Below are 72,089 nucleotides of genomic sequence, written 5' to 3'. Positions count from 1 at the left end.
CATATAGGTCCTTTATCTGTGGAGATACAAAAATAACCTCTACCGATAAATAACACCGGATTAGGTCCTTCCCATACACCTGAAGCCATATTTTTATACAGAACATTCAAACCAGGAACTGTAGTTGTTTGGTTCCCTCGCGCTGTTTGGTGATGTATAACAACAGGTGGTCCCTCTCTATCCTCCATAAGGGAGAGATTAAGGTAAACAACACCTTAGTCAACCGTTTAGTTACATCTATGTCCTGCGATACTTTCTGTCTCTGAAGATAATCCTTCAGGGTACGGTTTGCCCTTTCAACAACTGCTTGCCCCGTTGGGGAGTGAGGAATCCCTTTAACGTGTTTAATTCCCCAAGTTGTCAAAAACCTAGCGACTCGTTGACTACTATAAGCTGGACCATTGTCTGTCTTTATTTCAACAGGTACTCCCATGACAGCAAACCAAGACATTAAGTGTCTCTCCACATGTAATGCCTTTTCACCGGTTTGTGCAGTGGCCCATATAAAATGAGAATAAGTGTCAATTGTGACATGCACATACTTAAGCTTCCCAAAGTCAGGTACATGTGTTACATCCATTTGCCAAACCTGAAGTGCCTTCAGACCTTTTGGGTTAGTGCCCACCCCTAAACCAGGTCCATGATGACTACATTGAGGACAGGAGCGGACAATACCCTTTGCATCTGCTATGGGTATTTGATACTGTTGATGTAAAGACTTTGCATTCTGATGAAACATCTCGTGGCTGTTACGAGCTTCTTCAAAGTTACTTGTTGGAGGAGTTATTGCCGGACAGCTGACTGCTTCATCAGCTCTAGCATTACCTTTGCCCAACCCAGCGGTCCACTGATGACTTCTAATATGCATAATACAAAATTCATGTTTTCTCTGTCGAAGAGTACTACGCAGTTGTAGAAACATTTCACCAAGATGTTGATTCTTTGTCTCTCTCAACAAGGCATCTTCAATACGCTGTACTACACCAACTACATACAACGAGTCTGATACTATGTTTACAGGTGTATTGTTCCAGCTTCCCAATGCCCAAAAAACTGCTTTCAGTTCTGAGGTTTGAAGGTTGTCCCGTGGTTCACCGGTGGTCACGTGTTTCTGCCACTGATTATCGGATTGCCAACCACATGCAGCCTTCTTCATCTTTCGTCCTGCATCTGTAAACACCGTTGGCCCGTCAACTGGTCTTTTTGAGCATAACGGTCTCGCAATCCACTGGTAATGTTCTAACATCTTCCAGAGAGGTCCTTTTGGCCAGTTGTTGTGTAGAAAACACGTATAGTCCATCAAGGCTTCCTGTATGGCTGTTGAATGGATCAGGAGCCATTCATAATCATCACCACGGACTGGAATACTGATACCTGCCGGTTCAGTCCCACCAGTTTCAACAATCCTGTCTCTTCCTTTTCTCAACAAGGCCGCTACTGCTTCAGTGTGGATAACTGGCTAGCTGAAAAGGGTCACATAGACATAGTCCAGCTGGCTGGACAAAAATGCACATCGCTCTCAGCTTATCTGAAGTAAAGCAAAATACACTGTCTTTGGCTGTCCTTGTTACACAATAACAGGAAGATTTTGGTGGGAAAAGAATGTTGCAGGTGGGAACAGAAAACTACAGAAGAGAAACTAGGGGTGGGCTTGGTATTTAGGCAACTAACCAATAATGAGCTTAACTTTTGTAATATGTATGAGCTATTTATAAGAAGGCATAAAAGGTGACTGTAAGAGACAATAAACGAAGTCTGCTGATCACTCATATTGAGTGACTGTGTCTTCCCTCCGTCGCAACACTTCAGGACGACTTAAAATACGATGTCTGGGTTGCAATGGCAAAAACAACCACTCTAAAACGATCGCCGTATTTTCCCCTTTTTCCTTTTGCCATTGCAAAATCAGGGCAAAAGGTGAAGTGGCAACATTACAAACCAAAAAAGATAACGGAAGATTCTCCATTCGGCAGCCACACCAGCCAGTCTGAATCTTGCGGGACACAACTTCTAGGGCAGCCCGCTGTTCTGGTGAACAAGTTCGAGGATGGTTGGCTTCGGTGCCATGCAACCAGGATCGGAACGGTTGCAAATCATCATTAGTGAGTCTCTTTGTGTGTCATCAGGGTGTAAGGGAATCGTAAAAAAGACAGAACAGTCTTTCACAACAATTTGCCAAATCTGAGGGATCATCATAAAAGGTGGAAGAGCAGGTTACAACACTCCCATCGCTAAAATCTGATCATTAACCTTCCATAAATCATGTCCCAATTATGTGCATCAAGATTATTAATCAGTACTGGACCAGCTAACGAGCTGGTCACCTGCCAATCACCCTCCAAAGTAGCATCATGAATAACACCAGACCAATGCTGTAGAATTGGATCTTTTCTCGAGTTCAGCATCGGTGGGGCAGTTGGGCTAACTGGAGGAATTAAAGGTATTGAAGTAGTAGGCAGGTTCATTTCAACTCGCTTTTCCACGTTTCTTAATTTATCTATTACCTCCTGTATGGATTTCCCTGTATTGTTATCACAAAGTTTCTCCCCGCCTTCCTCCTCAAATTCGTGCGATGATGTTTCAGGAAGAGGAGGATACGACATCGGACGGCGCTTTTGCCCGCCCTGACGAGACCTACGAGCTGTGGGCACTCGCCGTTTCGGCCTTGCTCCACCCACAGCTCCGATTGGTGCAGCAGGACTCGCTGCCCCGCCCTCCTGGGGAGGCTCAGCAGCCTCTTCCGGGTTCGGCTCAGTTACAGCAGACTCCCGAGGAGGAACTTCCGGTTTGTCCGCTGTCTTATCTAAAAGCTCCTGCACTATTGAACACGCAGGGGCGGACATACCCTTCCTAGGACGAGTATGCCCAACTCCGAAAAGTGTAGCCAAGAGAGAAGGCTTAGGTGAATCACCCTTCTGCTCCACCGGCTTTTCTACCACATCTCCCCCCAACGCTTCTATGGTTGCCGCCGCTACTTTTTTTTCCGCCTTCATAGTTTCCAGAGTGTTAACTATCGACCGCCACGTAGCTCCTAACGCTTTAGCTTCTTTTCCTTCTTTGCCTCCCTCGATCGTAGTATCCCAGAGGCAATTTCCCACTTCTCTCCATTCCGCTGACGTGCGGAATTAGACTCTATAACTCGAAAGTTATAAAGTAGGTATGTTTATTGCGCGCAGATGCACGGGGGATCGCTCCTCCACAAGCGTGCATACCCGAAGTGACGAACCATCTCACATTTATACAATGAACAAATGAATATTCAATTAACGCCTATACATATTCGTTACCTAAACCCCGCTTCGTATGTTAATTAGCTTATCAGTCCGTTTCCTGGAATGTGGTGGTCTTGCAGGTTTGTAGGTGATTCATGTTCTTGTGACCATCCGATCTTCTTCAGGTGATTGTGACCACCCAATCTTTCCAGCAAGGAGACTTAGCACTCCCTCCCTCTAGATAGCATTTGAATGTCTCTCATCTTTTCTTATTCTCTTTTAAATAGCCCCTTTGTTAGAGGAAGAAGGGCAGGCGTCTCCCCTTTGTTAGAGGAAGAGGGGCAGGCGTCTCCCCGTCTCCCCTTTGTTAGAGGAAGAGGGGCAGGCGTCTCCTCAAAACTGTAGTTGTCACCGCACCCATGACTAGTCACCATACCCACATTCCTTAAGCAGACACATACAATCACAATCCATGTCCATTATCCCCATTTCACATTATTTCTCCATATCACCGCAATACTAAACAATAACGCGGGCTCGGGGATCTTATTCTTTTTTCGTGCCCAGCGAACTAAGGTGTCCACTTCTTTTTCTTTAACGCCCTCCCCTCTCCCAAGGAGGATGCCAGTTAACAGCTTAATTGCCGCGTCTAATTCCATTGTGGTCTTCTCAGAGCTCCCCCCTCTCACAGAAAGGGTATCAGCGGGGAGCCCCGCCGCACTCGTTGCGGTCTTCCGTAGTGCTTCCCCCCCCCCCCCCCAGAGAGGAATTTAGCGGAGAGTCCTGCCGCGATTTACTCTACGCGGTTTTACCGCCGGCGGGGGTGCGATCTGCAGCTCTACACCGAACTCTGGACTCCGCTTTTCGCCTTCCAGGTTCCGCCCGCCTCCGACCTCCAGCTCCCTAATCGGACAACGTCCCTTCGGGTCCGATGCACGGAGACTGCCGCATTTAAGCGAATAAATGGGTCCCTGTTGGGGCGCCAGACGAAGAGGGTCCCCCGTGGAGAGTCAGCCAAGTCACGACAATCACACCAATATGGCTACATGCCGTGCCCACTTTATTAAACAAACAGGTCATATTTATAACTTAAACCGGCCGCTCACCCGACTTTGCACACAGGTGATTAGATAAAAGTCTCTGGCCACGTGGGGGTCCGCGTCGCTGATCGGTGAGCATGCTGCAAGTGTCTTATCAGAGTGTGCCGATGAGAGTGTGCTGATTTCGCAGTTCCCAGGACTTGCTCTGCACCTGGCTTCTTGTTTGTGCACAGCTTGTTTTCCTTCTCCCACTGCTTGTTCCCAGGACAATTTAAAGCTGCTCTGCAGCTTCAACTAACAGGCCTGGGTTGTCCAACCCCGAAAATGGTAACATATGTCCTCGGTTTTTTAGAAATCCCTCTACAGAGAGCCTTGATGCTGTGCGAGCACTGTTCAACAGTAGTCAAAACACTGGTGTGTTATTACCACCTTTATAGTTTCCAATAGAAAGCACAGCACTATGAGGGCTGCTATGGGGCTCAGCCAGACCCAATACAAAGGATATTGCTAGGAAGTATTTTTGCTTGTGTACTGCAACTGGTTCATTTACCGTGTGCATATGATGCAAAATTTGAGTTTGCATTAACACTTGTGAGACTTTGTATTAGGATTGAGTGCTGGGACATTGAGTTTTATTGTTTTTCTTTTTTTTTTCTGTTGAAATGTGGTATTATAAACACTGATAACTTTCATTTATGATTTAATAGATTATTTCATTAATCTTCTGTTGATACCATATCACTGCTCAACGTTTGAATCCTGTTGTTAAAAGATAACACTTTTTTGCTTTAATCACTTAAAACCTTGGTGAAAACATCTGGTCTTTGTTTTCACTGCTTAAAAAAATGTAATTTCACTTTAAAATAAGGTTGATAAACTGATGTCTCTGTGTAGCTATGTGAAATAATTCCCAGGTGCGAAGATAGCATTGGACTTATAGTGTTTTTTAAAAACTCCTATTTAGGGTTTTTACAAAGAAAGCAGTAGGTATTAAATTACCTTTTCAAGAAATAAGTGCAGCTTTTGTTAAAATGTTCTGTACTTAGTGTAGGAAAGCTTTAATCTTCTGCTGCATCTGTCTGCCCTCTGGTGGTCACACAAAGGCCAGCTGAGAGTGTTTTTTAAACAAACTGGAAGGTTGCCTCTAAGTAATCTTACCTACATCTGCTAAAAAAAAAAAAAAGAGTCTAGGTTTGTTCAGTTTTATTGGTTTACAGAGAAGGTACAAAAGATTTAGAGTTTTCCTCGTGTTTCAACTACAGCCTTGAAGTCCTGTGGTAGCAGCTGAGATGCGCATCTTGGAAATTAAACTAGTAGGATTGATGACACTGCACATTATATGGTGCTTTCTTCTTCTCACCATATTTTGGAGATTTCCTTTCATACAGATGAGATGAAGGTCAAAGATTTGTTTTTCTGAATGATAGTTTGCTGGTTTTGTCTGTGATAATTTTTAGATGCATTGAACTTTGCACAAATAGAGTAGCTGTACTACTTAATCACAAATTAAAGTTTTGCATTCCAGTGTATGTTTTCATTCTGGAAATTATTGGCTATTCTTCTCTAATCTTAATAGGAACAGAGATTAAGAAGGTTTTTTCCTATTTAAAAAAAAATAATCTTTTGAATATTTCACTAAAGCTTTTCTGCCTTTCTCTCTCTCTGCCACATGATTTTTACTTTATCACTCTATTTATTTTCCTTCCAGTTATGGGTACAGAAATGGGTAAAGTTCAAAATGCCCTAAAGGATCTAATCTGAATTTATTATGGTTTCATTTTGAAGCAAATATGTTGCATGTCTTACAGAGATGCAATCTTGTTTTATAACCTGTTGGGGTCTGCAGACAAGTTAGTTGACTTCAAAGACTTAGCCGTGTACCTTTAAGACAGTCACAAATTGTCAGGTATGTAAACAGGATGTGAAGAATCGGAACTTAGAACCGCAGCATACGGGCACCTACAGCAACAGCAAATAGCAAGCAAGAAGAAGGACACAAAAACCTATCAGGGTCTGACACCTGTACTGTCTAAGATATAAAAATAGTTTGTATAAACAATAAAGGCCATTTTGTCCGAACCCAGCCACGCAGGCATAGTGGTTTCTTTTAAGTCCGCCTTGACTTGCGTCACCACAATAACCCACTGAGGTTTTCTAAGTATAGACTATGAATCTGATCCTGCAAGCTAGTAGTAATGTAAATAGATGTTATGTAACAGTTCACAAAGTCACCAGGCAGCATCAGGTTCTTATTAGGAAAATGCTGAGGGAAAGACTTGCATAATACCACTGTTTGGTTTTGGTTTTTTCCCAAGAAAATGGGAAAACTTAGTATTTTTTTGTCATACTTCGTAAGTGTGACTTCTCATAAAGTATGTTGCAATCTTTTTAAAGTGATATATGCACTGAAGATTCAATATGCAAAATTCAACTGGAAAAGTAATCTGAAAGTTCTGTTGAAATTGCAGCCTAATCGGGCTGCCAAACAGGAGCTTATGCACAGACAATATGCAAGGCTGAAATCACAAGATATAAAGTGGAGTATTTTAATTAGAATGACTAGAAATTACTTGGATGAAAGAAGGTATGAAAACTAAGACAGAAGTCTGTATTGTGAAAAAGAAAGGTGGGTTTTTTTCTTCAGCTTTTGGAGCCAAAGATTGAAAAGAGTGTAAATATTCCGAATTTACCTCATCAATCCAGAAAGAATAGGCAATTGCAGACCTACCCACTTGTAAAATATAACTTTAGCGGTACAGCATTAAAAGGTATGTTAATGTCCGTGTGTGTATATAGATGCTTATTTTTTTACTGAAGTGTGTATTGAATATATATGTTTATCAGTATATAGGAAGGTTTATAACTGAAAAAACTTGAAAGAATGGAACAAAGAAAACTTCCATTTCCTGTTTGTCCAAGTACTGTGATCCGGTGGTCCAATTGTGAACAATTTTTCATAAAAACAAGGAGAGGGGAGTATAGGTATCTCTCATTTTTGTATCCCAAGTGCACTGAGGTTCTTGTGGCAGAGGTTCTTTCAGTTCTGCTATAGAAGATTTGTGTAGAACCCTTTCCTGAAATACTCTTGTATATAGGTTCAGGATTAGGGCTTTTGTTTTTCTAAGTAATAGCAATTAAATGTCTTCACCCAATAGCTGCTTTCTTCACATAAAAGCACTCTGACTGAAAGTGCACCACAGAAGTTGGAAACTTATTATTTTTCCCATGCAGGATCCTTTTCCTATTGTGCTTGATTAGGATAATATTAAGTTCCTATGCAAAGCTAATAATAATGACCAATAAATTATGTTCAGTGAATTGGCAAGGATGTTTGGCATCTTAAGCTGCTATGCTTCATATGCAGCTGTGTGATGGGTTTGACTTGGGCTGGAAGCTAGGTGCCCACCAAGCTGCTCTATCACTCCCCCTCCTCAACTGGACAGGGGAGAGAAAATATGCCAAAAGGCTCATGGGTTGAGATAAGGACAAGGAGTTCACTAAGCATTTACCATTACAGGCAAAACAGACTCAACTTGGGGAAATTAATTGAATTTATTACCAATTAACAACAGACTAGGGCAATGAGAAATAAGAACAAATCTAAAACCACCTTCCCCCTACCCCTCTCTTCTTTCTGGGCTCAACTTCACTCCTGAATTTTCTACCTCCCCCCCCACCAAGCAGCACAGGGGGATGGGGAATGGGGGTTGTGGTCAGTTCATCCCTCATTGTCTCTGCTGCTCCTTCCTCCTCACAGTCTTCCCCTGCTCTAGTGTGGGGTCTCTCCCACAGGAGACAGTTCTCCACAAACTGCTCCAGCATGGGTCCTTCCCACAGGCTGCAGTTCTTCACAAACTGCTCCAATGTGGGACCCCCACAAGGTCACAGGTTCTTCAGGTGCATCTGCCTGCTCTGGCATGGGATCCTCCACAGGCTGCAGGTGGATATCTGCTCCACCATGGACCTCCGTGAGCTGCAGGGGGACAATCTGCCTCACCATGGTCTTCACCATGAGCTGCAGGGGAATCTCTGCTCTGGTGCCTGGAGCACCTCCTCCCCCTCCTTCTTCACTGACCTTGGTGTCTGCAGAGTTGTTTCTCTCACCCAGCTGCTGTTGCACAGCAGTTTTCCTCCCTTCTTAAATATGTTATCACAGAGGCCCTACCACTGTTGCTGATTGGCTTGGCCTTGGCCAGCAGTGGGTCCATCTTGGAGCTGACTGACACTGGCTCTATCGGACATGGGCAAAGCTTCTGGCATCTTCTCATAGAAGCCACCCCTGCAGCCCCACCCCACCGAAACCTTGTCATGTAAACCCAATACAAGCTGCAATAATATAAACTTTAGATGATAAATTACTTTTCTCGTTTGTTTTATGATCAAAAATATTTCTGTTGAAGTTTTACTGCCTAAGATGATTGCTGGTACTGTGGGATAAGGGAAACCTGTGTTTTTGTGAGGACTGTGGGAGATCCCAAGCAGGGATGTTTTGAATAAGTTGGACTTATGGAAAAGAAATACTTCTAAAATGATCACTTTATTCCAGAAGCGAGTGTTTTAGGAGTCTCGATTAGTTTAGATCAGGGGTCCTCAAACTTTTTAAACAGGGGGCTGGCACGCAGATTAAGTGGCAGGAAGTCATCTGTGTCTGCTTGGTTTCCCCCCCCCCCCCCCCCCCAAACCCCGGTGTGTGGGGGGGGTCTTTAAATACCGCGGGCCGGATTGAGGACCCTGGGCGGCTGTATCTGGCCTGTGGGCTGTAGTTTGAGGACCCCTGGTTTAGATGATTAGAGAAGTGTATATCATAGTGAGGACAAAGTACACAAATGAGATGCAAGTATTTAAGGATTTAAGTTTTGCTTTGTTCAGAGCTTTGAGAAGCATCTGCTTCTCAGAGGGAAAGTGGAACAGGGTTATGGGGAACAGATACAAAATCAGTCACTTTGAACGGGAGGTTACTGCACTGACTGTAATGTACTGCCCAACAGTTTTTAGGAACAATCTGATGGACTGTTGGTTCCTAGAAACTTCAGATAAATGGGCCCTGTACAGGTGAGTATTTACCTCACATATACAATAAGCACATGGGAACTATTGCACAATTTATTTGTGTATGTGTGTCAGCTGTGGTGCTTTAGGGACAAGTCAGATGATGTGCAGATGGCTGGATGACAGCTATGTTGCTCTTCACGTGTGGGGTTGTGGCGGTGCACCCTGGGGCCCAGGTGAATCTAAAACTTGTTGCAAGGTTAGACAAGTCCTAGGTCTTGCTGTGAACTCTGCATGTGTGCACTAGCTGCAGGTGCTGCCTTCTAGTTCCATGGCTTTGTAAGAGTGCTAACTAGGTACCTGCTGCATATGTCAATCTTCAGCTGACAATGTGCTTGTTTGGGTGTTTTGCTGACTGACTGGATACCAAGCAAAAATGATTTCCAAATCAAATGTAAGAATAAATGCAGTTTATTATATTATAATACAATAAAGGAAAATAGCATGCAATATGATAAAAGGAAACAGTAATAGTTATTATGCAAAATATGATAGAAGAGCAATAGGAGCAAAGCATCAAATCATTACTGCAAAGCATTACAGAGACTAAGAAAAGGATACATCACCAATTACCACCTTAACATCATCCAGGCCCACACTTTGGCTGGGAAGCCCCGTTGCAGCTGGTGCCAGGAGTCTCTCAGCAACTGGGAAATCCCTATGCAATGTGTCCACCCGTAGGTGAGGCTTCTGGCCCAGTCCCAGGGTTTGCCCACTTTTATACTCAGTGAAAAACAAAAACAGTTTACATACCTAGTGTATGCAAACTTTTAAGTTTAGGCTAAGTGCAGGTGTGCACTGTCTCATGATTCGTAAGGTTCACACATGCCCAGGACATTGGCCAGATGCCCAAGCGTGGTAGAGTTACTGTCATGACACAGCTGCACACAATATTTATTGTCTGGATGTTCCTGCTCATATCTTGCTTGTTCGGGAGGCTCAAGACAAACACCACCTGCTCATTAAAGTTGTCCTTGAGCTCCCTGAGCTCCCTGTCCAAGTTAAGCGATTCCTAATTAAAGACAAAGGCTTTTTCATAAGTAGTAAGCAATTTAATAAATTTCACCACAGCGGGAAAGTGGGTAAATACTGACATGTGCAGTACATGCATAGGGACAAACACCAGTATATGGCAAGGGTGGTGGTGACCCGTTTCTCCTAGATTTCTGTTACTTGAGCTACCTACTTTGGTGTGTTGTGCCTTTGCAGGCAAGAATGAAAATCCGACCCTATCCTTGCAATGAGTTCACAGGTACAGGTGTGATGTGACTGTGTTATCAAATTTTGTAACCAGAACATATAAACTAACTAACAAAAACTATATGGACATATGGTTTTGTTTAACATTTTGCACATATTCTTGAAGAAACAGAATGCACACATTATTTCAACTCAGGGTGTCCCATGCAAAGAACTATCAAGGATGATTAACTCAAGTAATTGCTGCTGAGGACAAGGCGACTTTGAAGAACAATTACATTCTGGAAAGTTGGTAACACAAGTCTCTTGCAATCAAGATATATCTGATACTTGTTGGACAAATAGCCAGATGTGTCTTTAAGCAAACTACCTTCATTATAATACTAAAAATCACTCCCCTTACACCAGGTACCCTGGCCTACAAAGACCCTTCCTCAATGAGCATGCAGTTAGCCAATAAGATTGTGTAACCATTATGTAGATTACCATCCAGTCAGTGTTAGAGGGTTGGAAGTTAAAAAATTAATATTCATGAAATCATGTATAAATCTGTTTGTGGAAACAACCAAGGTGTGCTAGTTCACCTAGCACAACTTTGGGCAACTTTGTATTAAAAGCAATATCTCATGTTTTTATACTTTTTCTTTGACTTAGCACACTGGGTAACGAACTCACTTTTGAAACGCGAACTGTAGATGCAGAACACGGAATAATGGAGGGAGGAAAGGGGCAGGCGAGTGATACCTGCGACAGTCCTCTAAGAGCAGCTCTCTCGCGCGCCTAGGCCTCAGGGAGGGAGAACTACAGGTCCCAAGAGCCTTTGCACAGTCCGCGCATGCGCATATGAGGATTCGCGCCTCAAGCGTGGTGGCAGCTTCCACGGCAGTAAGCGCAGTATTCTACGGATGGGGGAAGGGTATGTAGTTATGGGCCAGACTACAACTCCCAGTAGCCTCTGAAACGTCTTGCGCGTGCGCACGGGTCCAGCCGCAGTCCATCGTAGTCGCCGGTGGGGGGGGAAGGGAGCGAGCGCAGCGGGGAGGAGTGGGAGAGAGTTGAGAGTTCAGCCGCCATTATCACTGTCAGTTTGGACTCATGATTCCTATATGCCCGGTAGTTTCGTTCACTTATGGTAAGTAACGGCGCTCGGTGTTTATGTGTGTTTGTGCGCGTGGGGGCGGCGGTGAGGAGGAGGGGATGCGGCCTGCGCGTGGAGCGGATGAACGGGGGTCCTGAGGCGCCATATCTGACCTGGCGCTCGCGCGCTTTCTGTCTCTTGTCTGTCTGTTGTTGTTTCCACCACCACCACCACCCCCCGTCGGGTCTCCTGTCATGGCCCCGATCACCGCCGCTGCCGCCGCCTCTTGGTTATCGTCGCCACAGTGCCCAGCCGGCTGGGAGAAGATGCCAAAATGGCCACCGGCAACTACTTTGGTTTCACCCATAGTGGGGCTGCTGCCCAGTATAGGTAAACACCGCGACCCCTCCCGCCCCTCCTCTCCCTCTGTCTGGGCCCGGAACCACCCCTCCCCTCTTCGCCTTCGGCCCCGTGTCCCTGACCGGGATCTCCCCGCCCCCTCGGGGTGAATGCTCGGGACTGCTCCCACCCCCCGCCCCGTGTGTGGGGTCTCTCCTGCGCCCCGCTCCTCCGGAGTGGTTGTGTTTGGGACACTTCTGCTGGTCTGCCCTGCCCGCGGGTATGTTTCCTTATCTTCTTGGTAAGGGCCTCCCTGTATCCCTAGTGGTGGGGAGGTGGAGCCGGGCACTACGGAGGAGGAGGAGAATCAGCGGCAGCATCAGGTCCCAAGGCCCTTAAATTAAAATGGCCACTTGCAGTCAACAACACCAGCGAATTACTATCTGCTGCTCCTGGGCCCTTCATCTTCAGCGAAGATGGGGCTTGCTCCCCAAGTCTTTACCCCCCCTGCGTCAGCGTGGGAGAATGGAATTTTTTAACATAGGTTAAAATTACACCAACCCGACCTACGGGAGACTGGATGGATAAGGGAAGAGCTGAAGCACCAGAAAATACAGGCGACTGTCTCATTCCACTGAAGCAATGTTATAAGTAATGTGTCTCAGAAAGTAGAGAAGGCACTTTCAGGGCCACACACCTTTTAAAAAGATTTCCTACTTGGATATCTAAGACCAGGAGCAAGTCTTATAGTGGAGCTCAGGGACTTGTAACTGTACATCTTGTATAGACATACTGCCTTAAACCTTTGTATCTTTGTACTCTTTGTGCATCCAAATTGTGTATCAGTGTGTTTAAAAAGTAATTGTTAGCATCTGTTATCTCACTTTTTCTGAAATCAAATTATTAATTTGGCAAAACCCAGATACAGTCAGGGAACATCTTCACATTTTTGGGTTTTATTGGAGTAGCACCTTGAAGTCCACATTTTAATCTAAATTATTTGTTTCATAAATCTGTAATAAAGACTTTCCTTGACTCCTAAGTCTTGGTTAATGGGAAAAACAGAAGAATAAAGAAAATATCTGAGGGGTTATTAACAAATGAATGCAGATGTGTGCTACTGTTAACTAGCTAATAAAAAAATGCATACCTGACAGTTTCAGGAATATATAGTTTCATGGGGGTCTTGGAATGACTCCCAATCTATTCTTTCTATCTGTTCTTTCCTGGAAATGGACATAAAGTGCATAAATTTTCATTTACTCTAATGTATAACAGTTAAAGGAGAGAATTAAACTTCACCTGTCATCTTGTTCTTTTAAGATTAGGTGCTCACAGTATGTTTATGTTTTACTTGACAGTTATAGTGAAATTTGAAACTGGTTCATCATGGGGTATGAAGGAGTTTCTAAATAGCATAGAGGATTTTTTTTTTTTTTTTAAGTAAATAAACAGTCTTTAAGTGAAAAATAAACTGAGATCTGTACATCTGCAATTTTGAAGTGGAGACTAATTTTTGAAAATTATTCCTTTTATTGCGGAACTGAGGTGATCTGTAGGCTTAAGAAACTGAACAACTCATTTGAAATTTCCTTTTGAATTGCAATATAAAAACGTATAATTGGAATAAATTTCAAGTTCAAAACTGTTTCAGTAGTTAATCCTAAATGTGTTCTTGAGAAAATGGAAAAACAGATTGAAAGGCACTTTTTTTCCTTTGCTGTCATAAGCGCAAGATACTATTCTATTTGCGTATCAGTAAAAGACTGCATCCTGTAAATGGTTTGTATATTTGCTGCATCTGAAAGTGAAGAGACAAAGTAATTGGTGTCGAAGCAGTCCTTTCACAAGAATTAATTTAATAAGTTGAGCAGAAAACACAGGAGTCTCTTAAAATGTCTAAAAGGGAGCTTACCTTCATGGAGCAGATTTGGCAGGTCCTTAGTAGCTTGTTTACGGAGTGCTACAAAATGTATATTCCACTCCAGTATATTTGCAAAAGAGATGGTGGTGGCAGGGTATATATAATAAAAGATTTATTATTGCAACAAGTCCTCTAAGATTGTTACCAGTATTCAAAGTAACAGTTCATAGAACAAAAAAAAATCCTATGTCGTTAGAAACTAGGATAATAGAGAATACGAATGGATGTTTATCTGCATAGTTAATATGTGAGTGAGTCTCATAAATCTACAACAACAACAAAAAAATTATGGCCACAGGACTAATCCATGGATTTTAAAAGAGTTACTCAAAATAGCAAGTTGTTTTAGGAGGGCAAATCAGACACTTGAAACTGAAGACCTTAGGTTTTTGATGTATGCCATTTAGAAGTCCTAGTGCTGTAGTTTTTATAGCAAGTAACAGAAACTTTCATAATAAAAAACATTAGTCAAATTTTTTTTGGTTCTCTCTTGACAAAAAGGCTGTTAAAAATTCTGATGCACTGGGAGGACTTTAGGCTCCAACTGTAAAGGAATCTGTCAGTACTCCCTAATGATAACATATAGAATGCTGTCAATTTCAGCACTTCAGCTAAGTGCAAAAAATCTGTGCACTTCTTTTTAGGATATAAGCCTTTCTTGGAATATCTCAAAGTATGAAACTGTTAAATCTTTAGCTGGAGTCATGCAGAAATAAAACCCCAAAACAACTTTGCATCAGAAAGAAGAGAGTCTAGTTTCTGATAGATAATTTCAAAGGAGAAAAATCTGCTATACTAACTAAATATTTGAAAGGTGCTTGTAGTAAAGGTTTCCTGTATTTAAATCTAGACTTGTAGACCAGTATAAACCCTGTTGGAATTCCAGTTTCTCAAAATGACAATATTCTAATTTGCATTAGTAGTAGTGAAGGGACAATGTATTAGAACTATTGGGTTCAAGGAAATAGCTTCTTAAAATCAACAATTGAAAAGATGATGCTATTATTGGCATAGAAATCACTGTGTCTTCCTGTGATTCTAGTTTATGTGTGGCTATGGTGGATAATTTAAATACTCCCTCATCCTTCACATGAAGGATAAATTAAAATTTGTCCAAGTAATATAGTTTTAATACTAAATACTGATATTTGAAGCAGTTAGAAAGGCCAGATTGGTAGCTGCTCAGATGTTAGATCTTGAATTAATAAGTAGTGTGTGCAGGAGTTGATAATGTATTTACTGTTGTAACAGCATAAGCAGTATAGTTCCCTGAATTGACCAGATAAGAAGGGGAATAGATGTCTGTTTTTATTGGTTCATAAATATTAGTTTTCATAAAATACACCTAAAATCTTAACTTGTTTCATATTTAATCAAAGGTAGCAAGAGTTAAGTGCTTTTTAAACCCGTAAATAATGGATTAGAAGCATTCTTGTTCCTTTCAGTGTTGTCACTGCATAAAATTTCCTGCTGCTCCACTCATTCAAAATTCTTTGTGCACTACCTGGTAATAACATCATGACTTAATGAGAGAAGCATTAAATTATGCAAATAACGATACAGGAAATTTCTCTGAATGTTGCAATACTTTTGTACTTTCTGCTAGTGGTGGTATTGGGTCCTAAGGTTATAAACCTGTGTGCAATGCAAACCTCATGTTACTTAGTTAACTGTATTAGTCGATCTATTTAGGAGCCTGAAATAAATGTGGAATTTGGTGTTACTAGTCTTCTAATGTGTGTGTGCGCATGTGCGCTCTGTAGGGCACCTGAACCACTGTGCGTGTATTCAGTTTGAAATGAGCAACTTAATATAGGCTTGTCCTTATGTGTAAAAAATATTAGCATTCTTGATTCAGTGCTGGAGAAGAGGCATATAGTTATGCTTTTATTTTAAAGTTGGCTGACTGAAATGTGGGGATGCTGATGGAGAGATGGGGATGTTGAGAAATGTTTGGATGGAGAAGTGTGTGCAAATGTGGTGGTCTTAATTAACCTTGTGTTAAGGTTTTGGTTTCTGTTAAGAAGATAAAGAATCTTTGAGTGTCTGAGTTTCATCTTAGTGATGTTCACATTGTGTCCCTGCTCTAATGAGGTAGGTCACAGACAGGAGATTCTTGGGTAGTTAGGAGTGATTTGTTAACTTTGAATTGCTATCAAATAGCATGAATATTACTGAGGTGAGCCTTCACAGACAAAGGCAATTGTAGTAGTTAGGGTCCAGAGCCAATCACAGTGCCTGTGAGTTCTAGGCAGCCATATGGAAGTGAATTCTTGCAACTATAGCTAGTTAGGCATTCAAGTACAATGCACAATTTTATGGGATATTTGAGACTGGTGCAGAACAGCAAAGGAAGGTGAAGTGCTGTGGATGGATAAGTTGGCTATTGAGAATTGTTTGGGGGTGGAGTGTTTTTTCACATTTGCTAGTACTTGTAATTAACTTCTGTCTTCTGTGTCTGCCCCAGTTACCTCTTCTTCAACTAGATACTGGTTACAAAAGTATTCAGTCTTTCAGAGATGTTAAGGCTATAATCCACACAGGCCTACTAGCCCAAGCTTAAAGTATTACTAAACATAATTTGGACTTGTACTGGTGGACAACAGGAAGATAGGGACAATAATAGTGAGTAGGACTTCAGGCTTATTCTGAACTGAAAATGTGCCACTAGACTTAAACTTAAGAAAAACATTTATTCATCTTACGGTATTGTGTTATATATACCCCATTTTAAAATGCATGGGGAATGAAAGTAATTATGGTTTTATCATAGGATGGATGTACATATATCATAGTATAAAAGTTCCAAATGCTTTATTTCTGTGAATTTTATGAAAATTATGATCTCTTGAGTTGCATCCCATCTTAAAGGATATGCAAAAGGGACTTCACTGAATAGGGTTGAGCTGCATGATGCTGATTCTCCTTTGTTCCAATCTATGTTAAAGTGCCGTCTTAAACATGCTAGTCTAGCTTATTTAATGTATGCAAGAAGCCTCTAGTAAGTTACTGCTGTTGATAAAAAAGATTTTCATAGGCTTATTTTCAAGTCGGTGAGGTCCCGCTCTCAAAGGAGATATGCCAACATTACAAAGGTAACAAGGGGCTCAGGGTTTGTTAACATGGGCTGTATGCCAGTATTGCAGTTGACTAATGGTGGGGAGAAAAAGTACCTCACTGTCATGGTTTAACCCCAGCCAGCAACTAAGGACCACGCAGCTGCTCGCTTGCCCAGGGAACTTTTGGAATCTTCCTCCTTGGAGATAGTCAGAAGCTGTCTGGACATGGTCCTGGGCAACTGGCTCTAGGTGGCCCTGCTTAGGCAGGTGGGTTGGACCAGATGATCTCCAGAGGTCCCTTTCAACCTCAGCCATTATTTGATTCTGTGATTTTGACAGGGAAAATGTTAGTAGTTGGTACTTTTTCCAGCCGATGTAACATCTCGAGCTCAGTTCTTTTTGTCTCGTGTTATCATTGTGAACAAAGCTGTTAACACTGATTTTATTCAAGTCTGGTTTTGGTAATGAAGGAAGTATTATAAGCATTGAGCTGTCCATTGTGTGCAACTGAGTAAAGAGAGGTAGATACAGAGCATATATTGCATCACTGTTACAGGCATTTGCAGTTATGTTGTGATGTACAGTGAGGAAAACATTGCAGAATTTGATTGGATATCAATCAGGTAGTGAGACTAAATGTGAAGGTGAACAAAGCAGTAAGGGTGTATTGAAAACATGAGGATATTTGTCTTTGAGGTGAGTTATTGATAGTATATGGTTTAGCTATCCATTAGAAATCGGTATTTTTTTGGTTTTAATTGAATGATGCAAAGATGTTACTAGAAACAAGGAAGAGGAAGGGAAACTCAAAATTACTAGAGATAAATGTCTTTTTAGGCTGTGTGTAGTTAAACCATAGAATATGTTACCAGGAACTGTTAAAATTTAACAGAATTCAAGAGGACTGCACATGTGCATGCCTTCGGGTTTAGTGAATTGTATTATAAACAATGTTCTGTTCACAGGGTACTAATAATAGGAAACAATAATTTTCATTAAAGTTCTAAAAATATAAATTCAGTCTTCAAAGTTTTATGCCTTTATTGAGTGACAGGCTATAGAAAAACATAAGTCTTCTAAAATGCAACTTACCGTAGTGCGATATTTCATTTAATCATTTTAGGCTGTTTATTGTCAAGTGTGGTTTAGGAGAAAAAAGCTCATTTGATTTTTTTTTTTAAATTATTATTTTGTTTTTACTTTGCCCAGGTTCCATTAACACACCTGAAACTTCATCTGACCAGTTACTCAGTAGTGTCTCTTTCTAGGTTAGAAACTGAGGAAGCAGCAGTTTGTAGTGCTTCTTTCAGTTTTTGGAGAGTTAGGTCATACTTGTTTCAGTCTTCATATCCTTGAAAGAAAAACTGCAGAATTGTATGTTTTGCTATTCTGACTAATAGAGTAGTCTATGAAACTTTGAGAAATCTAGCAGTTAGGTCTCAACAAATATAGTTTCCTTAATGCTGAAACGTTCGAATATTCCTAAAAGTTACAGTTAGAGAAATAAAACTTTGTTTGTGTGGGGTGTTTGATTGTTGTTTTTTTTTAGTTCAAGATATTTGTATTTTAAAAATTATTTTTAAGAGTAGCTTAAGTGTTATGCTAAGTTAGCCTGAAAATCACTTCTGCATTTGCATGCAAAAAAACCTGCAAGAAATATGTTTTAGAAGTTGTCATTTCTGAGGCAGCTGGTAATTTGGGTAGAGACAAAATTGGTTTTAGTCCTGATTGTAACTCTATATCAAAATAGCACTCTTCAGAAAACTAAAAAAGAAAAATAAATGTCCTTTACCTCTAGGAAGAGAATTTTCAGTGTTCATCACCCTAAACAGAGCTGAAATAGTAGTAGTGTTAATGTGTGTGGTGATTGTTAGTACAGAGATATGCTGGAGATCAGCATTTTTGTATTCCTTTGGCTTATGTGCACATTAATTACAATTAATTTTTGTTTTTAAATTAAATCAGTCAGTGTGATGAAAAGCAAGGCTTATAGGGAATCTTCTGTGTGCTTTCCTCTATATATACCTTTTATGTTCTATATATCTTATATGGAAATAGACTGTGTTTTTCTGAAAGTGTATTCCTCTGACAATAGTTGCTAGATACCTTAAGTTTCTTAATGCATGACTGCACAGATATCCTAATGTGAAAAATAAAATATATTATAATTTTAAGTCACCTGAATTTATTACCTGACAAAATAGATAGCATTATATGAAAGCGTTGCATTTTCTTGATATTGTTAATGTGCAATAAAGAAAGCTTTCTACCGTTTTTTTTGGGGGTTTTTTTGTTTACAAAAATACCTCAACACTTTTTTACTAGAAAAGGCCAATAGCTGGAAATGAAAAAGGACAAAAGCAAAGCGTTCTCCAGAAGATAATTTAGTATTTGTTTCTCAAATTCAAATACTCTTAATTCTTTGTCAGTCTTGGGCTGATAAATCCCAGGAAATCCAGACCCTCTATCAGTGTCACTATATTAAAGTAACAAGTAAGGATTCTGCTATTTTAGATCTAATAATAATACAGGTTCTCACCTAAGCTGCTTTTTTTGTGTGTGTGAATGAATGTTGCCCATTTGCAGACCTATATAAAATAGCTAAATTAGGCAAACCTGTATGGTTTTGGAACTGGAGAACAATGTTTTGTGAAGTGGACACCAATACTTCGTTAATTCCTATTGATCGGCACTTTCTGCCTCCTAGCCAGCTTCTGACTTAAAATCATTTTAGGTGTACTGCCATCTTTTTTTCACTCTGGAAGCTCATATTTCTTTTTCTGTATAACAAACACTGCTACAGTTTCCTTGTTGAAGATCTTTGTGCAGTTCAAAAAAGATTTTTTTAATTGCTTCTTGAATATTTGGGGTTTTGAAAAGGGGAACAAAAATTACTAACAGAAATATGAAATAATCTAGTTATTTTAATAACTAATGTGGAGTAGTGATGGCTAACACATTCTTTTTCAGAGCTTGTTCTCAGGGTGTGGACTTTTTGTTGCTGATGCTTTAATACAACTTAACCAAATGTAAGTATTCAGGCTGGACTTTTCCAAGCTAAATATCTACCTAGACTTATACTTTTTAAAAAAGCTATACTATAGTTTAATTAATTTTATAAGCTATACTATAGCTTAATTTGTGGTGTAGAATCGGGCAGGGAGATCTTAATAACTTTGATACCTTAGTATTTTGGAATGGGGACTTAGAATTTGCAAATGGGAAAAAGATTTTTACATGTGTTATTGTTTCAAAATCACAGTTCTGAGTGTACACAGCAATATTAAACATTGATACCATGAAAGTAGCTTCAGTGTTAGTCTTATGTCCAGCTTGTAATGTATCAACACAAAACATGCACCTGTCTTGGGAAAACTTCATTTCACTTGGTGAAAGGAGTTTCTTATACCAGACAGCAATGTGGACAAGGCTAATTTTTGCTGTGGCCTTTGCTCTGGGATGAATTCTGCAAGATTGTGAGCCAGTGTGGCCCTTTGCTCCCCAGAAATTCAGGTTGACATGGAATTGGAGGTTAGAGTGGAGAAAGATACACAGTCACAGCTCACTGCAGTCAGTCTTATCTAGAAGGTTTAATATCATAGTGATATTTCATAATATGTGGTACTTTTTCTGATACTAATGCATCAGAAAGATTAGTGTTTTCCATCATTAATTAATGTCAGTAGAAATTCGTATAGTTGTTATTCAAAGATTTGAGTCAAAGGTGTTTTACAAAAATACTTTTTTTGTGCACTGTAGTACAATAATTGTGTGTAAAGAATTAATTCTCTTGATCTTGAGGTTCCTTAGATAAGATGTGGAAGATAAGAGTAAGCTAGGTATATGCTGGAGTGTAAAACTTCTGAATAGAAGCAAGCTTATTTGGGAGGAGGAAGCAAAAAGCATGGGGAAATAGGGATATGAATGTAGCAGTTGAGGGCAGGTAGGGAGAGACAAAAAAACATTAGGTAAAGTGCTGGAAATGACCTTCTGTAATTGACTGAAACATACATCTACAGAATGTGGAGCAGAACAGTTGAGTGCAACATGTAGACTGTAAACTGGCTGTGGCTGGGATAGTGAAAACACAGTGAAATAGAAATCTGAGCCAGATGATGAGTATTGAAGAATGTGTGGTGTTACTAGAAAATAGAAACTAAAGTGAGCTTGGTGGGGAAGCACTGTTACTGTTATGATAAGCTCAAGAAATAGGTGTGGTATGAATAAAATGTATTCTTTTAAAATGAAAATCTCGGGCAGAAGAGTTATTATTAGAGCAATACAGCAGAGTAAGATTTGAAGCTTCCAAGTCCTTTGCCTGTAACTTCTTAAATCAAAGATCAGTGTTTATTTTGATAGTAAGTTAAAACACCGTAAGAATTGTAATATGAAGTTACTTTGAATTGAATGTTCACAAACTGAGTTTGCTTTAAGTAAATGTTTCTCTAGAACTCATTTGCTTTTGAAACTGAATCTTTTCTAAACTAAGGGAAAAAATCTTGAGAGTGCTCAGACACCGGAACAGGTTGTCTAGAGCAGTCTTGCAATCTCCATTCTTGGAAATGGCTAGAACCCGACTGGGCACAAAGCCCTGAGAAACCGAATGTAACTTCAAAATTAGCTGTGCTCTGAGCACAGGGTTTGAACAGATGACCTCCAAATCTTTGTTTCAGCCTAAATTATTCTGTGATTTTTAAGCTCTGCCTAGTCAGTAAAGCTAGTTGGACTGTGTATCTTTTTATCTTTTCATATGAAGAGCGCTAGAATTCCTTGAACTCAAAGATGCTAATAAGGATATTAGAATTTATTTTGGGAAAGAATTAACCTACAAAGAAAACTTGCTAAGTTGCCAGGTCAATCAGCTTCTTTGCTTGTAATTTGGTTCAACTTTTTTCTCACTGCGTTGGGGATTAAGCTAAACTGAATTACTTTCTTTGTTGTGATGAAGAACACGCATGTGGTTTGTTACCATAGCTCAGCTGACATACTGTATTTCATTGTTGCTTTGATAACTTGACCAGATTCCTAAGTCGTTTGGAGTCTTATTTATTGGGACTAAGTTTAAATACTTGATGTGATGCAGTATGGAAAATTATTACTTAAGGTAGAGGTAGTAAAAGGATTGTAGAGAAGGAGCTGATAGGAACAGTTAGTAGAATTAAAGAGTGATTATCAAATAGGAATAATTGCAGTGGAGTACCCTGGGGATTGGTCTTGAGCCTTACTTTAGTATTTATATTAGTATGGTGTATTGTGATATTTGATGCAAGGAAAATATTGTCAATACAAGAAGCTGCTCTGAGGAAGGTAGACTGTTTGGAAAGAAAGCAGTGTGTGTACCACAGCTGAAACGTCATCTGAAATGATGCATACAGTTCTTGCCATCTGTAGTAAGGAAGGAAGAATACATAATACTAGGATAGATGCAAAGAACAACTGCAAGAAAGATCAGTGGAATAGGGAGTCTTGCAAAATTAGTCTGGGAGGAGGTAAGTTCATCTCAGCAAATATGATGAGGCACTAATCACCAAACCAGGATTAAAAACTCTTGTAAGTTAAATGAAGTCGTCACAAAAATCTTTTGATATAAATTACTTACATGAAAGTGTCTGGTCATAATGTTAAGAGTTTCTCAGTAAGACCGGGGGAGAAAAAGAAACATCATAAATTTAGGAAATATGTGTCTGTGAATTTCTGTACCATAACTTTTAAAAAGGAAGGAGGAGTCAATTCTAGAATATTTTTCTTGTAGTCTTGCAAACTTGGTCACTAGCTCTGCATGATGTTGCAGAAGCAAGGGGAACAGATTTGCTAACGTAAACGTGGTCATAGAACTAATTAGCCTTAGAAATCAAAGTATTTGGACTGTTAATTTTATACCATGATAAGGAAGTTTGATACAAAAATAGCACAGAAGAAATGAAACTGTAGCAGAATCTTAATAGTCCTGCTCATAATGATCACAATCTCTTCACAATATTAAATACTGAAAACTGTCAGGCAGACTTAATCATATATGTTCTGAGAACAAAAGCATTTTCTTTGATAAACTGACTGATATTATTACCTCATAGTGTGTTGTGAACACTGTATTGTATTTTCTAATAGTAACTTAAGCATGGTTTCATGAAACATGAAGAGCCAAATTAATGCTTCCTGGACAGGTCTCTGTTCTTTCTCTCCCTCCCATTCCCCCCCCCCCCTACTTCCATACATATAATTTATGTGGGGTCTGGCACTCAGCAGACTGTTTTACGAGCTCCAATGTTTGTAACGCTTCTACCATGTTAGAAAATGAGCCCAGGAAAAAAAAAATCTCAGTTTTCTGCTAGATTAATGAGTTAAATCAGTGCACTTAATAGCTTGACAAGTAGCAGAACTAGCACTAGGGATTGAATAGGATGGCATAGCCAAGTTTAGTATATGGGAGGTGGGATGTATAAGAGTGGGAATAGGATGGAGCAAGATTTTCCTTGTTGGCAGTATTAGATTGTTGATGTGTTCAAGTGCAGTCAGAGTTAAATAGTCTGCTGTCTGTTTTCTCAATTTAATGTATTTTTAGTAGATGCATACGATAATGTGAATTACCTCAGAACTTTTTAATATTTTACACCTCTGTACTGTTAGATATGTAGATAATGCAGCCTAATTTTATAGATTGTCATTGACTTTTACCATCATAAAATAATCTTCCTGAATTTTCTGGTGGAGTCTAATTTCTCATCTTAAACTGACAAAACAGAGAAACTGCCTATATACATCAAGTAGGAGGAATTGTTTCGAGCAGTGGTGGGAGCTACACCAGAATGGCTCAGGTCTTTTCCTTCCACTGTTATGTTAAGAAGCTGAAAATAAAATGAAACATAATTGTGAGTACAACTCACAGCTTAATTAAGTTTGGATGGAATGCAAGTGGTCTTTTAAGCAATCAGGGGCTTAAGATGGGAAGAAGGTGGAGTCCAGGCATGTAAATCAAATATTTTCTCTGTGTGTTTCTGCTGTAGGAATTTTATTATTTTTTTTAAATATATTAAAGTTAATGGGTTCTGCTGTAATTGACAAAATCAGTTTTTCTTAATAAATAAATAAATAAAAAATTACTAAATACAAGGGAGTTATGGAAAAGTCTTTTGCAAAAATAATAGTATCTATAATTAAAAGGTGCTTTGTTTCTGGTAGTTATGTCAGAGAGAATATTGTAGTCTTTAGGAAAAAAAATACTATAACTTCTTGTTCCTTTTGGTTTTGAGCATAACCATGCTGCAGTTCCACTTTGCCACTGAGTATGTTTGCTTCAAGTGAGATTTAATTTTTCTATTTACTTCTAAAAAATAGGGGATGCTGCCTTCTCTAATAGGCATGGAATTGGTTTTGAATTATATTTTTATAGTGGTATAGACATTCTTAAATATTATTGAAAAGCAGTGCTGGAAGTGTACTAAAAATTTCAGAATAGTCACTCAATCCCCATTTCATATCAGTGTTCCAGATAGTGATATTTTGCCAGTTTATTTGTTTAAAAATAAAAATAACTATTGTAGGCTTTTAATCATAATGCACAGTTATAGATCAATATAGGACAATAATATTAGTTTCAGTTCAAATAATTAAGCCTTTGAAGCCATATTTTTTTTATTTCCACTGTTAATATTTACTCATTCTTAGTAAATAGCCACATATTAATGTCCTACCTGCAAATTTAAGAGAGGCAGATTAGTCTCGTCATGTGTCTGGAAGCTTGCCAGAGCTCTGGTAGCAGTCATCTTGCTCGATCTGACTGACTGTTCTTTTGATGCTTTGTGTTGTGAGGCAGTAGAGTTCTGTACGAGTGAGTGGGACCAGCTTTTATAATTCTAAACTTTTGTGGGAAAAGTCCCTTATCAGAGGTGTGTATTTAAAGTGTCTTTGCCTTAAATTTAAGAGTTCTCAGCTAATTTTCATGCAAGTCTTTAAAATCTCATTACTTTAATATGGTTTACTGAAAAACATCATGCAAGTGCAGGTCAGTAATGAGCTCTCACAGAAAAGCAGTATTTTTCTGAATTTGACAGGTATGTCAGTTTTATTGAAGAACTACTAAAACACTTAAAAACTTATTGGTCATGAAAAGTTAATAGTGTAAGGCTTCTGTATTATTTTAAATGAAAGACTTGGGTTCTTTTCAAGCAGTGGAACACACCACCACCCCCTTTGCTAAGAAGAAAGTCACCACCTACATAATATGTCTGCATCCACAGAAACTTCAAAATGATACAGCCTTTTTCATGGGGGTGGAAGAGGGGTAATAAAAGCCATTAAAATGTATGATAGCTGCTCCAGGTCTGTTTGTAGAATAGACAGGTATTAATCAAATCTGTGATTTTGAAATGTTTAGGCATTAGCTAGTATGTTGAATCAATCTAATTATTTACTTACTGTCTTTTTCCAATATAGCCAGCAGCCAGCTTCAGGTGTAGCGTATTCCCATCCAACTACAGTTGCTAGCTACACTGTCCACCAGGCACCAGTTGCTGCACACACTGTTACTGCGGCCTATGCTCCAGCAGCAGCTACAGTTGCAGTAGCCAGGCCTGCTCCAGTAGCTGTTGCGGCCTCTGCAACAGCTGCTGCTTATGGAGGCTATCCTACATCGCACACAGCTACAGATTATGGTTATACACAGAGGCAACAAGAAGCTCCACCACCACCACCACCTGTCACTACGCAGAATTACCAGGTGTGTTAAAATAAGCAATTGCTTGTGTGATTTTTAAATTATATGTTCAAAGGAGGAGGCCTGCTTGGATAAGAGAATGTGATGATATTTATATCTTTTTCTTCCATGAATCAGTTTGATTGCAACTCAAATTACTTAGTAGCTAAAACTGATAGAATGTGAAGTGACTGCAGTCTCATATGCTGTGTATAGAGGATTATCAGCAGTAGTACTGCAGGAGCTAAGATTTAGATGTCCACACAGTAAGCAATGAATTGACATTTATCTCCAAATGATTTTGTGAACCTCTGCTGAAATATTTGTCTCAGCTAGCCTAAATGTTCAAGTGGCATGTGGTAAACTGGGTCATGGAACTGATTTAGATGAAAAAACTGTTCCAATAATTTTTTTCAGTGGGAGATATAGTTCCTTTGTCAGATTTCTGGGTGCCACAGGAGCCCTAGTACCAAATGTAAGAGGATAGAAGATTACCCTAGGAGAGGAACTACCCTTTGAGTAGGTTTTGGGTATCCTTTGTGAGACCACTGCCTAATCTTGTGTGGCTACAAGCTTCTACAAAAGGGAACTGTTGTCTGTTTTCGTCTAGCCCTGACCTTTGCTTGACACTTCCTTGCATTGAATCTAGCAGTTGTCAGCATTTGGGTGGGTCAGTTCAGGATAAGGATCCCACAGAAAACTAACCAACCAAAAAAGAAGTAGCATCTTTCCACAGATTTGACAGACTTCTGCAGAATTTCCTTGGTTCTGCACAGTTGTGATGCCAATGCAAGAGATAAAGGTGGGATTGTGTAGGGCTGTGAGGAGAGATGTGATGGTACCTCAGACAACTTCCCATTCTTACGCTGGCTTAAATGTCATATGAAACAACATCCTGTCAGTGACTTGTATTTCTCTTCAGTCCAGGAATAAAGAAACTTAGCAATACAAATCAGAGTGCTGCATCAGTTTTACAGTTGGAAGATTTCAGTCTGTAGTGGTTATCTTGGGACTTATCTAACATAAGTGTTTACTCCTGTTCAGTTTTTAAGAAAGAGTGAGAAATTGCAGTTTTCCCTGTCTGTCCAGATTCACACAGTGCAAGCATATATGTACATCAGTAACCCTAGCCCATTGGTTTCAGACAGCTTAGATGCAGAAAGATGAGGGATTTTACATGGCCAGGTAGTTTCCCATTGGAAATGTGAATTTTATTTGTATTTTTATCAGCTTTTTTTCTACATTAGCATTTGTTAGTCAGTCTTTAGTGGATATTTCTAGGCTGGTGTGTTTATGTGCAAGAGTTACCAAACTCTTATGGCATGGCCCGTAGTTAAAATGTGCATTTACTATGAGAAGACACTGAAATACTATGTCCCTTGTAATAATTCTTTAATTTTTTTAGTCCTAAACTTATCAAGGCATTATCTAGATTCTAATTAGTATTTTTGTTTGTTTAAAAGGACTACTGTTGCTCTATGTTATAAATTCCTTTGTATGGCTTTTGTAATTTGTCATGTATGGTAATGAATCAAAATGTAGGAATCTTTCCAGTAGCACATTTACTCATAAATACAAGGTCATTAAACTAGTCAATTATTAGATGCATTCAGGCAGAAAAGAGTCCCCTAAACTAAAGAAAAATAATTCTACTTTACACAGGCTGGATGGAAAAGAGGTTTATTGTTATATTTCTTTGAAATCAAATGAAATCGTATACGTTAGTACATTTCGGCTAATGTAGTTTGTGCCTTGCTACCCCTCAGTTGATCAACTCTGCACTTTACCATAAATATGGTGAGGATGGGAGAATATATGTACGTGCATATAGTGCCTTCCAAGCCCTCCCTTTCTAAGCTTGCTAACCATCTCCTGAGTTCTGGAGTTTTTGAGTGGGCTACTTACCTTTCCCTTATAAACTAGATATGGTTCCCCAATGGAATAGTTGATACACCAAAAAGTAAAGAAGGCTTTAAAAGTATAACTTTCATACTCTAAAAAATATAACCAAGAAAAGTATTGTTGTTTGTGGGATTTTTAAAGCCAGTAAAGGTTCATGTTTGTAAACTTGTGAATTTATTGTAGTTTGTGGAAATCTGTGGTGTTTTTTTACTTCATGTTTTACAGGAATGTAATCTGATACAGTTGTCATGAAAAACTAGTGAGAATAGTTGCTTTTTGGTAACAAAAATAATTTGGAAGGGAAAGTGACTTAATAGCATGAGGTTAATTCCTATATTAAGTCTGAAAAAGGCCATCAGGGTTGTCTTCAGGCCTGAAGTATCTGTAAACATAAATTTAATTTCTTTAATGCATATATTAGTATATACTGTCTCTAAATATTTTTTAAATATCTAATGTAGTAGAATAGAAGAAAATTCTTTGCTGCTGCTAATGATCTTTATTACTCCAGATATATATTTAAGGAGAAATTTGCTGGGTTTTCTCTTTTGAATTTTTAGGATTCCTATTCTTATGTTCGATCTACCGCCCCAGCTGTCGCTTATGACAGCAAACAATACTATCAACAACCAACAGCAACTGCTGCAGCTGTGGCTGCTGCTGCCCAGCCTCAACCTTCAGTAGCTGAATCATACTACCAGACAGGTGGGTGTCATGATTCAAACTCCTGTCATTATACACAGTCTGCGTACTACCTTAAAAATATATCTTTAAATATTTCACATTATCCAGATTTGGTTTTAGTTTAGTTTTCACATGTAATCCCTGTCAATGTGTAGAAAAATTTGCTGTACCTAGAATTTGAACGTTATTGTGACACTGCCATAAGTAACTATCTTTGAGGTCTGGATTGTTATTAAACACACTCAAAACATACTTCTAGGCAAACTTTTAAAAGTCAGTGGTGGGTTCAGATTACAACTTTTTTTTTTTTATTCTTTAGTTACTTAATGCATGTACTTTAATTATTGGTATCATGAATGCTACAATGTGTAAATCCTATTTACTTTTTGTACTATAAGTAGGGATAATAGGAAAGTTTAAATGTTTCTTAGGCTTAGTGTACACTAGTAAAACCATTGAACAAGAAGGTTGTTTAAAAACATGGCAGCACAGTTAAAAATACATAAATCTGAGGTACTGTAGAAAGAACCAAAAAACCAAAACCAAAAAACCAAACAGAATAAAATAACACCAAACAAAAAGGAAAAAAAAACCCACCCAACCAAACTAAAACAAAACCCACTTGTTATGTGTTTATTCCCCAGCATATCATTAAGTATCACTTAATATGGTTTGCATTTCATTCAACTAAAGCATGTCAGTATTCGTACACTTCTATTTTCTATCCTAATTAGCTCCAAAAGCAGGATATAGCCAAGGGGCAACTCAGTATACCCAAGCCCAGCAAACACGACAAGTGACAGCTATAAAACCTGCAACCCCAAGTCCAGCAACAACTACGTTTTCTATATATCCGGTATCCTCTACTGTGCAGCCAGTAGCAGCTGCAGCTACTGTTGTTCCATCCTATACTCAAAGTGCAACGTACAGTACAACAGCGGTTACTTATTCTGGTAAGAATTTTGTGTATTAAGTTGCTGGGAACTTTGCAGTTGTTACAGGAGAGGATTTAAATGCTCAGAATTTTAGCAGTTTGTGTTCAATTGCATCTTAGTCTACTGAGAAGTATCAACCAGTTAAATCATAATAATGGCAAAATATTTTGATGTATCTTTAAAAGAGGTTTGATGTTTGTACGTGCCTGTTTTGTTACATGTGAGAATCCAAAGTGTTGGCATTATGTGCATGGTGTTTTATGACTTACTGTAAGGTTTGGAGAGAAAAGATGGGGGATAGAAAAAATAACGAAACATCCACACAAATATAACCCAGGGAAACTGGGAGCATGCTGCCATCAAACAGCAGTGACAGAGAGGAGCGCGCCAATATAAATCTTGTAAGTTTGGGTTGTCTTGACCCAAAATGGGAGGAAAATGGGTGCTAAATAAAAAATAACTTTCCTTCAAACATTAGAAATCCAAAAAGTAGTTAAAGATGAAAAGATGTTAACTTTATGGCCAGATAGTAATCAACTGGCATATTATAGCTACCTTGAACTTTCTGTTTTGTTTTCTGTTTAAAAATGGATTTTAAGACTTCCTTGAAACAGAACCTGATCAGAGGATTAAAATGGTTGAACGTGTAGATATAGAAAGTTTATGGGAAAACCGGCTCAAAGGTGCGAAAGCCCAGTTTCCTTGATTTATTCAACTTTGATACTAGAAAACAAGGAGTGTGTAGACAGGGTGTGCTGCGGAGGTTTTAGCAGGCAAGCAGCTTCTTTGTACTAGAACAATTTAAATCAGTGAAATAGAATGTAATAGCAGTAGCAATTCTGTCTTTTATCTTTCTTTTCTACACCACGCCACCCCACCCCACCCCCCGCCCCCCCATCTGTCCTCCTTTTCATTTTGGAACTTGAACAGTAAATCTGATTCTGGAAGACTACTTACTATATGGCCTTTGATAAATCTTTTATTAAAATACTTAGAATGATAGAACTGTAGGTTTGGGTTGGAAGGGACCTTAAAGATCATCTAGTTCCAGCCCCCCTTCCATGGGCAGGGGCACCTTCCACTAGCCCAGGTTGCTCAAAGCCCCATCCAACCTGGCCTTGAACACTTTCAGGGAGGGGGCATCCACAGCTTCTCTGGGCAACCTGTTCCAGTGTCTCACCACCCTCACAGTAACGAATTTCTTCCTTATATCTAATCTAAATCTACCCTCTTTTAGCTTAAAGCCATTCCCTCTTGTCCTGTCGCTACAGGCCCTACTAAAAAGTCTGTCCCCATCTTTCTTGTAGGCTCCCTTTAGGTACTGGAAGGCTCCTATAAGGTCTCCCCAGAGCCTTCTCTTCTCCAGGCTGAAGAACCCCAACTCTCTCAGCCTTTCCTCACAGGAGAGGTACTCCAGCCCTCTGATCATCTTTGTGGCTCTCCTCTGGACTTGCTCCACCAGGTCCATGTCTTCCTTATGTTGGGAGCTCCAGAGCTGAACGCAGTACTCCAGGCGAGGTCTCATGAGAATAGAATAGAAGGGGAGAATCACCTCCCTTGACCTGCTGGTCATGTTTCTTTTGATGCAGCCCAGGATTCAGTTGGCTTTCTGGGCTTGCAAGCACACATTGTTGGGCCATGCTGAGCTTCTTGTCCACCAGCACCCCCAAGTCGTCCTCCTCAGGGCTGCTCTCAATCCATTCTCCACCCAGCTGTTATTGATACTGGGGTTGCCCTGACCCAGGTACAAGACCTTGCACTTGGCCTTGTTGAACTTCACTAGGTTTGCATGGGCCCACCTCTCAAGCTTGTCAAGGTCCCTCTGCATGGTATCCCTTCCATCCACTTGTCACCAATCTCCACTTGGCTATTGAGCCGTTGACGGCAATTCTTTGAGTGTGACTATCCAGCCAATTCCTTACCCACAGAGTGGTCCACCCATGTCTTTCCGGTTTAGAGACAAGGATGTTGTGCAGGACCATGTCGAAAGCTTTGCACAAGTCCCAGGTAGATGAGGTCAGTTGCTCTTCCCTCATCCGTCAGCACTGTAACCCCGTTGTAGAAGGCCACCAAATTTGTCAGGCATGACTTGCTCTTGGTGAAGCCACGTTGGCTGTCACCAGTCACCTCCTTGTTTTCCATGTGCCTTTGCATAGTTTCCAGGAGGATCTGCTCCATGGTCTTGCTGGGTACTGAGGTGAGACTGACTGTCCTGTAGGTTCCCGGGTCTTCCTTTTTTCCCTTTTTAAAAATGGGGGTTATGTTTACCCTTTTCCAATCCATGGGAACTTCACCGGACTGCCATGACTTCTCAAACATGATGGATAGAAGCTTAGCTTAGTTCCCTTGGCACCTGTGGATGCATCTCATCAGGTGCCCTGGACTTGTGCGCCTTCAGGTTCCTTAGATGGTCTCGAACCTGATCTTTTCCAACAGCGGGCAGTTCTTCATTCTCCCAGTCCCTGCCTTTGCCTTCTGTGACTTGGGCAGTGTGGCTGGAGTACTTCCTGGTGAAGACCGAGGCAAAGAAGTCATTGAGTACCTCAGCTTTCTCCATGTCCTGGGTAATCAGGTCTCCTGTTTCCTTCTGGAGAGGGTCCACATTTTTCCTGGTCATCTTTTTATCACTGATGTACTTATAGAAGCTTTTCTTGTTGTCCTTGACATCCCTGTCCAGATTTAATTCTGTCAGGGCTTTAGCTTTCCTAACCTAATCCCTGGCTGCTCGGGTAGTTTCTCTCTAATCCTCCCAGGCTGCCTATCCTTGCTTCCACCATCTGTATGCTTCCTTTTTGTGTTTGATTTCATCCAGCAGCTCCTTGTTCATCCATGCAGGCCTCCTGGCATTTTTGCCCAACTTTGTCTTTGTTGGGATGCATCGCTCATCGCTTCTAAGCTTGGAGGAAGTGATCTTTGAACATTAACCAGCTTTCTTGGGCCCCTCTTCCCTCCAGGGCTTTATCCCATGGTACTCTACCAAGCAGATCCCTGAAGAGGCCAGTCTTCTCTCCTAAAGTCCAGGGTGGTGATCTTGCTGCATGCCCTCCTCGCTACCCTAAGGATCTTGATTTCCATCATTTTGGGGTCACTGCAGCCAAGGCTGCTTTTGAGCTTTGCATTCCCCACCAGCCCCTCCTTGTTGGCGAGAATAAGGTCCAGCATGGCACCTCTCCTTGGAGAAGGAAGTTATCAATGCATTCCAGGAACCTCCTGAATTGCCTGTGCCCTGCTGTTGTCTCTCCAATAGATATCTTGTTACATCATACTCGGTCTTAACAGAAAATTTCACATAATTTCACGTATTCCTTAGGGATGCTTTGATATATGAAACATAACTATGTTTGATTTGTCTAAAAACAAATATATTCCTGATACAAGTGGTACGCTATGTATTTGTGGGCTGTGAAACATCAAGAAAAATTCAGACTGCATCACAAGATCTCAATAAATTGTTTATATCCTGCCCCCCCCCCCAAGTATTCAATATGCTTGGAATTAGTGGATTTTGGGATTTTGTAATTGATACATGATGTACAGTGATGTAACATTTTATTTTGATCTTTGAGGTACCTCTTATTCTGGCTATGAAGCTGCAGTGTATTCAGCTGCATCATCCTATTACCAGCAGCAGCAGCAACAGAAACAGGCAGTGGCAGCAGCTGCTGCTGCTGCTGCAACAGCCGCTTGGACAGGGACTACCTTTACTAAAAAGGCACCATTCCAAAATAAGCAGCTGAAACCGAAGCAACCTCCCAAACCACCCCAGATCCACTACTGTGATGTTTGTAAGATCAGCTGTGCTGGACCACAGGTATATATATATAAATACAATATTCTGCTACATACTTCAGTCGTAATATTTTCAGCTAAAAAATGACCCCTTTAAGAATATTTGTTAATTTTTAAAGACTTGATTCTATACTTTTACTAAAGTTTTACAATTAAATGAAAATGTGTGCTATTATAGAAAGAGGTCCTATGAGAAGACAAAAAGATAGATCCCCTTAGCTTGTATAGTGAAGCTTCTTCAGCTGTGCTTTGGACTCCAGAAGTATTCTAAACTTTGAATTTGATTTGCTTTTTTAGCACAGCAAGTTTCTTAGAAAATACTTTTTTCAAAACTTTGTGAATGGTAAGCCTGAAAATTTATTCTTCATTGTATTCCAGCATCTCAGTTTAGTTTCACGGTGGGTACAAGTGCATAAAAAGTAGATATCAATTCATGTAGAGTGCTTGTGTCTGGTGAAACAGTTCTTACTCTTTAGGCAAATTTGTCATTATTTCCTACCCTGTCTGCTCTGTAGTTTGCCACTGTTGGTATAGGAACAAATAGCAACTTCTGCATTTCATTTTCAGCACAGCTTTATTTATGCATTACCTTCTTTTGAATTTATTTTTTTTTATTCTCTGGATACATATAATAACTGTGGTTTTGCAGTTTAAGGAAAATTAAAAATCAAGAACAATTTAATGCAGTGCAGGAAACTGCAACAGAGATGCAGTTTTCTGGTCTTGTTAAGCTTTCAATGGTAATATCTGTTGACCAGTACTTGATTGAGGAAGTGAGAAGGTAGAAGAGAAAAGACCATATTGTATTACCTAAAAGTGGAATCCTGGCGGTGAAGAAAATTCCTTGGTCTTAAAGTGGCCTGCTTATTCCTTAGAGCATGTCATATGGAAGAAATGTTTGATGTAGGAAGTATTTTCTCATACAAAGCATATGTTCTGTGCTATGTTCTATATTACACGTATTCACGAGTGATGAACAAGCAGTACGAAGACAGGTTATTGTGTGTGTATTGTTTATTTAAACAGACTTATAAAGAACACTTAGAAGGCCAGAAACACAAAAAGAAAGAAGCAGCATTAAAAGCTTCCCAGAACACCAATAACAGCAGCACTTCTGTTCGTGGAACTCAGAATCAGTTGCGTTGTGAGCTTTGTGATGTGTCTTGTACAGGGGCAGATGCTTATGCTGCCCATATTCGTGGAGCCAAGCATCAGAAAGTAAGAACTTTCTCTTGTCCTTATTATACAAGTCAGTCGTATATTTCTTCCCATAATTTTTTCTCATCTAAGAGAGGAGAAAATATGCAGAAACAATATAATTTGAATTATTTTGTTTAAAGACATTTAGTTCTGGTTTTGTTTCAAACTTATCTTTAAGCTCACTATTAGAAAGGCCTTGTTGGGAGCAAGGGGGAAAAATATTGCCACTGCATCAATGAGAAGAGGATATATTGGGGAAAGTATGTAAATTGTAGGAAGAAGGTATAGAGTAAGATGGGGAAAGCATCAATGAGGACATCCAGTAGCATGCTTGTGCCCCCTAACTCTTTTCAAGACTTTTCTTGACATTTTTCTTATTTGTCTGGTGCTGAGAAACTCTCGGTGCACTTTGAAACACTGTAAGCTGAGTCAGTGCCAAAGGACAGGACTATTACGCATCACTTTTTGGTATTTCTTGCAAGGAAAACTGTTCCTTGCTCCCATATACCAATGTCCTGTAGTAGACTTTATAATGTCTGTGTTTGGAAGAGTTTTGGTAAGCATACTTTCCCTACTGTCTGGGTGCAGTTAGGTAGACATTGTGGAATAAAGACTGCGGACTGTACTGTGAACCCCTGTGGACCAGTGTTTTAAATTTGACCATATAATAGTGAACGGAATGGCTGTGTAGAATGTGTGATTAGATATTACAGATTTTCCTCATAACTCTGGAAAGGTTAATGTCAGTAACAGATACAAGTATTAATATTCAGCTTTTATAGCTCTTTGTATCTCAGAACACTGTACGAAGTGGCATCAATAACATCATTCCTATTATAGCAAATTTAAGACAATTTTCCCAATATTATTTTTTGTTAGTACAAGAACAAAAATTATAATTTAGATAGACTTTCCTAGTGTTCTTTTTTTCATTAATGAAGTTGAGCCATTAAATTTTTGGGTTGTGCCCAGTAACTCCATAGGTATATATTATCTTTATATATTTGGATGTCGCTTTCTCTTCCTTATAGATAGGCACTAACTAATGCTAATTTAGGTTGTCATCAGTGTAAAAATGAAATCTCAAAGGACTCTATTTCTTTGGTATGCTGAAGTATCTTGTGAATTCTACTGGAAAAAAGTAATTCTGAAGAGTTGCTTGAACTTAAATTTATAGTATTATGTGGCATTAATATGTCTGTATTCTGACGGGGAACATGCTTAAAAACTAACAAAACCCTAAGATGTGTGTATACAGTTGTGTTCATATCGTGATTGTGTATATGTGTTTGCATTAAAGGCATGTCTAGCAGATTTGTTTGAGGGTTTTTTTTGGTTTTGGGTGGTTTTTTTTCCAGCTACTTTCAAACTCAATCTTTAGTTTTCATTTTGCATGGTTTTTTCTTACAGACTTACATGCATTTTGCTTTTTCAGGTGATGATCAGCTGTCACCAAAAAGAAGTATTCTGTCTCAAGCATATTGTGAAAAGGCCTCTGCTTATTACTTCTAAGAATAAGCATGTACCTCTTTACTTTCTGTGAAATACTAAAGAGCTCTGAAATATGCCTCTTGCATCCTCCTTAACAGTCTCTGCAGATGTGCTTTAAAAAAACCAACAAACAAACCCCCAAACAAACAAAAAACCCCAAAACCCCCAAAAAACCCCTTTGAGGAATATCTACTGTTTTACGAAGTAACCTAGAAAGTTTATTAATAAAAATACTCTTAAAATGTAATGATCAAAAGAGACAGTGATGTTGAATCTGAATTAAATAACTCTTATTTACAAATATTATTTGGAACCACAATAGTTCAATGTACTACAATTTTTGGGGGTAGAATAAAAAGCAACCAGGCAACAAAACAGTAAGGTTGAAAGTTTGAGCAAAATGTTTCCTTGAGTTTTACTGGCTTGTGAGTTTATTGGCTTTCTGTTCTTGTCTATGCAGCTTTTGGAGTAAATATCTGAATTTCTAATGGAAATAAGCAATCTGAGATAACTATTAAGTATTTCCTTGTTACAGATGACAAGAACTTTTACATGTCTGTCCGTGTGTCGTGTCCATCCACCTGTCCCCCCGATCACTTTTTGTAAAGAAGCAATAACTTTTTAGTTATATTGATTTATATATATATATTTTAGCAATATTGATGCTTCTGTTAAAGCTTCCGTAACCTATAACAAGTTCATTTTTTATAGTTATCCCAGGAAGATCATATTATGAATTTCTCTTTATTCTTACAGGTAGTCAAGTTGCACACAAAGCTTGGCAAACCCATTCCTTCAACTGAACCAAATGTGGTTACCCAAGCTACTTCCTCAACATCCATATCTGCTTCTAAACCAACTGTCTCTGCTTCGAATATATTAACTAGCGGCAGCACTGTGAACTCCTCTGTTGCATCCTCTGCAGTGAAAATTCTTACTCCCACGGCAAATGCACCACTTAATGCAGTGTCCAACAACAAAACATCTTCAACCCCTGCTAATATAGCTGTAAAGAAAATATCTACACCGAAAATAAACTTTGTTGGCAAGTACAGAAGTCAGTCTTTATTTTAAAGCCTAACCTATTCTATATATATTTTTTTAAGATTTTAGTGCAACAAATACAAATGTATTTAGTTAACTTTTATGTGTAACTGTTGTGTTTAAGAGAATTAATGATAGGTGAAAATAAGAATATATATAAAAGTTTGGCTTCACAGTTCATGGTGTTTTCTGCTCTGTTGTCTCCACCTGACCTCTCTTGGAGGCTTCTCCCACCTTTGGTTTCTTATGTAGTAGTTGTTGGAGTATTGCAGTTTATAGTCCAGTCGGTCCTAATTTCAGTTTACAGCCTGGGCTGTTAAGGCAACCTGCAGTAGATTAGCAGTTGATAACTGGGCAACTGAAACACCCTTGTAACGCTAGAAATCTTAACAGTGGAAACATGAAATAAGCATGACAGACAGGTAGAGACAGGAAGCAGTCGTTCAATAAGCTATCCTACTCTTGAAGGAAAGACCTATGCAATTGCAACACTGAGATTATACTACCTTTGTTAGTACAAACATTATAAGGTTTTGAAGTACTTTTTTTTTTGGATCCACTAACAAAAAAATATCTGATGACAAAAAAAAAAAAAAAAAAGAGGAAGACAATTAAAATATATTTGCCGAGTTGTTCCCATTCAGTGCATGAAAATGAATGATAAACTTTTGCTTTATATAGTTGCAATATTGCTTCTTGCTAAAATAAAAAATTAGGTGTTTAAATAACTTTTTGTTAAACTTTTTTAAAAAAAACTTTAATTGTATTTAAAATATGTTAGTTTTAATTAATTTTAAAAGTCTGATAATGCTTTAGCCAGAACATTGCAAATAGTCTTCAGTTTTCACATCATGTGTAATCATATTCTCATTTTATGAAAGTTAATGATTTTACTTTTTTTATTTGTAGGTGGTAATAAGCTTCAGACAACAGGAAGTAAACTGGAAGAAATTAAATCAGCTGAAAGTGTTAAAACAACAACTGCTGCTACAGTACAAACGAACGAAGTAAAATCAGACACAGCAGCTGAACCAGTGACTCCTACAACTCTTGCTGCTTTGCAAAGTGATGTCCAGCCAGTAGGCCATGACTATGTGGAGGAGGTATTGATTGAAAAATGTGGATTACTTTTTAACTACTTTAGTAAAAAATTATTCAACGTGAAACATCACAGAATGGCTGAGGTTGGAAGGGACCTCTGGAGATCATCTGGTCCAACCCACCTGCTCAAGCAGGGCCACCTGGAGCCAGTTGCCCAGGTCCATGTCCAGACAGCTTTTGAATATCTCCAAGGAGGGAGATTCCACAAGTTCCCTGGGCAATCTGTGCCAGTGCTCAGTCACTCTTACAGTAACAAAACAAAACAAGTGTTTCCTGATGTTCAGAGGGAACCTCCTGTGTTTCTGTTTGTGCTTATTGCCTCTGGTTCTGTCACTGGGCACCACTGAAAAGAGCCTGACTCTATCCTCTTTGTACCCTCCCTTCAGGTATTTAAATACGTTAATTAGATCCCCTCCCAAGCCTTCTCCTCTCTAGGCTAAACAATCCCAGCTCTCTCAGCCTTTCCTCATAGGAGAGAGGCTCCAGTCCATCATCTTTGTGGCCTTTCATTGAATGCTCTCTGGTATGTCCATGTCTCTCTTGCACTGGGGAGCCCAGAACTGCATGTGGGATTCCGGGTGTGGCCTCACCAGTTGTTAAAGGGGAAATTCACACAGACGTGGGTACCGCTAGGTTGCTTTAATCACAACTCAGAGTTGGGCCACCACCTCAGTGAGTGGCAGAGAACAAAGGGATGCAGCACAGCTTATATACACTAATCAGATCATTAGTCAGTGTCTGAGGTTTTAGGAGTTTCTTTTGGTCTTATCAGCTCTGGAATCCATCACCTGACCTTGTCCCAGCTGATACATCTATTCTGGTTCCAGTCTCTGCCTCAGTTCTTAGGTCCTGTTTGGATCATGATTTTCTTTCTGCCGGCTTTAACTCACACAATCCTTCAAGCACACTTAGTCTTTGAACAAGCAATTCCTATTCATCTGCATTAAAACAAATAACGATTATTTTTTTCTAAAGCCATCTGTTTTTCAGAAAGCACCTGCGTAAACAAATTGTTCATCTATTTTTTTTTTCTATTTAAACCAGCCTTGGATTAGGGCTATACAAGGGCCAAGGCCTGGTTCTGCCAGTTATCAGCTTTAACACTTTAAATTTCTTTATTCAAACTATGTTTTCTTTAACACCAGTGCTGGGTTAGAGAAGAAGGATCACCTCACTCAACCTGCTAGGTAATACTTTGTCTAATGCAGGCCAGAATGCCATTTGCCACCTTTGCTGCAAGGGCACATTGTTGGCTCAATTTCAACTTCGTGTTCACCAGGCCCCACCCCAGGTTCTTTTCTGCCAAGATGCTTTTCAGCTGGGTGGCTCCCAGCATATATTGGTGCATGGGGTTGTTCCTCCCTAGGTGCAGGACTTCACACTTCTCCCTGTTGAACTTCACAAGGTTCCTGTCAGCCCATTTTCTCCAGCCTATTGAGATCTCTCTCTGGATGGCAGTGCAATCTTCTGGTATATCAGCCACTTGCTCCTAGTTTTGCATCATCAGTAAACTTGCTGAGGATACGCCCTGCCCCATCATCCAGATCATTAATGAAGATGTTAAAACAGGACTGGACCCAGTATTGACTCTTGAGGTAGGCTGCTAGTTACTAGCCTCCAACTAGGTTTTGTTCTACTGATCGACACCCTCTGGGCCTTGTCATTCAACCAGCTTTTTATCCACCTAACTGTATGCTTATCCAGCCCATACATCAACAGCTTGTCTATGAGAATATTATGGTGAGACTGTGTCAAAGGCCTTACTGAAGTGCAGGTAGACCAGGGGTCCTAAAACTACGGTCTGCAGGCCGGATACTGCCCCCCAGGGTCCTCAATCTGGCCCCCGGTATTTACAGAACTCCCCCGCCCCCCCACTCCCCCCCCCCGGGGGTTGGGGGGGGAAACCAAGCAGCCGCAGATGACTGCCTGCCACTTCATCCGCGCGCCGGCCCCCTGTTTAAAAAGTTTGAGGACCCCTGAGGTAGACCATATCGGCTGCTTCATCTACCAGGCCAGTCATGTCATTGCAGAAGTTTGAGTTGATCAAGCACGACTTCCCCTTGGTGAAGCCATGCTGACTATTGATGATGATTTTCTTGTCCTTAATGTGCCTGGAAATGGTTTCCAGGATCAGTTGCTCCATCACCTTCCCAGGGATTGAGGTGAGGCTGACTGGCCTGTAATTCCCTGGGTCCTCTGTGAAGATAAAAGTGATAAGGCATTGAACCTGCAAAGGCTTGTGCATATGTTTACATTTTTGTATTGTGCATGTTTCTTTTGAGCTCAGTGGGTGGCATGAGATGTGTGGATGAAGTCTGATGTAAATTTTTCATCATTTGCAGATTTGTAATTATTTGACTCAATATGTTTAGGCTCGAGTTTAAAGCTGTGTACTCTTTAGAATGGAAGAACTTTGTTCTTTGTTCATTACCAAACACAATGTTGTGTCTGTCAGAATTGAAAGTTCTTTTTTCCCTTCTTTCAGTTACTGTGTGAACTTTTTAGCATGTTTTAAGATGGGTAGATATTTTCCCATGTCACTGAATTAGGTTAATTTTTACATCAGCTTTGGTTTTCTTGTTTTGTTTTTTCGGTGGGTTTTTTTTTTTGGTTTTTTTTTTTTTAAAAAAACACCCTCAGAACCCAGTGTGTTATAACTTCATTTTCCAGGTAAGAAATGATGAAGGAAAGGTGATCCGCTTTCACTGTAAACTTTGTGAGTGCAGTTTTAATGATCCTAATGCCAAGGAGATGCACTTAAAAGGGAGGCGGCACAGACTTCAGTATAAGGTTAGTAGAAATGCTAATGCTTCTATCTAAAAATCTACCAGATGGCAGCTGACTGATTACACAACCTTACGTTTAAAGACTAGTCAAAAGTAGGTACTCTAAGTAAACAGCATATACAAGTCCCCTAGATAAATATATTTCTTGGGGAATATAATTACCAGCTGGGGTTAAACCACAGCAACTAAGTACTGCACAGCTGCTTGCTCACTCCTCCCTCACCCAGAGGGATGGGAAGGAGAATCAGAAAGGAATGTATAACTTGAGGGATGAGATAAGAACTATTTAATAATTAAAAGAAAATAAAAACAACAGTAATAATAACAACAATTATAATGAAAAGGAGGGAGAAAGGGAGGGGAACAAAATCCAAAGGGAAGGGAGGAAAGAAAACGAGTGATGCACAATACAGTTGCTCACCACCTGCTGACATGCCCAGCTAGTGCCTGAGCAATGATTGGCAGGCCCCAGCCAACCCCCCCCAGTTTATATACAGAGCATGACTTTCCATGGTATGGAATATCCCCTTGGCTAGTTCAGGTCAGCTGTCCTGGCTGTGTCCCCTCCCAGTTTCTTGTGGCTCTCCAGCCTTCTTGCTGGTAGGGCCTGAGAAACTGAAAAGTCCTTGACTTAGTATAAACACTGCCTAGCAACAACTAAAAACATCTGTTACCAACCTTGTTGTCACACCAAATCCAAAACACAGCACTGCACCAGCTACTAAGAAGAAAATTAACTCTATCCCAGCTGGAAACAGGACAGTAGTCTTTAAAGTAGTAATGCAAACTCTGAAACTACGTTTTGGTTTGGGTTTTTTTTTTAAACATTTTGAGCAATGCTTTCAGGCAACTTTGCAACATTAAAATATTGTACAACATATGCAAGCAACAGTAGGTGTGTTATGTTGTTTACCATGAATTTCAAATAGCGTAAAATCGTAGTGCTCAATGTTTTTGGCAGGATAAACCACATAAACCCTTTGTGGAGACATTTGAGAAATAAGTTGCAGGCTTTTTAGTTGTGAATGGAGAGAGACCTATACTGACATATGGTTTTCGTTTTGATTATTATAAGATTATATAGGAAGAATCTACTGTGGTTACAGGAGATACAGAGGGCCTGCATAATCATGAAAGGGATGAAAAAAGAGAAAAAATTGCCAGAAGAATGTATTCAGTAACTCATGATTATGCCCCTGTATGAGGGACCCTTCAGGAACAGGGGACTAGGAAGCACACTGTAGTTAAGATGAAATGGGTTTTTCAGGTTATAGAGTAGTCATCCTGTTACAGAATGAACAGCAAATTACTTAGTATTTCATGTAACATTTTAATCTTAAATTGCTTTGTTCTCATATAATTGAAGAGGGAATTCATGCTATTGTAATATGTTGCTTTTTTTTCCCTTTAAGATACTGGTCACATTTTTCTTATTCAACCATTCATTCAGTGCAGTTTTTAAAACTGCATTTTACTCCCCTTGATTTTATTGTAGGCCAGTAGTGTGTGTTAAACATATCAGAAGAACTCCGTAACCTTGAGATGACAAGAGGCAAACCAACATTTCATTCGTTATTTTTCTGAACTAGAAAAAAGTAAACCCAGATTTACAAGTAGAAGTAAAGCCCAGTATTCGAGCAAGAAAAATTCAAGAAGAGAAGATGAGGAAACAGATGCAGAAAGAAGAATACTGGAGAAGGCGAGAAGAGGAAGAACGCTGGAGGATGGAAATGAGGTAATGCATTCTGTTTTGTCAATGAATGAGACAAAGCTACAGTCAGATTATCTAAAACTAACTGCTTCTGTAGTTACTTATTTTGAGCAGTCTGTACTGTCTTATTTTAAGTTGTCACCTCTCTGGATTTCTGTTTGTTTTTGTTAATGTTCAGTTGCTCTGAGGAATGTAGACTTACTAGAATTATTTGCTATAAATTCAGGCCTACTTTCAAAATAACCATTCATTTTAGTTACCCTCTGGAGTTCACTGGTATTTGCTCATGACTTAGAAATGTGTTAGTGAGGACATCTGAGAATTTATTTAGAATGGTTGGAAGTATTAACAGCTATATAAAGAGAGCACTTTGATGCACTTCAGGCGATATGAAGAGGACATGTACTGGAGGAGAATGGAGGAAGAGCAGCATCACTGGGAGGACCGTCGCAGAATACCAGATGGAGGATATCCTCATGGTCCTCCAGGACCTCTAGGCCTGCTGGGAGTTAGACCAGGAATGCCTCCTCAGCCCCAAGGACCAGCTGTGAGTCTCTTAACTTGGGGGGGAATCATACTTACCAGGAGGCACGGTTAAGAACTATAAATTATTCAGTGCTACTTCAGCTGTCTCCAGTGTTTCTTAATAAAGGATTTGAAAAAGTGAAGAAAAAAATATATACCAATGAAACTGTGTAGATGGACCTGTCTTCCAAAATAAATCCACTTATATGACAAAAGGATGCCTTGAAGACAAATATTGTTTCTTCTGAAATACAAGTCATTCTGGGTTTGTGTACTAGTTCTTATTTAATTGCATTATACTTTATTTAGTTAATTGTGGAAAAATGTATGGATAATAAGTGGTTGGATTGTCAGTCCCACAGGGGATAATGGTTAGTGGTGGGTCATACTCTACCTGGAGTTCAGTAACAAGTGCAGTACCACGTGGGTTTATCCTGGGATTTGTCTCATTAGCATCTTATCAATGATCTGAAAGGTGCACACGCATTAGGTTTGCAGCTGACATGAAACTGAATTAGTTCAGGGTGGGACCTAGGCAGACTGGAGGAATGGACCAACAGGAACTTTATAGAATTCTGCAAGGACAAATGTCTAATGCTGCACTTGAGAAGGTCTAACCCCTTGCACTGAGGGACTGGGAAGTGACAGGCTGGGTAGCAGCCCAGCCCTGCTGGAAGGGACCTGGGGTTCTTGGTAGACAGCAAGCTGAACGTGAGCCAACTGTGTGCCCTGGCAGCAAGGAAGGCCAACAGCATCCTGGGTGATGTTAACAGGAGCATAATCAGTAGATAAAGGAAGGTGATCAGCTTTCATTAGACCCAAACTGCAATACTGCATTCAATTTTGAGCTTTCCAGTACAAGAAAGGTACTGATAACCCATATAGCAGGTTCATTGTGGAGCCACTGAGATGGTCAGAGGTCTGGAGAGCGTGCCCTGTGAGGAGAGATTTAAGGATCTGAGCTTCTTCAGCCTGGAGAAGAGATGGCTTCAGTGGGACATAATAGCTTTCTAATACCTGTGCATTATAAAGACAATGATGCTAGGCTCTTTATAGTTGTGAGGGGGCAAGATAAAACAACTTTAAGCTGAGACAAAAGAGGTTCAGACTGAATACAGGAATATTATTATTATTTTTTTCCTCACACAGATGTGCAGCTTCCATCTTTGGTGGTTTTCAAGAACCGACTGGATAAACCCCTGAGCAACATGATAAGGTCTTATAGCTGACCATGGTTTGCACAGGAGGTTGGACTAGAGGACCTACCTACCTAGATCCCTTCCTATTTGAATTCTGTGATTCTGTGAAAGCAATCATGGATACTTTATTTTGCAGCAGTATGCAAGTATTTCCCAATTAACGGAAAGAGAGTAGTTATTTAGGTTGGGGAGGTACTTTTGATCCTGGGATTTCATAATTTGTTTATTTTTGATACATTTCATGTTTTTTCAGACATGATTGATTGTGACCAGTGTAAGTTGTTAAGGACACTTCAGTTCATATTTTGTTACATTTCAATGATTTGAGGTTTGAATATTCTGTTGTTTAGCCACATGTTTGGGTTTTGCTCACATACCATCTGTGAACTTGGAAGTATACCCAAATTTCAGAAATGTACTTCTTTGTCTTTTAGCCTCTACGCCGCCCTGACTCCTCTGATGACCGTTATGTGATGACCAAACATGCAGCTATATATCCAACAGAGGAGGAACTTCAAGCAGTCCAAAAAATTGTTTCTATTACTGAGCGTGCTTTGAAACTTGTTTCTGACAATATGACTGACCATGAAAAAAGCAAGAGCAAAGAGGGAGATGACAAAAAAGATGGCAGTAAAGACAGGTATTTTTTTATTATTATTATTTTTTAGGAATTTCATCACTTGTTCCTGAAGTAATTTTATGGTTTTCCTTGCACTGTTATCAGTGCTTCCAGGGATTCTGTTCTCCTTGGGTTTTGATACAGCATAGGTTGCTGTGGCCTCAAGAGTATATGGAATACTCCACTCCTATTTTATTTCACTTTTCTACCTTCAGGATTAGTTTTATGGTTTTTATATTTTAAATGCAGCTTCTAATTATATTTCACAGAGCTTTGAAAGGAGTTTTACGGGTAGGCGTTTTGGCTAAAGGTTTGCTACTCCGTGGAGACCGAAATGTCAATCTTGTTTTGTTATGTGCTGAGAAGCCTTCAAAGATGTTACTCAGTCGTATTGCTGAAAGTCTTCCCAAACAACTTGCAGTAAGTAGTATTTAGATTTTTGGATTTTAATTTTTTTAAAGATACTGTAAAAATCTGTCCTCAAGTCAAATGTCTGCAGGGCTGACTGCTGCATTTCATAGCTCAGGTTCAGTTTCTTTTCATTTTCTGAGTGTTTTTATCTGAATTCAGGGACTATGCTGCATGTTTTGCTTTCTGTATATTGTATCCATGCAAGTGTCTAGGTGTTTGTGGTAGCAGCGTAGTATCGGTCATCATTTAATTGATTTCATTTAACTGGGAAGTAGAAATGAGCAGAAGAAAGACTATTATCCAGTTATCAGCAGTGATAGAGGTAACTTGTGCAGTGTTACAGGAAGCTTGTGCTCTGTATTAGATTTGTGTGGCAAAGTTTGGGGGGGGAGGCGCTACAGAGGTGGCTTCTGTGAGAGTATGCCAGAAGCTTCCCCTGTGCCTGACGGAGCCAATGTCAGCCAGCTCCAAGATGGACCTGCCACTGGCCAAGGCTGAGCCCATCAGTGACGGTGGTAGTACCTCTGTGATAACATATTTAAGATGGAGGAAAAAAAAACCACTTGCACAACAAATTGCAGCCGAAGAGAGGAGTGAGAATATGTGAGAGCCATAACACTGCAGACACCAAGGTCAGTGAAGAAGGAGGGGGAGGAGGTGCTCCAGGTGCTGGAGCAGAGATTCCCCTGCAGCCCATGGAGATCCACAGTGGAGCAGATATCCACTTGCAGCCTGTGAAGGACCCCACGCCAGAGCAGGTGGATGCCCAAAGGAGGCTGTGACCCCATGGGAAGCTGTGCTGGAGCAGGCTCCTGGCAGGACCTATGGAACTGTGGAGGGAGAGGAGCCCATGCTGAAGCAGGTTTGGTGTCATGGCTTGTGACCCTGTGGGGGACCCATGCTGGAGCAGTCTGTTCCTGAAGGACTGTGCCCTGTGGGAAGGACTCGCGTTGGAGAAGTTCATGGAGAACTGACTCCTGTGGGAGAGGGACCTCATGCTGAAGCAGGGGAAGAGTATGAGGAGTACTCCCCCTGAGGAAGAATAAGTGTCCAGAGACAACATGTGATGAACTGACCACAACTCCCATTCACTGTCCCCCTGTGCCACTTGGGGGGAGGAGGTAAAGAAATCAGGAGTGAAGTTGAGCCCAGGCAAAAGGGAGGGGTGGGGGAAGGTGGTTTTAAGTTTTGGGTTTATTTCTCATTATCCTATTCTGTTGGTAAAAAATTCAACTAATTTTCCCAAGTTAAGTCTGTTTTGCCCTTGATGGTAATTTTTGAGTGATCTCCCTGTCTTTATCTTGACCCATGAGCTTTTCATTCTATTTTCTCTCCCCTGTCAAGCTGAAAAGGGGGAGTGATAGAGTGGCTTTAGTGGGCACCTGGCATCCAGCCAAGGTCAAACTGCCACACTCTGCCTGAAGGTCAAAGTTCTCCATTAATGCTATTCTGTACTGATGTCTTGTTTCCAGTTTGTATGTGTCAGTGCTTTGTAGTCCCACAATTAGTTAACTAAGTCTTGTGGGTTTCTGTTTGTATATGTTTAGGGTTTTTTTAACTTGGGCCTTTAAAAAAAAACCAAAAACAACCAACCAACCTCACACCCCTCCCCCCCCCAAAGAAACCCCAAAAGTACATGCAGTCTTAAACCATTCAGCAGAATTCATATAAAGTATTTGCTGTATTTCCACAAGAAACGAAAGTACAGAATAAAGTCTTAAACTCCAGTGTGCTCTACTGAACAAAGCCTGTCTACCATCATTAGAGAATGCTTGTCACAGCATTACTATTTCAGTGTAGTCTGGTAAAATTCTTGGCAGAATCAGTGGCATGGTAGAAGCATTAGCAGGATCAGATTAGTTAAAGATAATCTTGGGTTTGTTCTTGTTTTGAAATATGCACATCTTGGTCTGGCTTTGTGAAGTTACTTGTCCCTCTGGTTTGTGGAAGACAGTGATAGAGGTGCTTACAGCTTCCTTTTGGGGGTATTTAGAGTTACTCAGTCTAGTTGCAAGAAGCAATTCTGAATAACCACCTTGTTACTCTTACTTTTTTTTTTTCTTTCCCTGGTGTTTATCTTACCCTTTGCTTTCATCAGAGGATGTTGTGATAGCCAAGTATGGAATGTGCCTAGCAGTACCCATCCTGTAACTACGAGCTCAAAGAACCACTGCATCTTTGTGCTTTTTAAAGGCTCCTATGTTCCAATGAGAAACATATCCAACTGGCATTTAAAGAAAAGCCTCGGTGCCACTTAATCTCAAACACTGTCAAGATTCTCGTTATGTTATTTACTTAATATATGGATTTTCTTTATGGGTGGTATTTTTCTTTTGCATGCTTGGTGACTGCTGTGTATTTTCATTAATGATTTGGAAACAATATGCAAATCCATATATATATATATATAAAAATTGTGAATACTGTTGTTTCTTTGAATGCAGAGATATCTGCTTCATATAATTATATTGCATTTCTGTTTTTCTATTAAAAAGACTATGTTGAAATCTATTTTCTTCCCCATACTTTTCTTGGCCACATTCTAATAGAAATTTCTGTTTCTCAATATTTAGGTAATAAGTCCTGAGAAATATGATATCAGGTGTGCAGTCCCAGAAGCAGCAATAATTTTAAATTCATGTGTGGAACCCAAAATGCAAGTTACTATCACACTGACATCTCCAGTCATTCGGGAGGAGAACATGAGGGATGGAGGTTGGGAAGTTGTTAAAGATGTTACTTCTTTCTCACCTGTTTTTATATGTTTATATATTCTGCTTAAGATGGCATTATGATCCTAGAAGGCAACATGCTGGCACAACTAATGTATTTGATTGAAACCTTGTTTTTCAACAACCAGTCTCGGTAGAGAACAGTTGGTTAAAATAAATGCTTATATGATGCTTTCATTTTTAAAAACTCTAACTTTATGTCCAACCTCAGTTTTCTGGAAAAGGTACAAACTTGACTCCCCACCCCCACCCCCCATAAAATTATGTGGAAAACTAAGTATTTTATAGCAAGTGTCTGTAAACTGATTTTCTAGAGCAGTCTTGCCCTAAGAGAAAGATTGTATGGTTTTAGAAAAATCAGAGGGGTTTGAGTTTAAACTGAATCAGTATTACCATCACTTACACATTCCAAATAGCAGCACCACTTAAAATGCACTTTTATAGTACTGTTGATGGTAACAGTGCTTCTAACTTTAAAAGATGATGCGATTTTTTTTTCCAGCTCTCTGAGGTTGCTTTTTGATCTGGAGTGCTTTTTGAGTATATTTAGGCTCCTGGTATTACAATCAGTCTTCTATCCAACTGGAAAACCCAGACTAGTACAATAAGAAATGGCTTTGTCATCAAGCTGAAGCAGAAGGTGGAGCTTGTAAATCAAATTGGTTTTGAAGTTCAGTTTCTCTGGTGCCAGCAGTGTTGCTTTAAGGGTCTGTTCTGTAACACTTTCAAAGCTCCAAAAGCTTTTAAGCCAACAAGCATGATTAATGTCTGCAGTACGTTGGTTCTTTTTGTTTACGGGTCAGATAAAATTAACTTTTGTTTCCTTTTAATCCTGTATTTTCATAGTTGAAAGCGATCATGGCTAACAAGGTTCTGGTGTTTGACAGTGAACCTACAGATAGGAAATCTGAGGCTATCTTAACACTTCTCATATGCAGGTTGAAAAAATCGTATGTGTGTATGTATACATGTACTTGTGTATATATGTACTTATATAAGCCACAGAGACCTTTTTTATTTCATCTCATCATTACTTGTCCTCTGAAATACTTGAGGTTTTTTTTTATATTGCATTAATAAATGTTCTGTAGCTAAGACTAGTGCATTGTAAGCAAGCTGTGTTAACAAAGTCATCCTACGTAATCAGAAAGAAAAACTTCAGGATGCATTCTCTAGTTTGGATGACTTCTGAAGAGTCTTTGAGTGCTTTGTACGTGATTTTTAAGCTGTGCATATTATTCCTAGCTATAAAGGCTTTGTACATGTACTATCACACCAAACCAATTTACTTGGTTTTTGACAGTCTAAGTGTAACATGATTCTTGGTTTGTCTGTGCTGAATCAGAATTCACGTATTATTTAAGCTTATAAAGAATAATTTAATTTGAAAGATTTGACTATTAAATTATGTTAACCATTAAATGCAGTTAACCTTAAACACCATGTTTATTTCTTAATGTACTGTGCAAAAGTGCAATATTGATTTCTGCTACAATACTCAATTTCAATTTTCCGGCCTAAAATTCTATGATATAGACTAAAAAGAAAATCAATTTCAAATTACTACAATCAATCCCTTAATTTATGCCACCTAAAGGAAGCAAATCTGTATTTTTGTCTGACCCACATGAGTTAAAATGATCACTGTGAGTTTATTCACTGGTGAATGCAGTACTGCCTCTAAGCAAGCAAAATCAAGTTAGATTTCTCTTCAAGACACTGAGCAGTATAAAATGGATGTGCAGAAAAGTTCACTTCTAAAACTAGAGCAAGTAGAAGACTGAATTGCAAATTATTGCAGCAAAGAAGGCCTTATTATAAAGACTGCTGCTTATTTGCTGCAGAGTAGTAGTATGTGTTTGTGGGTGTTTTTACTGCAGCTTCTCATGCTCTGTGTCTTACAGTGGTTTAAAGTTTGGTTTAGTTTTTGGGGTTTGTTTGGGTTTTTTTAGCTTGCTTGGGGAGCTTGTTCAGGTGATAAGGAAGGCTTTACCAGAAGAACAAGTTTGAGTAAAGATGAGACTGAGACTTGCATGTGGTGTAGAATCTTGTTTGATGTGTAATAATCCCATTACATGATAAAAGGCTAAAAAAATAATAATAAATACAGTGTGAAATAAAATTGTTAACCACATAGCTACTGTTCCTTGCAGTATTGTGCATTTGACAGTTTACCAAATCTATATATTCAAAGTACTCTAACCCCTGCTGTGGAATCTTTCCTTCAGCAAACAAAGTGTACATACTTAAAAACGCATATATGTGTGCGTCTTTTTTTTTCTTAGCTAACAGCCCTGGTCCAAAGCCTTCTAGCAGAGGGACTTGATTCCTGTCAGGGGTTGCTGCCAACACATCGGAAGGATTTTTGACCAAGGTTTTCTAAAGCTCAGTGTCACACCTGCCATGCTTTACAAAGGAGTGGGGTTGGATGCATACTCCTAGCATCTACTGTTACTTTGTGTGGGGTTTTTTTTCTATTTGTCTTTGTGTCTCTCCTAGAATTAAGGCAGTGTTCACACTAGTCTTGAAATAGTTGACTGGGTAATATGTATTTCTCATAATAAAACTTACCAAAATTGATATACCTGTTAGCTTTTAACAAAGAGGTAGTGTGGACACAGCATGTCTAACTGAAGATTAACCCCTTACGCTAGTAATAAGTTATGTAGGGTAAGAATTCATGCTTGTGTTTTGTAAATTAATTCATATTTTTTGTCTTAGTTTGACAGGGTGGTGTAGGTTAGGCATCTGAATTTAGTTAAATAGTCTTTAAGGGGTTAATCCTGAAATGTGAAACAGATGCAGAAATCCACAGATTAAGTATTACAAGAGTTTCCTTGATACATTTTTTCAGCCGATATATTCTCGGTGCAATAGGTGCCTTGCAACTTCTGACTAGAAGTAATTGAGTTTCAAATTATGTAGTGAATTATTGTGATAAAAGTTTGCACAGTGTTACCTATTTGCATATTAGTTTTAGAAGAATGTAAAATATTGATTAGGCTACTAGACCCAGCAGACCCAGATTTTTATTTTTAACTTTTCAATCTTACTTTGCCTCTCTTTACCTGCTGTGGGTTTTCTCCAAATGTACTCCTTGTCTTTTATATACAAGTTGTACTTGTTTCATCAGTTATCTTACCTGACACCTCTCTTGTATAAGTTTGGTGTTTGTTTTAAATGAAATACCGTTTTAGATGTCTTCATTTGCTCTGTAAATGCCTTGTTAGTGTAGTTTTTCTTCTTTCCAATTTAACATATAGTCCATAAGTTTTAATATCTGTGCGAGAAGATACCCAGGTTCTTCTCAGCTTTGTTCTTATTTTGAAATCCTCTCCCTTTTAGCCCAGTGCAGAGCAATGGAACTGTCCTATAAAAAAAAATGCCCAAATCTGAATGTAGTACTTCAGATTGAGTTTATTTATTATATTGCAAAGTTGTAGCATGATGTTCATTCATGGCTTTTTAGTTCTCTGTATGGTAAAGTATCCTACTATTTATTTTACATCTGTGTATAAATAGGTGGTTTCAGAGCTGTCTCTCTGCAGCATCCCTAGAACCTTCTCCTTGTTGGCATGTTTTGTGAGACTCAAAATATATACAAATTTTATTCTCAGACTTATCTAAATTTATATATTGCTGGAGTAAACTATATTGTTCCATACAGCCGGCTCCTGTGAAATGAGTGCCATTGAGCAAGGGCTTTTTCTTTCCTCTTCTCTGGTGTATCGCCAGCTATGCTACCAATATACTTTGTCACTAGTCACAATAGCCATTTTCATAATTAGTAAAACAAAGAGCCTTTAAAGTTGATCATTGCATTATATCCCTACAGTTTTTAAGTAACCTGAAGATACCATTTCATATTGTTCAGTGGTTCCAGTTTCATTGATTAAGCCACTTCCAAAAGGGCCTTGTGGTCTTTTCCTTTTGGGAAACAAAGCAATTGGTTTGATAATTTAATTAATCATGAACATTTAAATAAACAAGATCTACTATATTTTCTTTATTTTTCAGACATTCTGCTTTGTGTTTTAAACTATTCCTTGCTTTTTTTTCCCCTGCTGAATCTTAAGTAAAGCAATCGCTTTTCAAATCCTTTGCATCCTGAATGATATTGGAGCATGTATATCATGGGCTGAGGAATGTGAGTAATAGAGAGAGTACTAGAAAGTAATGGAGCTCTTAATACTGAAGAGCATTTCATGTTCCTTTAGTCAGTTTTTTTAAAAGCAAAATAATTTCTATTTTAAGGTATGATAAAAATTTCATTACTAAACGTCTAGTGCTTTTAAGATTTATTTTTTTTATATACTTAGTTTTTCTTTAAAAGAGTAGGTCCCAAATAAAACATGACAAAATTTACAAGAAATTAAGTTTGAATGTTTCTATTTGGTTAAAGTGGATTTTTGTGTTCCTTCTGTCTTGTGTTCTCTGTGCTGGTGCACTGTGTCCAACCATCCTTCCTGCAGTATTTAATTTTAGGGGATATGTGTTTTTCCAGTGTTAGCTTGAATAAAGAATTACTATGCATTGCATAATCTGCAATGCATTCAAAAATAACCTGAGAGCTATGCTCTTGATCTTCATACTGGGTTGATGCCCTAATCCTAATTGAATGGCTTTTATTGAGCATTTACATTTGTTGTTCAAGTGTTTAAACTTTAAATGGCACGTGTGACACTGAATCTACTTTAAGGAAGTGTCTTGCTCACCTGGTCAAACACCCATTCCTCACTGCATTTTGCCAATTCAATCCATTTTAGATGTAACCTCGGGTATGGTGAAAGATCCACCGGACGTCTTGGACAGGCAAAAATGCCTTGACGCTCTGGCTGCTCTACGCCACGCTAAGTGGTTCCAGGTTCGGAACATAATTTTACTTTCTTCTTGTAGCCTTATGAGAGATAAGTTCAGTTGCAATATAAATGTTTAATTGTGTGCAAACACTCAGCATTGTTCATGCTAATAATACATAATATTTTTCTGGTCCCTAAATTTAAATGTAGAAGGTTGAGTATGGAAGAACTGCTTTATGCAGATATTGCTCATTTGAATTTCACATTATTTTTTTTTATTATTTATATTTTTTTTTTTGCCATTGAGAAGTTGATGTTGAAAGCTTGACTCGCTTGGGGTGATCATGTGTCGTATATTTGTTATATATTCCATAAGGCTGCAGAGTAACTGTTTTAAATAATGGATTCTGTGTTTAAAGCTTTGGGTTTAGATTTAAGACTTTTTTTCCTATTTCTTTAAGTGTATTAAGTGTAGAGAATGAAGGGCGAGAAGTAACTGTTTGGTTTAGTGACTTTGCATTCTGGCAAAGGCACGATAAAGAAACCAAACAGATTCCCTTGACCTTTCGGTCTCTATACCCATTTCTTAGACCTTTACTTTATTTCTAATATAGAAACATACTGTATTTATTGTTACAAGTGAACATAGGTCAAAGTGCACAGGGGATCAAGAAATATTATTCTTGTATAGCCTGTGCACTTTGACTTCCACCACCTTAAATTACTAACCCTGTATAAAATACTGCTGTGAATGGCAGCTCATGGAATAAAGTTGTAGAATGATTGATTTGTTTCAATCTTGTATCTGAGCTTCCATTGAACAGTGGTGTTTTAGTCTTTCAACAAGCCCTATTTGCTGTAGGTGCTGGGATTAATTAATATGATTTTGTGTTGCTCACAAGGCTAGAGCTAATGGTCTGCAGTCCTGTGTGGTTATCATACGTATTCTTCGTGACCTCTGTCAACGGGTTCCAACTTGGTCTGATTTTCCAAGCTGGGTGAGTAATGTACTTTTGAATGAGTCTTTCTAAAGTACATGGTACTGCAAGTAAAGCGTAGGAAAGTGTTACTACAGTTTAAAAATGTAGACTTTTTCAAGGAGTAATGTAGGGTTTTGTTTGGTTTGGGGGGGGCTTTTCTCCCCCCAACAAATGATCCAGATTCCCTCTAAAAATTTAATTTTCTGAAGTTTTGTCATTTGCAACTGAAATTGTTTTTTCAAAAGGAATTTTCCTGTTCTTTTGAATTCTTTGTGGGTGGAATTCTTCTTCTAGGCTTTAGCGTTTTTTCCTTTACTCTCTATATAAAAATTTATTTTTTTCTAACCACCTAATCTGAATTGCTTGAACTTTACTGAAACTGATTGAAAGTAATGTCAACTGTGTCCAGATAGCTCTCTGATAACAGAAAGGCTACTTGAAAGAACAAATCACAGTAATTCCTGTGCTCATTAATATATCCTTTCTACAAGATGAAATACCACAGTACTAGTCTGTGGATGTGTCAACATTAGAATTTTAATCAGTGTAACTTAGAAACAGATCTCTAGGTTGTACCCAGTTACCTCTCTCAATTCTTGCAGCCAAGTGTTCTTGGAGCATTCCTTTTACATTGACTACCTTAAATGATGCTCTCCAGAAGTGCAACTTGTGCTCCAAATATTAACAGATGTTCAATCTGTGAACTGGAAAAAGCTAGTCTGAAACAAAATCTCTGAAATGTATATGTGCGGAGGTAAACTCAGCTCTGACTGTTTTGTTTCATAGACCAAATCCTCTTGTACTGCGCTACTTCCTAATGTAGATTTTTCAGTTTTGGCAGGAAGAGCACTAACGTCAAGACAGTTACAGTAGTTTGCATTATTTCAATGAGAAATGTTTTACAACTGTACTAAGCTTGCAGATAATTTTATTAAATTACTTCTGATGATATTTATTGCTTCTGGAAAAAATGTAGAGCAGTTATTTGGTTTTTTAAATATTTAAAGTAAAAAAAAGTAATCCCGTTTCCATGCTATACTTGATGAAAGATACGCTGTGCAAATATAGCTTAAAAGAAGCTAAGAAGTATGTGCCCTCAATATCGCTATGATACTGAGTTGCCAAAGAATAAACCCTGGCATACTTTTAGAAAAGCATCCTTAGAGCTACTGCAACACACAGCAGGCACATAGATGAAGAATAAGTAATGTTGTTTCTTATTTCTCATAATATCTGTTCTTCAGTGTATTGTATGAGGATCCAAAAGAACTAGAGTTGAATAAATGCAATAACATGATCTGCTTTTTTTTCTTTCCTACTGTATTTTGCTTCATACTTGAAAATAACTAAATTACTGTTGCTAAAACTCAAAAGATTGATCCTGAGTGTCACAGTGGGAATATGGAAATACCGTGCTCAAGAATTGAAATCTGTCATTTAAATTGAGCTAAAATAGAAAGGAATGGGCACCCTTAGTGAAGGATTGTAATCAACACTGCCTATAGTTACTTGCATGCATTAGAATAGACGTTTACTCTTGGATAATGAAAATAAAAGGCAACATATGAACAACTGTAAACTCAGGAGAGGAATCAAAAAACACACTCCCAAAAATCCCTACCAAAAAACAAGAGACACATATTGTTTGAAAATGAAACTTGCCAAAGGGGTAGTATTGAAACATCCATTTAATGCTGAGAAAGCTAAGGAAAGCTATTCTTTATTTGTGCAAATTTCTTTTATGGATTTTTCTGGAAAAAATAGTCCAATAAAAGTGAACAATGGACATATTCACAGAAAAAAGGCAATATTTTAAATACAGATAATAATTTAAACCATTTTCACTATTATCAAATAATGTGTGAATTTTAGAAAACCTGTTTATCATCAAGGTTTTGGGTTTTTTACACTCGTTTAACATCTGAGTTAGTGTTAGCCTATATCCAAGAAAAAACTTGCTGTGAACTTCAGTTTTGCTAAACTGAAGAACTAGTAACCGCTTAAACATTAGAAGGTCATGAAATTTTTGATGCTTTAAGTTTCTGTATTCTTGTAGAAAAAAATAATTTCTCTGTAGCATCCTGTTAATTTCATTAGATGAATCAAATTCATCATTTCATACTGTGTGCTGTTTATTCATGTGGCTGATGGATTCCGGTGGCCCACCATGTTTCATGCTCTCAAAAAATGTCTGGACATGTTGTCTACCTGCATGTGTAGGCTACTACTGTATAAATTTCTACAAAACTTTTGGACAACTTGTGATGAGAAGCAGCATATCAGTATCAGGACTCAATGTTAATCTTGTAGCAGCTCTCTTTTTATTCATCATTATAAAATATCTAAAATATTTTTTTTCCATTTTTAACTGAAAGTATTCTGTGATGTGTAATATTCTTCAAAATTCCAGTATCAGAAGTTCTGTATTGAACACCAGTAGTAGCTTTTTTAAATTTTAATCAATCTTCTAAATTGGCTGGATTTTCTTATTGTTGGTCTAGGCTATGGAGTTGCTTGTGGAAAAAGCAATTAGCAGTGCTACTGGACCACAGAGTCCTGGGGATGCACTGAGAAGAGTTTTTGAGTGTATATCTTCAGGAATCATCCTTAAAGGCAAGTTGCATTTGATCAGTGTCTGTATATTTATGCTTAACTAATGTAAAATCTGTAATCTTGGTTGAAATAAGGTAGAGATGTGCTACTAATTAGCCTAACCATTGTAGGTGGTCCTGGCCTTCTGGACCCTTGTGAGAAAGATCCTTTTGATACACTCACTGTAATGACAGACCAGCAACGAGAGGATATTACTTCAAGTGCGCAGGTAAGGAAAAATATGTGTGAAGTAACTAAATTTGATGGCTGGGTTTTTTGCTGGGTTTGTTTTGTTTGGTTTGTTTTTTTAAAAATTGAGCTATACGGTGTACAGGAATTTTCCTTTTTTAGGATATAGTCTTGTTTTTCAGATGATCAGTCTAGGCAATGAAAATGACACAACAGAGGATGTATAATAGTGTTCATTTTTGCACTAAAATTAATGTATTTCCTGAAAAGTTTGAAGCACTCCCATCTATATATATCTCTCTCTCCATAAAAATGCTCACTATACAGCAGTATGTTATTAGATTTAAAATTACATTGGCATTTAATATTTTATAAATAAATCTGTGTATGTTTAATTTTTAATACTGTATCCACTTACAGTATTGACCAATCGCACTTGCATCTTAAGAGGTTACTGCCCCTACCTCTTCATTTGATCCTTTTGCTAAATTTACTAATGTGTAATGGGACATGTGACAAGCCTTGGCTGCTTCAGTGCAAGTCCAGCAACTAAAACACATGTATATTATTTTTAAGCTAAGATGATGTACTTTGTACAGAAGCAGCAAATGTGACATACACATTTTATTGTGTTGACTTTTGTTGGGGGAAGGAAGAGGGGGATAATAAGAGCTAAGGATAATATCATACACTACTACTGTTCTTCATTAATTGTTTGACAAAGTACTTAAAATTGACATTTGTTTCATAACAGAAATATCTTCTTTCTACCCTTTTTCTAGTTTGCACTGAGACTCCTTGCATTTCGTCAAATACACAAAGTTTTAGGAATGGATCCGTTACCACAGATGAATCAACGCTTCAACATCCATAATAATCGTAAAAGGAGAAGGGACAGTGATGGAGTTGATGCATTTGAAGCAGAGGGAAAAAAAGACAAAAAAGATTATGATAACTCTTAAAAACATTTATCATCACTGCTAGGATCGAAGGTGATGAAAAGTCCATTTGTTGCCTTGTTTTTAAATGGACATAATGTCTGTTTAAAACATCCAAAACCAACTCTGTAATTAGATTTGGAAGAGAACAACCTAGCTCTTCTGTGAGATTCTGAATATTTTAATGGATGTACTGTATCAGACAAATTATGGATGGAAAGACTGCAAATGGAAATTCTGTTGTCATTAGAAAAAATAGTTTGAAAATGTTTTCCTCATTGCATTTTCTTTCAATGTGTTGCTAACTTTAGTACCTTTTCTTCTTTTTTGTCTTTTTTATTAACAAGTGCACTGTCATCTTATCTTGACTGTCTTTAATGCAGCATTTGTGCTTCTGTTGATATGTGTATTTTGACTTTTTACTTAGAAGGTTTTTTGTTTGCCTTTGACACTAGTTGTATAAGTTACTTTGTGTTAGATAGTATAAACTGTTCCCCTCCCAGTTAATATTTTACAGAACTTTATTTTGTAAAGCGAGACTGCAGGATTATGGAGATTTTTTTCCTGAATGTGAAGGGGTTACAACACATAATTTTCCTGCCATTTGAGTGCTCAGAATTAAATGTTTTTGCAATCTTGTGGCATTTGTCTCCTTAGTGTGACATAACAGTGTAATTAGGGCAATTTTGTTTTAATCTAATCAAATTTGCTGTTGTGCTTTAGCAGTATAAAAACTAATATATACAGTATGGTCTTACAACAGTTGTTGTAAGATGATGATGGCACCTGCCACAACCCTACAGGACCAAGACAGTACATTTTCAGCCAGTCTAAGCAGGCAGTCAAAGCTAGAATAACAGCATCAATGACAGATGTAGACACCCAAATGCAAGAGGTAATTGGAATACAGGGGTCATGTCCAAAACATCTGCCTTCCCTCACATACCCATCTCCTCAGTACCTTGCAGCTCACTAGGCATTTCTGTTTCTGCACCAAAATGTGGGCAGAACAGCCCATCTAAGCAGCTCAGCACCCAATGACAACCCTAAATCCAGCTAGGACCCAGAAACCCAGTAGGTCAAGGACATTAAAATGCTTCCTAAGAGGCCCACCTGAGGAGCATTCTTTACACACACTGAACAAAGAGGACCTGGAAAGAGCAGAAGCTGATGCTCTTGGTCTCATGGCTAATGGCATTCAGGAGAAAGACTTCATCAGCTAATCAGCCTGAGAGCACTCAAGATCATATTTTTAGGTAGTGTCCCAATCTTTAGGTGAAGTGGTCTCTAGGGTGGGACACTCTTGAGCCTTCCCCTTGCTCACAGCTGACACTGCGAATGTTTGGGCCAGAGACAGGGAACACAACCTTTGTAGCAAGAGAAGTGGAATCTGGTCCCTAGACTGTGACCATGTTCTAACTCAATGACTGCTTAATGTAAAATACATTTACTTATACTGGTCTTGTCTAAGAGCAAAAAACAGAACATCCCTGCAAGGGCTGCTGCAGGCCCCAAAGATTGAGGAAATATATTTCTTCTAATCTCAGCACTTAATGGATCTCTGTTTCAGAGCAGAATTTAAATGCATGTCTTGTGTAAAGGGATTGTCATACAGGACACCGGTTGTCTTGGATATTTCTCGCTGATCTGTTTTTGAACAGTATTTCAGTTGCTTGGTATCACTTTTTACACACCAGCATCACTTAATGGAACACAACATCTTTGGTTCAGAATGCTGTATAAGGCTTTTCTTTTTTAAAATAAAAAAATCAACCCTCTTATACTGATAACCAACAGGTCTTAACACCAAAACAAATTTGTGAAGTGAAATCCAGAATGTTTGCTGAGGTCTGAAACGGTAATTCTCAGGATTTGCAAAAAAAATAATTTAAAACCGCTGCACAGAGTTCATTTTCAAAGGCTGCAAATTAAAACTTCCCCTAAAGGCTGCATGCACTGCAACTGCATGCATAATTTTATTTACATGCATAGAATTTAGATCTAGCCTATCCCATCCAGTAACAGACTTTTAAAGACTGAAAATATAATTGGCATCCATCTCCAATAATAAAAATTACACTTCCCAGGCACCCTTTGATTTCAGTAGCAGATGGTATGCAGTTGCCTCTGAGAGACACTTTTATGACTGTGAATGATTTGCAGTGAGTCTTGATAAATGAGCACTTGATCTAATCACCAGCCTGCTTTAAAGTGAGCATTCCTCCAGCAACACTAAATCCCAGGCCAGCTTCTCCTCCTTTGCACAAGACTACAAAGTATGCATCTTCTTTGGTCTAGCAGAAAAATGGGGGTGGAAGGAGGAGGAAACCGAAACCAAAACCAAAGATCAAGACTAAGTTCCCACAAAAATTACAAATTCCCAGTGCCCTCAGATTATGGCAGGTGAAAAAAAAGCAACTCAAGGAATTAAAACTGAGATGTAAAAGACATTTCTGTTCATGCTACAGATGAGTAGCAGCCATTTAGAACTCAGGCGATAACAGAAATATCTTCAGTCAGTCCAAGGCTAGAAAGCAAAGTCAAAATTAGGCTAGTGGAAGCGTATTAAACCTTGGGCAGCCTAATTTTCACAGGCTGTAATCAACTTTGTGTTGCTGGACATTTTGCAGTCAAAACTGACTAGTTCCCATACACCTTTCTGGACCAAGCACTGTACTTTCCAGGGAACTGCTAACACTTTTTTTATCCCATTTCTCCTTCCTCTTGAAAGGCAGTTACAAAGATGTAATGGAGGGCAGTTATATTAACCTCTTTTCAGTAGTGCTGGACAGTCTTGCAAGGGGCAGTGACTACAAATTGAAGCTTAGGAAGGTTAGACAGGACAGCAGGAAAAACTGTTTCACTTGGGAGATGAAAGTAATGAGCCTGTTAGTAATCCAAACGGGACTAAGCTGTGCTGTTGTGGAAATAGGAGCATCCAGCACAGAAAAGGGACTGGCACAGATCTGCACCAGGGCTGAACTTGGCTCCAGACCAGAATGAAGGTGTAAAGCTGATTTCTTTGAAGTGATGGGCTGCTGCCAAAATACAGAATTTGTCATGAGAGAGTAGTCCTGTCCAGAAAGCTTGGTGCTGTTTTCTGAATAGTTATTAGGACAAACCAGACACAGTTACAGAAACTGCATTTTGCAGTGTAAGGGGGACTATAAGCAAGCATTCGGTAGAGCAAGGGGATAGAAACCATCTGTGGGGCAGAGCATCAGAAGTGAGGAGTAGTAAGCAGGTGTCTCAGCTTTTTCCCAGGATCCCATCCAATATCAGTGATTTCCAGAAAATGCCAATGCTAAAATTAATGGTGCATCATTAGAAACCAACCTCTTAATCTATTTAGCATTAAATAACGTATTTAGTTAACTAAACTCAACATTTTAAATCAGCATTTGCCTTTTAATTTAGTTTCATAAGGCACAGGGAACCACAGACTATTATTGCTGTTTGGTAAAACAACAGTCAAATTCTTGGCCTCTCTGTGTATGTTTTTGTCAAATAGTGGCCCTGGAAGATTTTTTGCATTCAAGGCATTCCTGAAAAACACAGAGCCAATGTCAGAAACTGATGCCACCCTGCTCCACATCACTGATCTATCAGTGCTCAAGGAGAGAAGAGCAGTCAGGGCTGAACATTTTGGGTCACAGTCTTTTGTAGCTGCCAAGACCCTTCTCACCTGTTCTTGTGAGAATAGCTTTATGTTAAGCTAGAAATAATAAAGTCAGTTAAATATCTAGGCTAGCCCCCTTCAAAGTGCAGCAAGGGTAACAGAAACATACTTGTATCTTTGACTGTTGGGTACTAAAGCAAGCCTTTTTGTTTAAGAGGTCAGATTCTTTCTAACCCTTGCTACCACAAAATAATTTTCTTACAACGGGGAAGAAAAAAATAATAAAAAATCAGAGGCTCAGATGTTAGAGGGTTGTGCGAGGACCACGTGTCCTGAGCCAGTCAACAACACAGTCTGAACTCTGGCTTCCCATTGCTGAGGTTGTGCATTTCCTCCCTTCCCAGCTCTCAATGCTGTCCTCAGCTAGCACATGTACTATGGAGCACAGACACCTGGCTATGGATGCTTATTGCTTTACTTGGCCACACAGTGGATGCACAAGGCCTCCAGTGACGACAACTACCTGCTGGGCTTTGAGAAACATCACTACAATAACTGCATATCATGTTTTTGAGGCAGGTTAACACAAATTAAGTCCTTGCAGTGCATAGGCAAGTTATTCTCTCAAAATTTCTAAGGAACTCGCCTAGAAGAAATGAGAAACACAATATGAAAGAGTTCAAATCTTCAGCCTCTCTTCAGCCTGTTAGCTGAAGATCATTGGTCATAGACATTTAAACAGTAAAATGCCTGTATATTTATTTTTTATATTAGTAACACTTATTGAATGCTAGCAGTAATTTCAGCACTGTTCAGAGCAAAAGATGATGACAAATTCTTTCCAGGGAAGCTCTCAGTCTGAATCAGGCAGTCCATCTCATTTTTCAGCAATTGCATAACTATGAAGAACTGTCCTATTGTACATTTAAATTCAGCATTTGACTAGCATAAAAATTTCCAGCCTACATGCCATACTGGGCTTAAATATGGATAAGAGACTATGCAGACAAGGAATGCATTCCAGAAAGCATTGACTTATTTATAAATATTTGGGTTCTCAGACTTTGAAAAGTGACATAAGCAATCTCTCCAAGACCTCACGCAAAATACTTTAAAGAACACGTAATTACTTTTGGCCAAAAGTACAATCCAATACTAATTTTTTCAGAAAATCTACCAAACCCTCTTGGCTCGTGAAGCTCCTGGGACTTACAAGCTTTAGCTATGCTGTCCCTGGAAGGAGGTAAAACTGGGTATTTTGGGGAGGTCCTGTTCCCCCCAGCCTGTTCTACATTTGAAATAGCAACCTTTGTGAATAAGACTCAGAAATGATCTAAATGCGGCTCAGCCAGCAGTTTTGTGGACCAGATGTTAGTTTCCTCTCCAGTGATGGCATTATTTTATCAAATTCTGTTCAAATTTAAAAAGGGTATGGAGGGACATATCCCTAAACCACAAACACTGCAAACAGGGAAGCAATGTTCGGGCAATCATTTCATTTTGGTGGCCTTCTTTAAACACCTAAATAATTAAGCAGGTTATCTTAATGCAATAACCAGTTTCCACAGAAGAAAACAAAAAGGGCACAGGAGTCTTACAAACCCTCTGTGGTGGTTTGACGTTGGCTGAACACCAGATGCCCACCAAAGCTGCTCTATCAGTCCCTTCTTCAACTGGACAGGGGAAAGAAAATATAACAGAAAGCTCATGGGTTTAGATAAGGACAGGGAGATCACTCAACAATTACCATCACAGACAAAACAGACTCATCTTGGGGAAATCGGTTTAATTTATTAGCATTCAAATCAGAGTAGGATAATGAGAAATAAGAACAAATCTAAAACCACCTTCCCCCTACCGCTCCCTTCTTCCTGGGCTCAACTTCACTCCTGAATTTTCTACCTCCTCCTCCTGAGCAGCACAAGGGGATGGGGAATAAGGGTTGTGGTCAGTTCATCACACGTTCTCTCTGCTGCTCCTTCCTCCCCACTCTCTTCCCCTGCTCCAGCATGAGGTCTCCCACAGGAGACAGTCCTCCATGAACTTCTCCAACACGAGTCCTTCCCACAGGAGAACTTCATGAACTGCGCCAGCATGGGTCCCTCCCATGGGGTGCAGTCCTTCAGGAACAGACTGCTCCAGCGTGGATCCCCCACAGGGTCACAAGTTCTGCCAGCATATCTGCTCCAGTGTGGGCTCCTCTCCCTCCACAGTTCCATAGGTCCTGCCAGGAGCCTGCTCCAGCACAGCTTCCCATGGGGTCACAGCCTCCTTTGGGCATCCACCTGCTCTGGCGTGGGGTCCTTCACAGGCTGCAAGTGGATATCTGCTCCACTGTGGATCTCCATGGGCTGCAGCAGGACAGCCTGCCTCACCATGGTCTTCACCATGGGCTGCAGGGGAATCTCTGCTCTGACACTTGGAGCACCTCCTCCCCCTCTTTCTTCGCTGACCTTGGTGTCTGCAGAGTTGTTTCACATATTCACACTCCTCTCTCCTGCTACAATTTGTTGTGCAGATTTTTTCCCCCCTTCTGATATATGTTATCACAGAGTCTTTACCACCATAGATGATTGGCTCAGCCTTGGCCAGTGGCAGGTCCATCTTGGAGCCAGCTTCCATTGAACACAGAGGAAGCTTCTAGCAGCTTCTCACAGAAGCCACCCCTGTAGCTCCCCCCCAAAAAATCTTGCCATGCAAATCCAATACACCTTCCATCAGCTACTTTCTGGAATTGCAAGCCACCAGTTCAGCATTAAACAAGATAAATTCAGTTTCCATGATCTCAGCTTCTAGCAAAAGGCAGGTGCTTCCAGGCACAGAGAGGAGCAGAGCTTCCCCTGCATGGTGGAGAAAGTGGATCTGACCCAGATGGTTGGTGGAAAGTTAAGTTCTGATGTGTAATTATTGGTAAACCCAGGAGTTTCTCAGCTGTAAAAATGACTGAAATAGAGACATACTTCTCCACTTAAAACAGGTCTGTTTATTGTGCCTCAAAACTGATGAGAGGAAACAACCTTAAGTTGCACCAGGGGAGATTTAGATTGGATATTAGGAAAAATTTCTTCGCTGAAAGGGTTGTCAAGCATTGGAACAGGCTGCCCAGGGAAGTGGTTGAGTCACCATCCCTGGGGATATTTAGAAGACCTGTAGATGGTGGCGTTTAGTGGTGGACTTGGCAGTGTTAGATTAACGGATGGACTTGATGATCTTAAGGGTCTTTTCCAACCTAAATGATTATATGTTTCTATGAGTCTATAATTCTATGAACTTTATGTCATAGTAAGGCTTGCAGTTAGTCTATGAAAATATAGGGGGAAAGACATAAATGGAGAGAAATCCCTGCTGATGAATTCACAGCCATTAGCTTATTTTTTCCCTTGCTGTAAAGATGTAGTAGGATTTCAAAAGGCAGTAAAAAAGTATTGGTTCAGAATAATTATTTTGTTGTTGTGGTTCCCATTTGTAGTGGGTGATCAAAATTAAGGCTGGGACAAAATGGAGTGTCATTATTACAGATGATATAAGGCTGTGTAGAGCCAAATTGTGGCTGTGACTCAACCTGGCGTGACTGTTCACTGTCTGTGTGCGTCTCCATCCAACTTCCAAGATTTTTTTTTATTCAGCCCTTTTAGTCTTATATTTACTGCAACATGTTATGGAGGATACATATGTAATGTGTTCTTTCTCTTGGGCTTTGCTTATGCAAAGTAAATCACTGTCACTACTGCTGCAGTGGAAGCTGTATGGATATGCTCTTTCAGAGTAAGATACCATCCTGGAAAAATTACTCTGCTTTTGAAGTAATTATTTCCAAATAAAATTGGATCAGTGTCCACCTGAGGACCAAGATAACTCTAGGTTATTACTGCAATCATGCTGGTTAAATTTTCCACACAGACAAGGAAATTAACAGGACGATTCATTTTAGTCTCCTTGAGAATGGAAATTATAATAGCACAGCCAGTGGTGGCTTGGCCTTGATCTATTTTATACCAGCTATATACATGGGAGAATGTGTGTCTGTGTAAAGGGCAGACTGTAAAATACTGTAAAAGCAGTATTAAAGATGAAGGGTCCTAGTTTTGTTCCATAAACACAGGAAAACACAAGTCTTGCTAGTGGAGCTCACAATGTGTCTGGAGTCATGCTGCAGTTTTTAAATCACAGACTGAATTTTGGAAGCTGCTGGGGGGAATTCACAATTTAGGTTAATCAACCCCAAATGCTTCACAAATATTGCCCCACTTTTTACTGTTCGTAGTGGAAGCATTACGTACATCCCACCTGGATATGAAGATGATGTGCTTTTTCATTTGCTCTACCTACTGCCAGACAGTCTGTCACCAAGCCACTAAGCTCTACCCGAGCGGCATCAAATCATCTACAGAAAAATTTCAGAATACTGTGAACCCCCACATCTGGGGATTTCAGAGAGAGTCAAGGGCAGGTGATAGCTCAGCAGATCTGTCTGGATCGCTGGATGTTGACCAGTCATCTCCCCAGAGTGCAGCAGCAGATGGACACTGTTAGTGGCACAGGTCAGGGCAGAGAATCCTGCTTGCACTCGGAAAATGTCACAAAATTACAGATTGCTGAAGCTGGCATTGAGATAAAATGTTGTTAGGATGACTAAAATCTGCTGTGTAGCAACTCTGAAAGTACTCCAGGTTTTTGAAAATACAATACTGAAATTTGATCCTGCTGATACAGCCACATGAGGTTATATGATCTAAGCAGTGTTTGAATCCCAAAAGCTGAATCTTACTCCATCGCCTTAACCTGATCTTTCTCCCTGCTTTTTGGTTTCTCCCCTTTTTCTTGGGCTCCAGCTCCTCTTCCAGGTTCCTATGGGGTCCAGATAGCTGTTTTACTTTCAGCATTCTTCCCTTATCTAAAACAAAATAAAATGAGATTTTGGGCATTCTCTGGGAGGTGAAGTGTGGAAAACACTAAGTGATATACTTAATCTCTACCCAGCTGGTGTCCGAGAAAAACACAGAATGCTACTAATCCTACCAACATCTGGCCAGGTTGCAAAATACAAGTATTGTAAATCCTATATATCAGTGTTGAAAGATCCATACTCATGAAACCATGTTTAATTAGGATTTTGATGTTCACATTGCAGAAGACTTGCATAACTTTCAGAAAGAGCAGTAGAAAAATAATATTTCTCAGATGTGTAAGAGGAGAATGTAAAATATTGCTGGCAGCCTCCAAAATTACTGATTCCAGTTGTAGATAAAGTTGACCTTTCCATAGAGATCTGCAGAATTAACCCAACACATATATCACAGTACCTTTTCCACCTTTTGGCCTGATATCAGAAGATATAAGCAACGATTGTTTTACATTACAAAATTGAATGTCAACAGCTGCCTATGAAAGTACTTAGCAAAAGACATTGTTTACGAGTTTTCCATAGTATAACCCTGCCAGAAGCCAAATGCTCTGCAGCAGGAGCACCAAACCTTCAATGCTTTATAAGGTTATCTTACAACTGGTGTAGAAAATGGGGGAAACTCATATGACTGATTTTAGAGAGATTTAAATGTTGTTGTTATGTGGGGGCATAAGAAAGATAAAGCAAAGTCCCTTATCATGCTATTTCTACATTGGTGCAACCCTGAAATGAATTGCTCTGATTTGAATGAGAAGGGATTCAGGCATAATCTGCTCCCTTGTCCTAGCGACAAGCTGCACAAATAGGCTGGACTTGTGGACCTTCAAAAATGAAGATAAAGGATAATAGGAAGTTAGGGGATTTTTTGTGATTCTGACCCATATGCTGCTGCTGCTGAAGTTAATCATCACATTTACATAGCTATCAGCTATTATTTCCTGCCAGAATTGATCACAGGGGACAGCCATGCTCTGAAATAAGGGCTCAGCACTCTAGTCTGCTATCTGAGGTGCATCACTTGTTTCTGCTGTGGAACCTCTGGGGTTTTTTCATGTCCTACTGGGAGATAATCACATTTTTTAACTCAGGGGTCAAAGGGAACAATTCTCAGAGTTTCTTTTGCTTCACTCCATCATCCATCTTGCTGTTGTGAGCCAGCACTGTTTTCAGAGAGCTAGCTGGTAGCATAGAAGAACCATTTGCAAGCACAGCAGATAAACAATGAACAGAGCATTGTTCAAAGACAGGCCCCTAGAATCAGGGTGGAAATATCACAAACAGAGACTGAATCAGTCTGATACTGCACTGCTTTTGGAGGGGCCTTGATCCCCTGTGACCTGGCACTGGCAGAAGCACAGATCAGCATTAGTCACCTGGGATCTTGACTGGTGGCAGAACTTCATACACCCTCAAATCTGGTTTCATTGACATTTCATTGAATTGTGTGCTGGATTAACCCAATCCCTGCAGGGACCACCTAACAGGATCGTACTTTAGCACGAAGACACAGGGGGAAAAGCACAGTGGGACATGGTCCTCCTGAGCGCTGCTTGGTTAACTGCAACGTGGCATGGTGTCAGCATTTGTCATCAGCACTGGTGGAAAACTAGGTGTGCTGCTTGCTGGGAGCTACTTTCCTGCCAGCCCCAGCAGTCCCAGCAGTTATTACTTGCTCTGTGTGCCTGGGATTTCCTCACTGAAACAAGGTCACTGGCAGGAATCACACAACTATGTTTTTCTGCCTCATCCCAGAGTTCAGCAGCATGGAAAAGGGTTGGTGGTTTGTGGTTTTTTTTCATCATGTGATACAGGGCCTGTCTGGCACCACTGAAAAGCTAGAAAAGAGCTCTGTGCTCATGGAGGGTGGTTGAGAGTGCATTCTGTGATACTGTTTTGTTTGCATGGAAGTATTCTGCATCCATGGAACAATTCAGCTCAAGTAACAGCATCTTTTGAGTGTTGAAGAGTACTAAGGCACTGCCTGGTACGTCATGCCAAGCCTGTCACTGCAACAAGTGCCTCTAGACAACACTCCACTTGCACAGACACTGCAGTCATGAGCAACCATCTTCAAAGGACTGACAGGCAGAGCATCTGGACCAAATTGTAAAGTGATTACCTGACAGTCTTTAATAAAGACAATACTTTAGAGACACTTTGGCTGATTTGAATACTTTTTTTAAAATTTATTTTATTTTTAGAACAGCAGTACTGGAAATGCACTCCCTGAGCCTTGTACAGGAGCATGAGTCAGAAAAAGACTTTGGCTTGAAAGAAAACAGAGCTGCTGACCATTTCCTTTTGCAGTGCCTAGGAAAAGTGAACCTGAAAAAGCAACCAAACATTTTAAAATGTACTTTCATTTTAATAACCTTAAGTTTATAGTAAAAAGGAGAACTTTTTTAAATTTTAAAAAAAGGATTCTTTTAGCTCTTTTTTTAAAAAAATGGGTAACGTGTCCGAAAATATTAAAAACCTGCAAAGAACGCCTGCTCCTCGAGGGCTGCAGATTTTAAGCAACTCTTCGAGCACCTGGCGACCTCCGCCGCACGCTTACTTCCCCAGGACTCCCTCGGCTCACCGGCAGCACGAGGTGCGATCGGGTGATGTTGGTACTGCCCGGTCGGTCCCTCCGGATCCCGGGGAGGTAGGACAACCCCGGCTGGGCGGGTTTCGCGGCACGGCCCCTCACAGGGCTTCCGCGCCGCCCGCCCCGTCTGGCCGCCCCTCGCGGGATTCCCGCGCCGCCCTCCTCGTTGGGTCGGGCCTGGGGGCAGCGCGGCGGTGCGGCAGGTGGCGTGGGAGCGGCGTTGGACCGGGGGCAGCCCGGTCCCGGGGCCGCCGAGCAGGTGTCTGGGCGCCGGGTTTCCCGTCACCGCCGAGGTGAGCGGGGAGCACCACGCGGCGCGGGGCTGCGGGCCAGGAGAGCTGCGGGCATCCGGTGCCTGCCCCACTGGCGGCATCCCTCCCGCAGGGACGGGGCTTGCCGCTGCCGTCCGGGGGCGGTGGGGCTGGGCTTTGCGGCCCTCCTCTCGCTGTCGAGAGTCGCTGTGGGAGCGGGACAAGCACGCAGCGGGCCGGGGGGCCTCCAACCCCCAGCGGTCGGTGAGAGTCATCCCCCCCCGGCCGCCCCCGGCACGGAGGGGCTTCATCCCTCTGTGGTCCGCGAAGTGCAGCCCCCACCCCGGTACCAGCGAGGCTCCATCTCCTGGGGATCGGTGGCAGCCCTCCCCCATTACATTGGAGACTCTACCTCCTGGAGTTGGCAGGGTGCATTCCTCCAGCCTGGTACTGGGGCACTTCATCTTCCCCCCGGAGGTTGGTGGGGTGCAACACCCCCACCCCCCCCGGGTGTCAGTGGGTGGCCTCCACCATGAGGGGCAGAGGGGTGCATCCCCCCTGCAGGGGTTCATTGGGATGCGTACTCAATAATCCGGGGGGCTCCATCCCCAGGGTGTTGGTGGGGTGCATCCCTTTGTAGGTCAATGGGGCAGGTGTCAGTAGGGCCCACACCCCCAGGGTCAGGTTTAACCCCAGCCAGTAACTAAGTACCATGCAGCCACTCACACACATACCACACCACACCACACCACACACACCCCCCCCCCCCCGAGTGATGGGGAGAAGGATTGGGAAGGAATGAGAATTTCAAGGGTATGGTATGGAGGATGATGGCTAAAATATAAATATGGGGAGGCCTGGCAGATTGACTATATCACACTCCCACAGACCTGCCAAGGCAAGTGCCATGTGCTTACAATGGTGGAAGCAACCACCGGATGGCTGGAAACATATCCTGTGCCCCATGCCACTGCCCGGAACACTCTCCTGGGCCTTGAAAAGCAAGTCTTATGGTGACATGGCACCCCAGAAAGAACTGAATAAGACAAAGGAACTTATTTCCAAAAGAACCTCACAGACACTTGAGCCAAAGAGCATGGAATTGAGTAGGTATATCACATCCCTTAACATGTACCAGCATCTGAGAAAACGGAATTATATAATTGACTGTTAAAGACGACACTGAAAACAATGGGTGGTGGGACTTTCAAACATTGGGATACGCATCTAGCAAAAGCCACCTGGTTAGTCAACACTAAAGGATCTGCCAGCTGAGCTGACCCCGCCCAATCAAAGCTTTTACATACTGTAGAAGGGGATAAAGTTCCTGTACGGCACCTTAAATATATGCTGGGGAAAGTAGTGGATCATTTCTGCCTCAGGCAAAGGTAAACCCATTTGTGGGATTGCTTTTGCTCAAGGACCTGGGTGCACTTGGTGGGTAATGTGGAAGGATGGGGAAGTTCGATGTATGCCTCAAGGGGATTTGATTTTGGGTGAAAATAGGCAATGTATTGATTTGTGTGATGTTAATTGCTATATAACTTTTTATATTGTCACTTCTATATGCCCATTAATACACTGGGTGCCTTGCGGCGCCCATCTCTACCACTTTGGATTTGCAGATCTGTATTGGGTCTGGCTGAGCCCCATAGCAGCCCTCATAGTGCTGTGCTTTCTATTGGTAGCTAGAAAGGTGGTGATAACAAGCCAGTGTTTTGACTACTGCTGAACAGTGCTCCCACAGCATCAAGGTTGTCTCTCCAACCTTCCCCCCTTCATCACTAGGCTGGGGGTGGGCAAGATCTTGGGAGGGGACATAGCCAGGACAGCTGACCCAACTTGACCAAAGAAATATTCCATACCATATGATGTCTGCTCAGATATAAAAGACAAGAGAAAGGATGAGGAAGGGGGGGGGGGGTATTTGTTATTTACGACGTTTGTCTTCCAGAGCAAATACTATGCATTCTAAAGCCCTGCTTCCTGGGAAGTGGCCAAACATTACCTGCTGACGGGGAGTAGAGAATAGCATCTTTTGTTTTTCTTTGCTTCCGCGCACACAACTTTTGCTACTGCTTCATTAAACTGCCTTTATCTTGACCCACAGGGTTTTTTAAATCTTATTTTCTCCACCGTCGTTCTGCTGAGAAGGGGAGTGATAGAGCAGCTTGGTGGGCACCTGGCATCCAGCCAAGGTCAACCCACCACAAGCTCTGACCTTGACTCCCTTCCAATTGCCACACCAACAAAAAATGACTTTGTTGAAACCAGACCAGTGCAGCTGTGATAGAATCAGAACTGGCTTCAAGATGCAACAGTCCAGCACCTCATACCATCTTTCCTGCCGTGAAAGACTGTTATGACAGATGGAGCCCAACATCATGGACTAAATGAACTCAACAGAGATTTAGAAGGATGGTCCCTAGACTAAGAGAATGATATCTGTGTGTTTATATTAAAAGACAGGAAAGGTGATGATGTATTGGAAAATGTAGCATGACAGAAATGGTAAGGAATAAGGGGTGGATACTGTCCTGGTTTCAGCTGGGATAGAGTTAATTTTCTTCTTAGTAGCTGGTGCAGTGCTGTGTTTTGGATTTGGTGCGAGAATAGTGTGGATAACAGATGATTTTAGTTGTTGCTAGGTAATATTTATACAGTTTATACAGCGAGAAGGCTGGAGGGGCGCAAGAAATTGGGAGGGGATACAGCCATTACAGCTGACCCAAACTAGCCAAAGGGATATTCCATACCATAGAAAGTCATGCTGAGTATATAAACTGGGGGGAGACTGGCCAGGGCTTGCCAATTGCTGCTGGGGGACTGGCTGGGCATCGGTCAGTGGGTGATGAGCAACTGTATTGTGCATCACTTTTTTCCTTTTCTCCCTTCCCTTTGGATTTTATTTCTCTCCCCTTATCCCTCCTTTTCGTTAGAATTGTTGTTGTTATTATTATTGGATTTTTACATTTTATTTTCTTTTAATTATTAAATTGTTCTTATCTCAACCCTTGAGTTTTACATTCCTTCCCAATTCTCCTTCCCAATTCTCCTCCCCATTCCTCTGGGGGTGCGGGGGGTGTGTGTGTGAGCGAGCAGCTATGTGGTACTTAGTTACCAGCTGAGGTTAAACCATGACTGTTGGGGTCTGCAGCGGGTCTGCAGACAAGTTAGTTGACTTCAAAGACTTAGCCGTGTACCTTTAAGACAGCCACAAATTGTCAGGTATGTAAACAGGATGTGAAGAATCGTAACTTAGAACCGCAGCATACGGGCACCTACAGCAACAGCAAATAGCAAGCAAGAACACAAAAACCTATCAGGGTCTAACACCTGTACTGTCTAAGATATATAAATATTTTGTAAAAACAATAAAGGGGCCATTTTGTCCGAACCCAGCCATGCAGACATAGTGTTTCTTTTCAGTCCGCCTCAACTTGCGTCACCACACATGACAACCAGTGTCTTCTAGAGCTTTATATTTCTGTGGGTCTGACATG

The 72,089-nt window shown here is 40.0% G+C and overlaps 1 protein-coding gene and 1 non-coding gene across 9 annotated transcripts; both read left to right on the top strand.

Moving 5' to 3' along the window:
- Positions 1-11,490: 11,490 nt before the first annotated feature.
- LOC130141964 (zinc finger RNA-binding protein) lies at positions 11,491-57,859 on the top strand. 8 transcript variants are annotated; one of them, XM_056323309.1, is made up of 20 exons: positions 11,491-11,633; positions 11,885-11,969; positions 25,335-25,617; positions 28,056-28,200; positions 28,914-29,132; positions 32,681-32,925; positions 33,930-34,121; positions 36,351-36,639; positions 37,548-37,741; positions 40,410-40,529; positions 42,115-42,260; positions 42,621-42,783; positions 44,395-44,600; positions 44,849-44,999; positions 47,564-47,705; positions 52,489-52,586; positions 53,424-53,519; positions 56,003-56,114; positions 56,225-56,322; positions 57,065-57,859. In XM_056323309.1, the coding sequence occupies exons 1-20, from the start codon at positions 11,597-11,599 to the stop codon at positions 57,242-57,244; spliced, it is 3,201 nt and encodes a 1,066-aa protein (XP_056179284.1). In that variant the 5' UTR covers positions 11,491-11,596; the 3' UTR covers positions 57,245-57,859. The 8 variants fall into 8 exon arrangements, with proteins under 8 accessions (XP_056179284.1, XP_056179283.1, XP_056179287.1 ...); XM_056323308.1 differs by having other exon boundaries at positions 36,351-36,651; XM_056323312.1 differs by lacking the exon at positions 28,914-29,132 and having other exon boundaries at positions 36,351-36,651.
- Positions 22,656-22,791, top strand: LOC130142168 (small nucleolar RNA SNORA66). The gene has a single exon (XR_008819319.1). It is a non-coding gene; the product is annotated as a small nucleolar RNA SNORA66 (small nucleolar RNA).
- Positions 57,860-72,089: the final 14,230 nt, after the last annotated feature.

Source organism: Falco biarmicus, chromosome W (genome assembly GCF_023638135.1).
Source record: "Falco biarmicus isolate bFalBia1 chromosome W, bFalBia1.pri, whole genome shotgun sequence".
Lineage (NCBI taxonomy): Eukaryota > Metazoa > Chordata > Aves > Falconiformes > Falconidae > Falco > Falco biarmicus.
Note: the sequence above shows the minus strand (reverse complement) of the source record. Positions and strands in the feature narration are given on the sequence as shown.

Coding starts and splice junctions, on each gene's coding strand:
- LOC130141964 (XM_056323308.1), top strand. CDS start 11,597: ATGATTCCTATATGCCCGGTAGTTTCGTTCACTTATG. Junction 28,201..28,913: donor TGAATCATACTACCAGACAG/GTGGGTGTCATG, acceptor TATCCTAATTAG/CTCCAAAAGCAGGATATAGC. Junction 45,000..47,563: donor GTCTTCCCAAACAACTTGCA/GTAAGTAGTATT, acceptor CTCAATATTTAG/GTAATAAGTCCTGAGAAATA.